The 72,089-nt window shown below is 40.4% G+C and overlaps 2 long non-coding RNA genes and 1 other non-coding gene across 3 annotated transcripts; all 3 read right to left on the bottom strand.

Moving 5' to 3' along the window:
* Window positions 1–16,158: 16,158 nt before the first annotated feature.
* Window positions 16,159–18,898, bottom strand: LOC131255782 (uncharacterized). The gene is made up of 4 exons (XR_009176414.1): window positions 17,165–18,898; window positions 16,786–17,041; window positions 16,407–16,519; window positions 16,159–16,263 (listed from the first exon to the last, which is right to left on the bottom strand). It is a non-coding gene; the product is annotated as an uncharacterized LOC131255782 (long non-coding RNA).
* On the bottom strand, window positions 18,676–18,759 carry LOC131257261 (small nucleolar RNA Z221/R21b). Its single transcript, XR_009177269.1, has one exon. It is a non-coding gene; the product is annotated as a small nucleolar RNA Z221/R21b (small nucleolar RNA).
* Window positions 18,899–52,643: 33,745 nt separating the features above from the next.
* Window positions 52,644–54,083, bottom strand: LOC131256494 (uncharacterized). The gene is made up of 3 exons (XR_009176846.1): window positions 53,892–54,083; window positions 53,586–53,648; window positions 52,644–53,448 (listed from the first exon to the last, which is right to left on the bottom strand). It is a non-coding gene; the product is annotated as an uncharacterized LOC131256494 (long non-coding RNA).
* Between the last annotated feature and the right edge of the window lie 18,006 nt (window positions 54,084–72,089).

Here is a 72,089-nt window from a genome sequence, read left to right as displayed (position 1 = left end):
CCTAAAACAAGATTAGGGTTAGAATTTCTTACCCAAATCTTATTTGGAATCGATGGTGTAGCGAAACGGGAGAGATGATTCGGTACGTGGTGTAGTGGGAGTGAATCCCAGCAACGATCCACTGATCTCTCTCTCTTCGCCTCACTATTTTTTCCTCTTTTCTCTCTTCTCTCCCCTAGGGTTAGAGAATTCGTACAGAATGAGAGAGGGGTGGTTTAAGGGCATTATATAAGCCCAGAACTATTGTCAATGGCCCCAGGGTTATGGTATACTTAGGTTATAGCCAATGGGTGATCTGTTTTAGGGAAACGGGACTTATCTGGCAGCCCATTACTCACCTATGTCATGGAATAAGTTCCCTGACCATGGATCTAAGCCAGGTTATGATTTCGGTCCAATCGGATTTGTGGATCAACCGTGGAGGACCTGTATCAGTTCAACGGTCATCGTCACTCGATCAGGGCCAGAAGTATACTGACATGTGCAGGAAAATTTTCCTAATCCACAGGTAAAGTTTGGTCAGAATCTGATAGTCTGAAGTCTTCAATTTTGCCCGCAAGCGAATGGTCCAATTCACTTAAGTTTGAGTTCATTTTCTAAAGATATTCACGTTTCTCACATACTTCGCTCAGGGCTCAAGTTGTACATTTCTGGATACTATTTGGGCTCGATTCCCTTGATGGTTGTCAAGCCCAATAAGGCGGTCATAACCTTATAGTTTCGCGGTCATTGGACTTTTGATGCGCGGTCTAGGTCTGATACGGAGTTTCAATGTGCTTTCAGGAGCAACTAGGTTCTGAGATTGCTCCTAGGTTTTTATGTAATGTTGAGTTAGCGATTCTAATGGTTTTGGGTCTTGCAGTTCGTATAGATAGTGGTTTAAGCTAATCCACCGATTAATTTAGTTTAGTATTTAACAAATTTTCGTCTAACTTCTATAGAATTCGGTCCTTAGTAATTTCTGCCTGAGGTGATACTCGAGTCTTTGTACGGTTTTTTCGAGACGTTACAATCTACCCCCCTTAAAGAAAAATTTTATCCTTGAAATTAGTACATTTTCGTACTCCTCGAGATCTGAGGGTAGTTCTTACGGACTTCGGCTTCCGTTTCCCAAGTTACCTCTTCCTCAGTGTGGTGAGTCCACAATACTTTCACAAGAGGGATAACTTTGCTGCGTAGCACTTGTTCTTTCCTGCCTATAATACTTGTTGGTCGCAGTACATAAGTAGCATCTTCACTCAACTGTACTTGCTCCCACTTGATAATGTGAGCAGGATCAGGAACGTATTTCTTCAGTATCAATACGTGAAATACGTTGTGCACGCCTGCGAGTGGTGTGGGCAAAGCAAGGCGGTATGCTACCACACCCACCCGATCTAGAATCTGGAATAGACCAATGAATCTCGGAGTGAGTTTTTCTTTCTTACCAAACTGGAGGACTCCCTTCATTAGGGAAACCTTCAGAAATACATGATCCCCAACCTCAAATTCTAGCTGTCGTCGTCTGCTATCGGCGTAGCTCTTGTCTGCTCTGTGTTGTAAGAAGTCGACGCCGGCCTGATGATATCGATCTTCTCTGAGGTCGCCTGTACTAAATCTGGGCCAATCAGACTCTTCTCACTAACTTCTGCCTAACAATGCGGTGCTCGACATGGACGCCTATATAGTGCTTCGTAGGGAGCCATGTCAATGCTCGCTTGAAAGCTGTTGTTATAAGGGAACTCTGCATAAGGAAGACAGTCATCCCAACTGTCCTTGAAATCGAGCACTCATGCCCACAATATATCTTCTAACACCTGATTTACCCGTTCCGTCTGCCCATCAGTTTGTGGGTGGAACATGGTACTGAACTTCAGTTTCACACCCATTGCTTCGTAGATTCGAGTCCAGAAGTTAGACGTGAATCACGTGTCTTGGTCCGACATAATCTCCATAGGCACTCCATGCAGACGTACTATCTCCTTGATGTACAGCTTGGCTAAATCGTCTATTAAGTTTGAAACTCTAATAGGGAGAAAATGATCCGATTTCGTCAATCGGTCCACAATCACCCAAATGGAGTCGTGTCCCTTCCTCGTCTTCGGTAACCCGAAAATGAAATCCATAGATATGAAGTCTCACTTCCATTCAGCTATGGGCATCAGTTGAAGTAAACTAGGAGGTCGGCGATGCTCGGCCTTGACCTGCTAGCACGTGAGACAATGTGATACAAAATCTGCTATGTGGGCCTTCATGTTGTCCCACCAGTATGAACACTTCATATCTCGATACATCTTTGTACTACCAAGATGCATCGCCATTTTCAAATTGTGAGCAACTTCGAGAACTTCCTTCCTCAAGTCATGAAGATTTGGGACGCATAGGCGGCCACGATAACGTAAACCCACATCCAAACCAACTCCCCATTCAGAGTCTCCGTCGTCACTTGCTTGTTCTCTCATTTTCACCAACAGTTCATCCTCTTTCTGTGCCGTAATGATTCCGGTCATCAATAAGTGGCTGCATGCGAATGTGTGCGACGCCCTCGAACGGCTCCTCTACTGTAAGGTTCTGTTCAAAGTCTCGCACAAATTCTACCATATTCCACTCTTCAATCATTAGCAAAGCTGCAAATTCTATTGTCTTCTTGCGGCTCAACGCATCTGCCACAAGGTTGGCCTTGCTAGGATGGTAGGAAACCTCAAACTTGAAGTCCTTCAAGGTTTCCATCCAATGTCGTTGCCTCATATTTAGGTCTCTTTGCGTGAATATGTACTTGAGGCTCTTGTGGTCACAAAAGAGCTTGAACTCCTCCTCGTAGAGGTAATGTCTCCAGAGCTTTAATGTGAAGATAACTGCTGTCAATTCCATGTCGTGCGTAGGGTAGTTTTCATCGTGTTTCCTCATTTGTCGCGACACATAGGAAATCACTCTGTCCTTCTGCATAAGAACACAACTCAAACCAACACGAGATGCGTCGGTGTATATCATATATCTAACCCCTTGCTCTGTCAATACTAGCACGGGTGCGGACGTCAACTTGTCCTTGAATTCCTAAAAGGCTGCTTCTGCTTTCTCGTTCCAGGCAAACTTAAGATCTTTTTAAGTAAGCTGAGACAATGGTCTGGCTATCTTGGAAAAGTCTTTGATAAATCGACGATAATAACCTGTCAGGCCAAGGAAACTCCTCACTTCAGTAACCGAACCGGGCTACTCCCAGTCCTGAACTGCGGTTACCTTAGCAAGGTTTACAGCGATTCCTTCCTTAGACACCACAAGTCCCAGGAACTTAACTTCTTCTTTCCAGAAGTCGCATTTCTTATATTGAGCAAATAACTGGTTCTTCCTTAGAGTATCGAAAACTGCTCGCAGATGCTCCTCGTGATCTTTTCAGTTCTTGGAGTATATCAAATTGTCATCTATAAATACGATGACGAACTAGTACAGATACGACCGAAACACCCGAATCATGAGGTCCATGAACACTGCCGGTGCATTTGTGAGTCCAAATGACTTTGTAAGAAATTCATAGTGCCCAAAACTGGTTCTGAATGCCGTTTTCTACACGTTTTCATCCCTAACGCGCAACTGATGGTATCCAGACTATAAGTCAATCTTCGAGAAATACTGTGCCCCTTTCAAATGGTCAAATAGATCATCTATCCTAGGCAAAGGATACTTGTCCTTGACTGTCACTTGGTTCAACCTGCGATAATCAATACACAATCACAACGATCCTTCTTTCTTCTTACCAAACAAAATAGGTGCTCCCCAAGGAGATACACTCGGTCATATGAAACTTGAATCCAACAAATCATCAATCTGTCTCCTCAATTTGTCCATTTCACATGGAGTCATGTGATACATAGGTAAGGAAATGGGTGCCGCAGAAGGCACAAGGTCGATCGTAAAGTCGATCTCGCGCCTAGGAGGTAGTCCAGGTATAGTCCTAAATACGTCTGTAAAATCTTGGACTACAGGGGTGTCCCCAAGTGTCGGGCCATCAACATTCTCCAACAAAGAAGTGTAATAATTAACACAATAGTACCAACTGACCTGAACTGGGAAAGTAAAGGTCGTGCCCTCAGGTCTATGGGTTGTCACCACTCTGGTATCGCAATCGATCTCTGCCTTCATCTCGGTGAGCTAGTCCATACCGAGAATGACATCATAATGACATAGTGGAGCAACAATCAGGTCAATGGGCACTGTTTTTCTTCCTAAGTCTATCGATCAACCCTTACAAATCTTGGTAGAGTCTGAGAATGTCCCTGTGGCGGTAAGGAATCTCACCCCAATCATAGGAGTAGTTTCCAACACTAGTAGCTTGACTGCTGCGCATGATACTATTAAAATAGTGGACCCGGTGTCCACCAATAAAAAGACTGATGTACCTTGGATATGTGCTGTGACTTCAAAAGCCAATGGTGCTACAGTTGCTCTCTCAGATGCCTCAGCTGTAAGTGAGTGCACACGAGCCTGTTGAGGACGATTCGGCTGCGCTGCCATAGGTCGTTGAGGCAGCCTATTTCGAGGTACATTCAGCCTATAAAAAGGTTGTGCTGGCGGTGCTGATCGTAGACATGGAGCTGAAATGGCTTGTGGTAACTGATGGTTGATCTTCTGAGGCGGCGTAAAGTCGTTATCCCTTTTCTTGGTAAAGCAGTAAGTATCTGTATTGCCCATCTTCTTACAGTAAGTGCACTACAAATCTGATCGCCTAGGCTGTGTCGGTGGAGCCGTAAGCCTAGGAGGCGAATCTGCACGTGGCCTGTTGCCGAGGAATGGTCTGTTTGGCAAATTGGGTCGACGCCTCGGACCCATGGGCACACGTGTACAGGATAACCTATCCCCATCCTGCTCAGCTCGCAGGGACATGTTCACTAGCTCAGCATAGTTAAGAATGCTAGTGCAACACATCTTCGTACGTATCTCAGGTTGCAGACCTTCGAAAAAACGTCGCATCCTTATCGGCTCGTCTGCTAGTATCAAAAGAGTATATCTAGCCCGCTCCATGAATCTGTTTCATATTCAGTAACAGTCATCCGTCCCTGTCAGAGGCGAAGAAATTCACCCTCCTTTTCATTACGGTAAGTGAGGAGAAAATACTTTCCATGGAAGCGGGTCTCAAACGCGTTCCAGGTCCACATGTACCCTACAGGAACTGTCCATAGGATGCTGTCCCACCATAGACTAGCCTCCTTCTCGAACATGTAGGTAACCAACTCTACCTGCTCTGCCTCAGTGTAGTGCAGCAGCTTCAACATCTTAGACATGCGATCAAGCCAGTATTCAGCCTCCTCGAGCCTGTGAGTGCCTGCAAAGGTAGGAGGTCGAAAACACTGGAAGCATTCAAATAAACTGTTGGCATTCATGTTTCTGGCAGGCTACATGGATGGTGCAGGCGGGACCATATTCATGTTTTGGGCAAGGGCCCCTGCAATCGTGGTCCAAACTTGCTGCTATTGCTGCATCAGGAACATCATCTGCTCTAACCTATCAGGAGGAGGAGCTGCCTAAGGCATGTGGGGCGTCCAGGTAGACGCACGGTTCTGTTTTGGAACCTATGGTGCACTAGGTGTTGGCCCATTGGTGGGGCCAGTGGCCGGCTGTGAATCCGGCATGGTGTCACTGTCAGGGCCTAAACTAGGGTCCGTGTGGCTATCGCTTAGGGGAGGTGCTCAGTCAAACGATCCGCCGAGTGCAATACGTGCAGTGCTCCGAGTGCTCTTAGGTGGCATTCCCTATAGCCGACATAGGGTGCAACACGTGTAAGATTTTAAATGACAACATTCAAATTTTCCAAGCATTCTACGCATTCCAAATCAAAAGAAGCTTCATGCATTTCATTTAACCAAAATTGTCACAATACATGAGATATAGTCTTAAATGAATCATGACAGAAGATGCATGTGAGCTAATCTAACAAAAGCTTTAAAATTAACTACTAATATCCAACTGAGCCAACGAGGGCTATTTCATAGAAAGCAAGGAACAAAATAAACCAAAAGACGACTATAACATACGACTAGTCGTCCGACTCTGGTGGAGGCAGAAGAGCACCCTTGTCCTGCATACAGCACAAGAGAGCCTTCAAGGTGCGAGACATCTTCTTAAATTTCTGTTTCATATAATCCTGACTCTCTTCAAGCTTCTGCTTCAATTCAGCCTGGGTCTCCTTGACCTCTTGTCTCAAGGCGGCCTGGTTCTCTTCATTCTAAGCCAGGCGGGTTTCCAGGGTGGCCTGATCACGGCGGTGCTCATGTGTAGCAGTAGGAGGTCCCCCATCAGAATCTTGGGCTTCCTCCTCTTCTTCCTCACTTCCTTCTTCTATTTCATTTTCTTCCTCTTCTTCATTACTTTCTTCCTCTACTTCATCACTTTCTATCTTGCCCCTATACTTATCGAGTCGGGCTTGACGTTGTCGAGGGCCAATTCCCATGTTGTTCAGCGTAGTGTCATTAATGAAGTGGATTGGCACAAGTTCATCCATGTTAAGTCTGTAGCCGAACTCCCGAGCAATCTTGCATATAAGTCGGCCAAATGGGAGTGAAACATCTCTCCTAACAGAACGTACAGTCTGGATTATCTGTAGTAGGGCGAACATGGGCAGACACAACTTTTCTCCCTATCCAGCTCTGTACAGGAAGTCCACCATCAAATGAGTGCATTCGGTACGGTTGCCCCACCTAGGATACACATATATGTGAATATGTGGTGGAGCAGGCGGAAATCATTTATCAATTTGGTCGATGGGAGGCAGTTGCCTCTCTTCAGTGAACCAGACGGCCACAAAGAAACCGTGTGTGGTAATCTCTTTCTCGCACACTCTTGAGACGAGATTCATCAACATGCACTTCACCATGTGCAATTCTCATAATCCGGGCCATCACATCTACATTGACTATGGCTTCCCGCCTTCCCATGGAAATAGTGAACTGTAGAGGCTTCAGTAGTGGATCCCGTATGTGGGCATAGAAGGGTTAGATAGTGATTTCACAAGCATGAGACTTCCCTTCAAATATGAGACCCCACCCAGATTCCAACAGGAGGTCTATTACCAGATATAGCCCAAATAGTATTTCGTCCACATGTGCTTCAAACACAACTTTATGGCCACGAAACTTACCATGTCCAATGCCCGACGGTAGAGATCTTTGAGTGGAATTTGAGGATCGACATCCCGCTTCATCCTTCGCTCTCACTCAACGCTAGCACTAGCCTCGGCACTTATCTGTTTCCTTGAACGGGTAGGGCAGCTAGGCCCGGCTTCATCCGTGGACGCTCTTCTCTTTCTCATGAGGGAAAGGAGTGTGGAGAGCAAGAATATGGCGGCAACTAGCTCAAAGAGAGCCATGGAGGTGAAGAAAGCTTGAATGATGAGATGGGTTGGTGGGTTTTGGAGCTTATGAGATACATAGGGGTGCTTTTGTGCTCAACTAAGTGGGAAATGGGAAGATGGAGAGTTATGAGATACAAGGGATGGATTTGTGTGCTCAAATGAGGGAAAATAAGGGAGATGAGAGGTTGTATGAGAGGGGTTTTGAGGAAAATGATGGAGGTGGGTATGTATTGTAGAAGAAGAAGAAGATATGAGAATGGAAGGGAGATTTGAGAAGAAAAATGAGGGTTTTGAGAGCTAGGAGGCTTTGAATGGGGGTGAAATGAACAAAGAGATGCAAATAGGGCCCAAATAAGGTGCTCCCACATAAAAATGGGGCCCACACGTGCGTGTGGAGGGCGGTGGGACGCCGGACCCGCGGGCCCGCCACGGCCAGCTGGAGAGGACCGTGGTGCGCCGCGGTCGGTGTGGTGCTGCCGTGGTGCACTAGACTGTGGGCGGTGCTACCGCCCTAAGGCGGTGGCCACCCCCCTCCCGGGGTGCCGGAATGCACGAGGGACCCCCTGGGTCCCACCGTATTTTGCGGTTCAGGCCCCTATGGCCGTGAGATGTGTTTTCTCGCCCCATCTCACACATATTCATGCCTTTTGGCGTGTTTCGAGTTTGGAATTCGCCAACTAATAGCTCCAACCCATCGTTTGACAACCTAAGAAGGAGTTGAGATCATTTTACATGGTCTCAGTCGCGTGCGGGCTATATTTAACAATCACTTTCACCCGTTGGTGAAACTTGGGATTCTACGACTGTTTCTACATTTCATCGCCCCCCTCCTAAGTCAAAGTATTTCAGTGTGCATCGTGTTACCATAAACCAGGTCCATTTTAATCCAAATCATGCTTTGATACCAACTTGTAACGTCCCGAAAATCGGGAGTCGAGCATAGCTCAACTCCCGAGTTCCAACGCATCACTTTTGCAACATATATAATAATGTTTAAATGTTGTCCATGTTAGTGCATTAAACATGAGTGGGATTACACTAAACCAGCATATCATACCCCAGAGTTAATGTAATTAGGCAAGCGAAAGACTGAATTTAATATATAAAGTATAGGTACGTGTTTCATAACCTCCAAAGTATGATCATGTAGCTGGACTGAATATATACAAATGTTGTTTCAAAATACACAAAATGTCACAATGGAAAGGTTCAACTAATCTAGTATCCATATAATCCTGGTAACATAGCTCTAGGTCTACCCAGACCCACCTGAGAGCTGAACGTAGGAGAACTCCTCGTCAAAAAAGTCTGGCTCTGCCACATAAGCCTTGCCATAATCTGCATCTAAAACAAAGTCTGGTTGGTGTTTTAAAATACCATCCCATAGTGGGAGTGAGTAATCAACTCAGTGGTACTATAAGGCAAAGGTTAACATGTTATCAATTTAGTCAAGCAGTAATGATAAGGCAACACAACAAACATTTCCTAATTACTCTGGTTAATGCAGGAATGATATGCGTAATGATGCATGCCCTCGCCTGCACTCCCTCAGCAACATCATCTCACGATCGCACATGGCAAACTCCCTAAACGTGTGCTTTCTCGCCAAAGCACATGCAATGCGGTGCATGAACGTGTTAGCTAAGTAATTTATTAGCCATATTCATACAGCAGATTTGGGAAGCTAAGGTACCTCCCTTTATATCACTTACCCAAACAATGATCTATCTAGGGTCGTTAATCCTAGTTAATCACATACGATAGGCAAGTTGTAGGGCATCACCCCTGATGAAAGCAGTGGATAGGTAAGTTCACGAGTTTACACTCGAGGTCACTATGGAGAGGCTCGTCACCGTCAGCGTAAGCCTATTTTATACTCGAGGTTACTACGGGAGGCTCGTCACCTGAACATAGGCCAACAACTCGAATACAGTGTCCCATACTACCATATTCGGCTCACGAGTTTAGTTTGCTCACTGGTCACTACGGGGAGGCTCGTCACCCTAGCGTAGGCCGACAGCTCGACCATGGTGTCCCATACCACTATGCCCAACTCATGAGTCTTAGCAGATCATGGTACCATAGTTAATGAGTTTTACATTGGTAAGTGGTACCTTAGATTCAAGCAGTAACGTTCATACAAGGTAAAGACACATTAAGCCAATCGGGTTACTTGACAAGTTCGATTAGTATGAGCGCATGCTGAGTTAATCGACATGGAGCGCATAAGCACCCCACATGGCCTAACCACTGTTGACAATCACCGTATGACTCGGATTCGTTAAACGTATCTAATGTGGCGAAACTAGTTCGGCCACTTAGTTGGGTACCGTTACCGATTGCCTAGACTACGCAGTAGTCTCACTCATACTCAAATGCAATAGGTAGTCACATATGTTAATCATAACAGTATATAACAAATAATTCTAAAATAATTCTCATTTGAGCATTTTATCAAACACATTGAACATGTTGATATACATGCCTTTCATCCATAAATCAAGTAGTGGCAATTTACATTACATGAAGGAAATTATAAATATGGATAAGGTAGTTGAGAATCCCATCTCAACACCCCTGTTAAAAATGGTTCATCAAAAAATTTCACATTCAAACATTTTATCAAACACTTAGACTACTCATTACTACATACATGGAGTAAATTAGTTATAGCATATATTATGGCAAATCCTTTCATAAAGGAGTTTTCATACATACAACAAATATATATTCTAGATTAATAGTCATGGCAAGCACAAATCATAATTTCACTTTCATTCAAACATTTCAACAAACACATGTAATGCATTATATAATCACATAGTTCACACACATGTATAGTTTATCGAATACATCGTAACTAAGATCATATGGCAGTAATCAAGTCAGACATAAATCATTGCTGACATTGAAAGCCTTGAAAATCATAACTTAAACATTTATAGTCCGCACCTTTTGTCGATACGCTCGTTACGAACTCGGTTCGTACACTACGTCTCCGTCTACAGAATAATAGTTATCCGAATCACGAAATAGGTTAGCTATTTCGCCGATTCCTCTATTTGAAGTCCTAAAACAAGATTAGGGTTAGGATTTCTTACCCAAATCGTATTTGGAATCGACGGTGTAGCGAAACGGGAGAGATATATGATTCGGTACATGGAGTTGTAAGAGTGAATCCCAGCAATGATCCACTAATCTCTCTCTCTTCTCCTCACTCTTTTCTCATCTTTTCTCTCTTCTCTATCCTAGGGTTAGAGAATTCGTATGGAATAAGAGGGGTCGTTTAAGGGCATTATATAGGCCCAGAACTAATGTTGATGGCCCCAGGGCCATGGTATACTTAGGTTATAGCAAAAGGGTGTCTGTTTCGGGCAAACAGGACTCATCTGGCGGCCCATTACTCACCTGCGTCGTGGAGTAAGTTCCCTGACCATAGATTAAGCCAGGTTATGATTTTTGTCTGATCGGATTTGTGGATTGACCGTGGAGGACCTGTATCAATTCAACGGTCATCGTCACTCGATCAGGGCCACAAGTATACTGACATGTGCAGAGAAATTTTCCTAATCCACGGGTAAAGTTTGGTTAGAATCTGACGGTCTGAAGTCTTCAATTTCGCCCGTAAGCGAATGGTCCAATTCACTTAAGTTTGAGTTCATTTTCTAAAGATATTCGCGTTTCTCACACACTTCGCTCAGGGCTCAAGTTGTGCATTTCTAGATACTGTTTGGGCTCGATTGCCGTAATGGTTGTCAAGCCTAATAAGGCGGTCATAATCTTATAGTTTCGCGGTCATCGGACTTTTAATGCGCAGTCCAGGTCCGATACGGAATTTCATTGTGCTCTTGGAAGCAACTGGGTTTTGAGATTACTCCTATGTTTTTAGGTAATGTTGAGTTGGCAATTTTAATGGTTTTGGGTCTTACAGTTCGTATAGATAGTGGTTCAAGCTAATCCACCAATTAATTTAGTTTAGTACTTAACAAATTTTTGTCTAACTTCTACAGAATTCGGTCCTTAGTAATTTCTGGCTAAGGTGATACTCGGGTCTTTGTATGAATTTTTTTCGAGACGTTACACTTCCCTTTCGCACCTCTGTGAAAACTGACTCAAAAATCCATAGTCCGCGCAAAGTCCGGAAACGAATCCACGTAACCTCGACTGGTCGAGCATATGGCCTCGACCAGTCGAGCACCTCGGAACCAAAAACCTGATGCTCGCTGGACTTTGAGTTGAGCCAGTCCATGACTGGTTGAGTGGGCCGCTCGACCGAATGTGGCTCCACATCTCAATAATCTCCCACTTGGAGACACATCACTATAGACCTTTGTCTTCTACATCCGGAGTGCATCACCTCCCTATCTTCAAGCTTGAAGACCAATCAAAGCTGAACAGAGCTTCAACTTCTCCCGTGTGACCACCTTAGTCAGCATATCCGCAGGATTCTCACTTATATGAATCTTCTCCATAGCAATCGATCCATCTTCCAGTAACGACCGTATAAAGTGATATCTGATGTCAATATGCTTGGTCCTTGAATGAAAGGCTGAATTCTTAGCCAAGTGTATTGCACTCTGACTGTCACTGTATAGCTTGCAATCTGCTTGCTTCTTACCCAACTCTTCCATGAAACCTTGCATCCATACCATCTCCTTACATGCTTCTGTAGCTACAACATATTCTGCTTCCGTTGTATTGATAGATACTAGCTTCTGTAACTGAGAAACCCAACTGACTGCAGCACTACCCAGAGTAAAGACATAACCTGTAGTGCTTTTTCCACTATCGATATCTCCTGCCAAATCTGAATCTACGTAGCCTTGTAGCTTGATTTCTGATCCACCATAGCACAGCCCTATATCCACAGTACCTACCAGGTATCTGAGGATCCACTTCACAGCTTCCCAATGTTCCTTCCCGGGATTGTTCATGAACCTGCTAACAACTCCCACTGCTTGAGCAATGTCTGGCCTCGTGCTCACCATAGCATACATAAGACTCCTAATAGCTGACGTGTATGGGACTTTAGCCATGTAGTCTCATTCCTCCTGCGTCTTTGTACCTTGCTCCTTAGAAAGCTTGAAGTGGTTGGCTAATGGAGTGCTAACCGGCTTAGTATCTCCCATATTGAATCGATCAAGTACCTTGGCTATGTACTCTACCTGTGACAAAACCGGTTTCTTGTTTTCCCTATCATGCTTTATCATCATGCCTAGGATTTGTTTTACAGTTCCTAAATCCTTCATGGCAAATTTTCTAGACAGTTATCTTTTGAGATCTGAGATGTCCTTCATGCTTGAACTGGCCACAAGCATATCATCAACGTACAGAAGAAGGATGATGTATGACATATCAAACTTTTTCAAATAGCAACAGTGGTCTGCATGGCATCTCCTAAAACCGTTTCCCGACATGAAACTGTCGAACTTCTTGTACCACTGCCTCGGGGCCTGCTTCAGGCCATATAGACTCTTCTTCAGTCGACATACCTTGTTCTCCTTTCCTAGTACCACGTATTATGTCGGCTAATGCACATATATCTCTTCTTCAAGGTCCCCATGAAGAAAGGCTGTCTTAATATCTAGCTATTCTAGATGTAAGTCTTCTGTAGCCACTATACTCAAGATCATACGAATCGTAGACATTTTCACCACTGGTGAAAATATTTCGGTGAAGTCGATACCTACCTTTTGTTGGAACCCTTACACAACCAATCTAGCCTTGTATCATTTTGAATCATCATGCTCCTCCTGCAGTCTATAAACCCACTTGTTATGAAGAGCTTTCTTACCCTTAGGTAGAGTGACTAGCTCCCATGTACGATTAAACTCAAGAGAATCCATCTCATCATCCATGGCCAGCTCCCACTTAACCCGTGTATCTGACTATAATGCATCTTCAAAACACTCTGGTTTACCATTATCTGTCAGCAGTAGATAATGTAAGGAGGGTGAGTATCATACAGTGGATCACCTCTCCCGAGTAGACCTCCTCACAACCGGTGTATGTGGCTCTGCCTCATAATGCTCCTGTGCATGATCGTCCTGTGGCGCCGTAACACCTGTGTCCGGTAACTCTTCTAACTTTACGAATTCTTTTTCCTCGACCTTATTTTGCTGCACACTGTCCTTATGCATCATTTTTTCATTGAAGACTACATCTTTATTTCTGATGATTTTTCTATTTTTTGTATCCGAAAATCTGTAGCCAAAATCATGCTACCCGTAGCCTAAAAATGTGTACCTCCTAGACTTCGCATCCAGCTTGTTTCTATGCTCTACATCAATGTGAACATATGAAGTGCAACCGAACACTCTGAGATGTGCAAGGTTCACTTCTTTCCCAATCCACGTTTCTTCTTGTAGCCCATCATCCAATGGTGCTGAGGGACTTCTATTGATGAGATATGTGGTAGTATTCACAGCATCTGTACAAAACGTCTTGGGCAACCCTGTATGTAACCTCATGCTTCTGGCGTGCTCAAGGATGGTCATGTTAATGCGCTTAGCCACACTGTTCTGCTGCAGTGTCCCTGGAATCATTTTCTAATGTTTTATTCCATTTGCTGCACAATACTCCTCAAATTTCTTATCACAGTACTCTCTCCCATTATCAGATTTGAGATATTTTACTATTTTACTTATCTCATTTTCTACCATTACTTTCCACTTCTTAAATACATCAAATACATTAGTTTTGTACTTTAAGAAATAAACCCACGATTTTCTACTAGCATCATCAATAAAGGAAACAAAATAACGTGAACCACCAAGAGATGATACCTGTGTTGGTCCCCACACATCAATGTGTACAAGCTCCAACAGATGCGTCTTTGGAGCGCGTCCTGTCTTCTTGAAACTTACCCTCTTCTGCTTGCTATACATGCAGTCCTCGTAGAATTTCAAGTCAATAGACTTCAGCCCAGGTGGCTTCCCTTTTGACAATAGCATTTTTCATCCCTTTCTCACTCATATGTCCCAACCTCTGATGCAATAATTGCCCATTCACTCCAGTTGATGCGACTGCGAGTGAACTATACGATCTTGAAGTCACGTACAAAGTACCTTCCTTTTTGCCTCGAGATATCACCAAGGCACCTTTTGTGATTTTCAGGAATCACTAGTGAAGGTCGTCACATATCCAGCATCGGACAACTGCCCCACCGAGATTAAGTTATGTTTCAAACTCAGTACATGTCTGACATCCTTCAATTTCAAAGTCGTTCCGTCTTTCTGATATATGTGAACATCTCCTTTTCCAACAATACTGCATGGCTCATCGTCACCTAGGTAGACTCTCTCAAAGTCACCTAACACAATCATGCAGAACTTCCTTACATGAAGTGGCATGAAACGAAGCACCCAAGTCTATAACCCAAAACTCATTCCTCGCATCAAGAGACAAGATCAATGCTTCTGTGTCACTCTCCTCAGATATATTCACTGAATCCTTCCCGCCTTGAGAGCTTCCTTCTTATTTCTTAAGTGCCCTACAATCACGTTTCATGTGCCCATTCTTGCCGCAATGCCAACACCTGTCTGTCTTTCAATCCCTTGGACTTCTTCCTCGACTTAGAACGTCTGTGTTTATTCAGCGATCTTCCTCTTCCTTCAACGTTTACAGCATTCCCTGAATCTCCTGAAACTCTTAATGCCTTTCTTCTATATTCTTCGCTGAGAATTAGACCGATCACATTATCAAATTTCAGTTTTGTCGACCATAAAGAATTGCTCACAGTAATCACCAAACCATCCTAACTATCTGGCGAACTGGACAAGATCAATAATGCTCTGACCTCGTCCTCAAAAATAATGCCAACGGATTCCAACTGGCTCGTGACTGTATTGAACTCATTTAGATGTTCAGCCACGCTCCCATCATCTGACATCTTCATGTTGAATAGTTGTTTTATAAGATGAACTTTGTTGGACGCTGAGGGTTTTTTATACATCATCGCTAGGGCTTCCATTAATTCTTTTGTGGTTTTCACCTTAGATATATTGAAGGCGATGCTCTTAGGCAAAGAGAGTTGGATCGTTCCTAAAGCCTTCCGATCCAATTAATAAAAACCATTCATCATCTGTCATCTTCTTTAGTTTCTTCTCTTTTCCTCCTAGTAGAATATAGAGGTCCTTCTGATACAAATAATCCTCCATCGGCATCTTCTAGAAGGCAAAGTTTGAACCATCAAACTTCTCAATTATAGTCTTCCCTTCTTCCGTCATTGCTCCCAATAGAACTAATCTAATAGCTCTGATGCTAGTTGTTACGCAGCATGCCAACAACGCAATGAACCGAGATCCAATCTCTGGTCTCACCCACAAACGATAAACAGAAAGAAATATAATTTAGAATAAAATCAAAGCATACCAAACAAAATCACAAGACAAGATATACATGGAAAAACTCCAAACAAGGGTAAAAAACCACGAACCACTATGAAGAAAATGAGATTACAAGCAATATATTAACCTTTTCCCTTGGATGTATAGAGAAAAACCTTTGCCCATACTTTAGAATAACTCTCATTAACCTAGAAAAGCCCTAGGGACCCCTATTTATAGTTTAGGCAACTTCTCTTTCCCACCTCTGCGAAAACCAACTCAAAAATCCGCAGTCCGTGTAAAATCTGGAAACGAATCTATGCAACCTCGATTGGTCAAGCAAGCTGCTCGACTGGTCAAGCGGACCCTCGACTGGTCGAGCATGGGCCTCGAGCACCTCGAAACCAAAAACCTGATGCTCACTGGACTTTAAGTCGAGCCAGTCCTCGATTGGTCGAGTGGGCCACTCGACCGGTCGAGCGGCCCTGTCCAGATGTGGCTCTACATCTCAACACTCCATACATGGGTTTTACCCTAATGACTTGAGCAATATCAAACCCAACTTCCAAGTATAAAGAAGAACGGAAAATGAAATCCACACTCTTCTTCTTCACTCTGTCAAAGAGAAAACTCAATTTCATTCAATATTAGAAGTATCTGGATAGAACAAATGCAAGTATTTACTCTCAGCCCAAAACTTAATCAATCTAGACATTTCATTCCTACTTAGTTCTAAGTCTCATCCATACATCGCCCACCTCATCACTGGATGTAGAAATTAGATTTCCCCCACCCAATATTAGAAGTATCTCAATAGAAAATGAGAGACAGCATCCAACTTCAAATAGAGCTTTTTGAATAATAGACTTGCCTGACCACAAGAAAGGACAGTAAGAGTGTTCACATCCCAAAAATATTTCCCAATAAATATATATAATTTTGCAAAACAACAAAAATTAGAAAGAGGCATGAGAATTCAATTTATAGTCTATCATCCACCATCAATGTTTTGAAGGGATCTTAACACGGTCTACCGTAGCAAGTCTAAATCAAAATCTCATGAGAATGGATAGCGGATTATTCGACTTTACGCTGGATAATGTACTATATATAGTACACATGAATAAAGAGCCTCACCTGAGCTCGAGCCCTCTAGAGCTCCTTTACTAGCTAAGTTAATCCTACTAGACTCTAGCTGTTGAACATAAGCCTGTTGAAGATGAAAATAACAAAAAATAGAATTTAAACAAACACCCAATTGATAGCATGTTGGGTAAATGAAAGTTAGGATCTCCTTGCAAAGCACACAATCAATTCCATTCCAGTGACTGTAGTGCTAAAATTTTCTAGGCAAATCCTGCATGTGGCTTCACCAATCAAATTCTTCATATCGCTGAAAGAGTAAAAAATCATTCAATCCCATAAAATGGCAAAATGTGACTTATACACAACCTGAAGAAACCACGTTCAGAGAAATACAAATACAGAAATATATGAAGGGATGAAGAATGATCACATGCGGCAGTCAACACTGGTTCCATGGTTGCAGAAGGGGCAACTAAAGACAGTATCAAGCTTGTCCATCCACTTCTTAGGAGGTGGCTTTGCCCTTGACTTCCTCTTCCCCATGTTTCAAATCCAGTCCCTTACCTCAGTATCCCTAGGTGAATCATAATGTAAGTTCATATCCACGCTAATAAATATATCAACTAATTCCCAACTTCTATCATACAGGTAAGTATTAATAAAGGACTAGGCAATCTCGTTAACTGCAACTTTAGTTTACTTGCTTGTTAACTGATTCAAAACATGATCCACAAAATCTGCCATGTGAGATTCTGTCAGCACAAGGCACTCCTAGGCATTTTAACACAACATGAGAAAAGGATGGCACCATGTAAAAGAAGCATGTAACAATCAGGTCAGATCCATATGCCAAAGCCACAGTCCAACTGAGAACCAAGCATATTTTTAAAACAACTAGGTTCTAAACCCTTTGTGGCCATAGCTATGGCTTAGGGAAGGAATGAGAAAACCACTGCTGGGAATTTAGGATTAAAGCCTACTCAAAAGTCTCAGTTTGATACCTCCCATCAAGCTTGTAAATTGACACAACATCACTGCTGATCTAATCAGCATGGAAAACAATGCACTACTTTTGGTTGGAATTTAAAGAAATTACATCAAAAAGCATAATAATATGACAAACAAGCAATATATAAAAGATGATGGAAGTGGAAACACAGAGACTTGGAAAACAAAAGGCAGGGACTCTCAGAGGAAAGATCAGTATAGCTGGGCACAACAATCGTATAGAGGCTCAGGCACTTGGAGTTGAAACAGAGTGAAGCTTTAAGACAAGATTTGAAAAGCAACACTCTGGATCATGATTAGGTAGCTTAAGTACAATCTTATTCTGCCACAGTAGTGGTGTTGCGCTCTACCAAGGTTAGCAAGAAAGCCCTAAAGCTGTGAATTTGGGGAAACAACATAAAAAAAAATCCCGTAAGATTGGAATATTGGATCTAGGAAATATTGAGCATGTAGCCATTCGGATCTCTAGCCCTTCTCCATTAAATCTGAACCATTTATGGCATTCTCAGGACATAATCCAGCAGTTAGGATCACCTTTACCCACCAGGTCTATCCAGAAAAAAAACAACTAAAAGTTTAGGAAAATGCCCATTGAAGAAGACCATGAATGGACAACCGGAAACCAGCAGCAATCAAGACCACCCCATCAAATAAATGTAAGAGATCTAACCATCAAAGAAAAAAGGAGAGCCATCAGACACCAGTGCTTATCCCCATGGAGCAAACATAGTTTTTGAACAGTCTGCATCATGGTTAGCCATTTTCAACAGAAAACAACTACATCATTTGGCAATCTTTTATTTCATAAAATAAAAAGAAAAAGGACACAAATAACGAGCAAAAAAGTCCTAAAAAATTACACAACCAAAACAGAAAGGAAATTAGAAATCCAAAAACCCTAACTCTCGGAACATATGAGAGAGAGATGAAGAATGGCTCAAATAGAAATGGGTATGTCGTATATCAGCACTGAAAACATCAGAGTGGTGCATGACTTTCATTTCCTCATCACAGGCATCCTTCACCTGCATTTCCTTTAACCGAAAAATCTACACGCATTAATGAAAACAAGAGAGATGATGAAAACCCTAACCTTCTTAGGAACTAGAGGGAGAGATAGAGAGTGAGAGGGAGAGGGAGGGAGAGCGAGAGGGAGAGCTTGAGGGAGAGCGAACGGAAAGGCAGAGAGAGAGAGAGAGAGAGAGAGAGAGAGAGAGAGAGAGCGGAGAGGCAGGGAGAAAGAGAGGCAGAGAGAGAGAGAGAGAGTGGGGGCGGGGAGAGGAGCGCAGATGAAAGATTAGGGCTGCGATTTTTTTTATAGGGCCCCTTTGCCCGCGGCTAGTAAATCTGACTACCGGCAAAGGGTAGCCCCAACCGACGACTATGCTCACTTTCCTTGTAGTGAATGCATATGGTTAAAAACTTCTTAGGGCTGCATAAGTTTTGGATCAAGCTGATAATTCTATTTTCTCGTTATCCATGTCTGTGTGACCTAATGAACAGGTTAGATAGACAAATAAATATCAATGTGGGCCTTAGGAAGGAAACACCCAATCAATGGTGGACGTTTTAAGACCACTATTTTCCCTAGTGTGGTTCACTTGAGCTTCGAATTTGTTTTATTTTTGGATCACGTCCTTAAATGTTCCACTAAAATGGATGGACAGCGTCGATATGTTACATACATCATGTTAGGCTCACAAGTTTACGCTAGCCCTTTTGGAATTGGTTTTCAAAAATACTCTGCCACGTCCAAACAAGTGCAAGAGTTATTTACATGTATTATAACGATGCAATATATGCAAAACACACTATTAAGCAATGCTTGGGCTTATGTTCAATGATATAAGACATTGATTTGATGGCCACACTGTGGATGGCCCAATGCACCAATATCCCCTAAATTGAGTGACCTAAATTGCATAATATTCGTTTTGACCACCTAAAGGTCGAATCTCTTACAACTAAGGTATAGTTGGTTACAAACGGGGATTCACTTAGATGGACATTCTAGAGTGTATTAGACAAATGCTTTTCCTATAGGAACAAGGCCTAACTTCTAGAGAATACTTATCTTCTAACGAAACTTGGAATACTCAAAGAGTGATTAAACACAAGGAAGATAGCATGAACTCATTATATTTGTAATACCCCGGTTCCCGAAACCCGAGTACACTACTCATTTTCCAAAAACCTGAGTGTTAACCTTTAAAGATAGCCCAAATTTCACGTACTTTTTTTTTATCAGACTTAGTTATCTAGCGGAGTAAAAATAAATCAAGTATAAGAGGGAGTCCAAATATATATAATCAAATATTCGAGTGGTTGCCTGAAAACTTGTACAAAGCAATGTCTTAATTTTATTTTTTTTTACAAAATATAACAGTACAAATTAAATACAAATAAAATCAGTAATAGAGAGTCACAAGATCATTTGGCTCCTCCTATTTCACATGAACATCGGCATGCACATCATCTGCGTTTCCTGCACACTGAATACGGTTTGATAGAGTCATTGGCTATCCGAGTGAGGTATAACCCTCAAGATTTATCAAAACATCAAGATAATTAAGAATAGTTTATCAGGAACAATTTATAATGAATATTTCACAATGACCATCATAATAATAAGACAGAGTTTATCAGATATGCATGTATTGAATAAATTTCACAAAGAAATTCTTATTTTAAATGCATAAATGCATGCACATGCTCACAGACCTGGGGATGCACATCCAGCTAGAAAAAAGGTCGCCCAAGGAGAACTACCTACCTGAAAAGGTACTCAAAGGTACGTCCTAAGGAGAACTAGCCACCAGGAAAAGACCATGCAACGAGGACACCTAAGGTGAATTGGTCTTCCAGAAAAGTACTCAAAGGTACGCCTTAAGGAGGACTAAACACACGAAAAAGTTCATGCAAAAAGGGCAGCCCATAGTGGTAAGAATGCACGTGATATTAACTTAAGATCACCTGGTAAAATACTCTATGGTATAGCCCATAGTGACCCAAGAAACTCCATGTCTTACATCGACCACCCGGTAAAGTCCGTATGCCATGAAAATGAATGATTAGTCCAACCATTATTATTCCAATTTCAAACAACCATTTTAAGAAAGCTCAAAGGTCACTATGAGGGGCTCGTCATTTAGCATCGGCCAACAGCTCAGGCATAATGTCTCATACCACCATCCCCGGCTCATGAGACTCTAACAAGTAGGATGTTTAAAGATAACATCATCACGTAGTGGCCAATCACAGTTCGATGAGAACTTACCATTAAAGGGTTATTTAATAATAATTTATCAAAGCCGCGAAGGGCAAATAGCCAATCAAAGCCGCAAAGTGCAAATAGCCAATCAAAGCCACATAGGGCAAATATTCCACTCAAGGATATGATAGAAAGGGATTGTCCCCAAAACCACATAGGCACAAATGATCCACAAGATAAGAAGTCCACAATAAAGAAATTTCATTTAATCTATTAAACAGAATGGCCACTAGTTTAAGGACTTCCAAAAACACCATCAAGTAACCCCAAGTAGTAAAACAAGTCACACACAATATCAATAATATTTACACAAAGTGGGATATTTGAGATCCATCGCATGTTTAGATATTTGAATGTAAATCCAACGATCAATCATTATGAAGAATCACTCAAATAGAAACTAACATTTGTCATCATTTTTACTGAGTATTATGTTAGGCAATTGATGAAATAAATGAGCTAAACTAACTATTAAGATGTAGACAAGCTTGAAGGGTGATCCTCACCTTTCAAGTCAAATTTACTTCCTTATATTCCGTCTTAAGCATGGTGGTTCACTTGAGTTAGTTTCCAATGCAACTCGGTACCTATTTCATAGCTCAGGTTTATGGGGGCAACTTAATCATCAAACCTGATATGGAAAATGCTTATGATTGATTGGAATGGAATTTCATAGCTCAGGTTCTCCACAAATTTGGGTTTGATTCTAGATGGATTACTCAACTGCAGCATTGTTGGAAAGGTGTATGGTTTTCTATCCTCATTAATGGGAAAGGTTTCAGTTTCTTTCAATCAAGTAGAGGTTTAAAACAGGGAGACCAGTTAATGCTGTCAATCTTCATCATTGCAGCAGAAGTATTCAGCAGAGGCATCCACAATCTGTTCACATCTAGGACCTGTCTTCCGTACAAAATTCCTTAAATATGCCCCAGAATCACTCACCTATTTGTCGTTGATGATGCTATATTTTTCTTAATGGTAGGTTCTCTAACGTGTGTGCTCTTCTCAAACTTGTTCGTGACTATGAAAATGCTTCATGATAGAAGGTCAATGCTTCGAAAACTTTATCACCCCGAAGAAGACCTGAAGAGGTAAAGCACTAAGCCAAATTGGCAAATTTGCGACGAATTTGGTCCGTCGCAAAAATGGCTTGGTTTAACAATAGATTTAATCCGCCGTTGACAGAAAAGGTCCGTCACCCAATGTTTTTCGCAAAAAACCGGTGAAAGGTCACGGAATTCAGCGACGGACCAAATCCATCGCTAAAATCATATTTACAACGGATTTTGTCCGTCGCAAATTTGTGACGAATTCAATTCGTCGTAGATTTTGATATTGCGATGGATTTTGTCCATCGCTAATTAACGCCCAAAATAATACTTGGCAGATTTTAGTTTATTTTGCGACGGATCATGGTCCATCGTAAAATGACCTTTGCCTTAAACATTTATCTTATTCATATTTTTTTAGAATATGGTGGAAAATTATGTTTTTTATAGTCTAAGAATTGTTTTTTAATAGAATTTCAGTGGTTTAATTCTACATATTTATGTCTAAGATTAGTTTTTAACAATTGATTGAATGCGAAGAATTTTTTTTTTTGTTTTTATATCAAATGAGAGGAAATTATTATTAATTTTTATTATTTGAAACTAATATTTAAATGATTTGTAATATCACATGAAAAAGAATATTGAGAAGAAAAAATTTAACAATGTTTGAGAAATTTTGAGATTTTAAAAAAGAAAAACCGTGATTTAATAAAAATCTATTTTTGGGGGGAAAAAAGAATATTGAATAAAGTTGATAATTTTGAAAAAAAAAAAAAGAAGAATTTGCATTTCAAGAAAAAAAAATGATATCTTGAAAAAGAAGATTAAAAAGATTTTTAAAAATGTGAAAATTTCGACAACTTTAAAAAATGAACATGTTTTGAAAAAGAAAATGAGAGTTTGTATTTTGAAAAATAAAATAAATTTGAGAAGTTCGATAAAATTTGACAAGTTCGAATATATATATATATATATATATATATATATATATATATATATATATATATATATATATATATATATATAGGGAAAAGGTACTATGCGCTCGACCTCACGAGTCCGTCCCATGAGGTCGAGCCGTGTGGGCCCCACCGTGATGCGTTTCGAACATCTACCCCATCAGTCAGATGCACCATTCCATCGTGGGCCTAGGTCTCAAAAATCAAGTCAATCCGTGACTTGTGTGGGCCACACCACATACAGAAGTGGGGAGGGGCCGTGCACCATTAAAACATTCATAATCATTTTTTGGGCCCACCGAGATGTGGTTTGCAAATCCAGCCCATCCATTATGTGTGTCCCACTTGGATGAGGGTTCAGACCAAGTTTCAGCAGAATTCAAAACTCAGGTGGGCCCCACCAAGTGCTTTTATATGTTTTAACGGTGTCTTCACATGATTTTAGATGGTATGGCCCACCTGAGTTCCGTATACGGCTGATTTTTGGGATATCCCATAATTTAGGGGGAAGCCATCAAATGCATGGTGTTGATGGTCGACATGCATCACAGTGGGGCCCACACAGCTCGACCTCACGGGAGCTTATCGTGAGGTCGAGCGCATAGTACCTTTTCCCATATATATATAAACATACATTTTTAAATGGAGAAGTTCGAAAGAATTGAAATTTTCAAGATAAAACGATATTAAAAAAATCGATACTTCAACAAAAAACAGACATTTTGAAAAGGAAAAAAAAAAAGTTTAAAAAATTTGTGATATTGAAAAATAATTGAAAATGTTTGAAAATTGAAATTAAAAGAAAAAGTTATTTATAAAAACATTGAGATTTTGAAAAAAAAAATTTATATCATTTTGAAAAAGAAAATTGAAAAGTTGAAAACAAAATGGTGCTTTTGAAGAAAAAAAAAAAAATCAGCATTTTGAAATTTTTTGAGGAAAAAAATAGATTTTGGGAAAAAATTTTAGATTTTGGAAATGAAAATTAAGAATTTGTATTTTTGTTTTTTAAAAAAGTTTGATAATAAAAATGATATTTTGTTAAAAGTTTTGAAAGAAAAATTAAGATTTAAAAAATATATATTTTGAAAAAAATGTGATTTTTAAAAGGAAATTGAGATTATCTGTGAGAAAAAAATAAGATTTTTTACTAAATTACTATGCACGTAAACTAATTGAACATTTAACAGCTTATGCGCACAAAGATTCACTTTGTAAAAAAATTGATAGCCCAAGGTTAATGAAGTCTAACTGAGACGTGCTAAGGTTGATCTAAACGGTCAAGTATATTTGAAACGTACGTGCTAAATAAGATATAGAACAAAAATCGACTCAATATGACGTGAAACAAGTCGGATCCATCTAAAATAGTCTTTAAATGGGCATGATCAATTTGTCTAGATCTAGATTGATTTTGGACAATCTGAACTGACCTTAAACTCAAATTTGACCATTGGATCGCAAGATATGGCCCATTATATTGTTGATCAATCTTGTCCATCCAATATCTTTCTCATCCGAAACCCGATCATGACGAGTGACTAGTTAAATCGAAGTTTGAATATATAAAAAAATTGACTTTTCAAAAAAGTTGAAAAGTTTTAATAAATTGAGATTTTGAAAAAAAAAATGAGATTTAAAATTGATAATGATTGAGAAAGATTCAGATTTTGAAAAAAAGAAAATAAGATTTTTTTTTTCTTTTTTTTTAAAGATTTTTGGCAAAATTTTGACATTTTTAAAATGAAAATTGGGGAATTTTAAAAATAAAATTATGATTATTGAAAATAAGTTCAAAATTCTGAAGAAATTTTAACAATGTTTGAGAAAATATGAGATTTTGAAAAAAAAAATTAAGATAAAAACAATGATGTAATTTTGGAAAAAAAAAATGATTTTTATTTTGAAGATAATCGAAATATTTGTTAAAAAATTGAGATTTTATGAGAATAACTTATAATGAATTGTAATAGCAAGAATAACTTAAAATGATGAGATTGATCTAATTCTATGATAAAGTCATTCTCAAAATTCATAATGTGTTAATTATGATATACTAGAAAATTCAACCTATTACGACTTCAAACAAATCGGATTAGTCCAAAACACTTTTTAAACGGGAAACAAACAGTTTGTCATGATATCGATCAGTCTAGATTGAAGAGAAAATAACTTCAAATGTTTAAATTAAATTTCACTCAAATCTGACCATTAGATCGGAAGATATATATGACCCCATCATATTATTGATCAATCTGGTATGCCCAATATCTTTATGATATGTAGCCTGATCGGGGAGAGTAACTAGTCGAATTGAAGGAATTGATTAATAAAATCTTGAATGGATCAGATATCTAAAATGGGCCAAATATTCAGGTCGAAATTGTGATCTAACTTACTGATCTCGTGAAAACCTAAGAATTAATGTTAGTAAGTTTTCTGGGCCCATCATAATGTGTGTCGAACATCAACACCATGCATTTACTGTGTCCCCTTTAGGTTATGAGATATTATTGAGGTCAAATATTACATATTAGACCCCAGTTATCATATGATTTTACGAACATAATAATGCTTAATGTTCTATTTTAATCGTGTTTGTATTGCAAGGTGAATTTAAGAGCTTGGACTGAAAAGGGTATTAAAAGCATGGATTTAACACTCAAGAATTACTAAGGCAAGGGACAGATCTTAGGGGACCAATATTGAAGAATTCACATGCCAAAGATCCAAGAAAATCAAGTGATTAAAGTAAAAGGGGCCTGAAAATCATCCTGAATATAATATCACAGGGTTGCCACAATGCTTTTAACTCAAAAATTTATATCTGGCCTGAGGACCATAAATTAACCATACACGTCAAAATTCAGCCCTTAGATCTTCGGGAAAGTGTCCCAACGGACAGATCAGCCACTAAATCACTGATTTGGGGCCCACCTGATATCTGGATATGCTTCAATTTTAGTCTCAACCCCTCAATTAGATGAAAAAGCGGATGGACGGAGCAGATTTCTCATGTACATCCCAATGGACCTCACACGCGTGATGTGTGTGCACAGCAGGTGCACAACTGAGCTGCACCGGACCCAGACCCCGGTCAAAGATCGAGTTGACCCGATCTCTAACGCAGCAAGGGACATCCGTCCCACTGGGACGCGTAGTGGGCCACCACCATCGTCCCGATGGACGATCGGGACAGTCCATTTGATCCAGGGGGTGGCCAAGACCCCAGTCATAGAGTTATTTTTCTCTCATGCACGTGTACACACGCAGATCGCTGTCAAACGCAGGATGAACGGCGGGAAGATTCGATCCTTTGGGCCGCACCAAACTCTACCAAAACCACCCCTTTCCGACCTAAATCTCGCCAGAAATCCAATGGATAGGGTGGATTTCTCCAAAAACATCAATGTGGGGCCCACCGAACACCTCAGCACAATCTCATGCACGCGGCTTGCGTCTGGGAAAACTAGGACTTTCGGGCAGTTGTACGAGCACGATCATGGCCGGACCGTTGATCTGAACCGTCCACAAGTTCCAGAGGGTGGACACGACCACCACCATGGAGTTAAATCGGGTTTTCGGTGCTTTTCGTGCCAAAAAGATGTTCCAAACGCAAGGCTTCTTACGGTTTTTTTTTTCTACGCACGCTGTTGCGAAAGGGAGTGCATACACACTCCCAGCCACTGACTTCCAGCCTCCCACCGACCTAGCTTTGGCTATAAAAAGGAGAGAGAAAGATGTGGGAGATTATCTTTAGACGTGGAGAGCAAGACGTGGAGAGAGAGAGAGCGTGAAACGGCTGCAAGAGTTCTCCTTCCTTCTTCAGTTTTTCTTTTCCTTTAATTTTTTTTTTATCTTTAGTTTGATCATGTCTATGGTCAGCTAAACCACTTAGCTAGGGCTAAGAGGTGAAGCTTGTAGCATGATGGGATGTTTTCTGCGGCTTTGATTCATGTTACGTTGAACTCTCTTTGATTTTTGGTTTGATTAAAAGGAATATTCATAGTTTTTAATGGTTTGTTGTGACTTAAGTTACAATAAATTTGTGATAGCTTTGAGTATGTTCTTTTTATTATAGGGATTGTGAACTTGGGAACCCTGTTGTTCACCATTGTCTCACGGGCATGGTTGGATGACGGAACCCTTCCTAACGTTCATAACTCTCTTACATTGGTTGTGGATTAGTTAAATTATGTTGTTTGCTTTGTCTCATGAGCATGGTTTTGTGATGGAATCAATTCTAATTCTTATACCTCTCATCTCTTGAGAACTGGATCAAAGGAAGTTCGGATTTAGATTTTAATGAATTATCTTCCAATTTGATGAAGATGGGACTCTGATTCTAGTTTTTTCTTTGAATCAAGCATAGATCTCTCTTATCTCTACAAGTGGATCCTTGAAACCCTAGTTTCCCACCTTTGAATTTTACAAGTTTTAGTTAATTAGTTCACAATTATTCTCTTGAATTTTCTGATTTAGATTACATCTTCTTCTAATTCTAGTTCTAGTTACTTTCAGATTACGTACAAGGTTCAGTCCCTGTGGATACAACCTCAGTCTTACCGAGATTATTACTACATCATGACCCTATACTTGGGATGGTGAACAAATATCTCAAAAATCATCCGTATACGAAACTCAGGTGGGTCATACCATCTAAAACTATGTGAAGACATCCTAAAATATATAAAAGCAGTTGGTGGGGCCCATGTAAGTTTTGGATGTGGCTAAAACTTTATCTATGAAAAAAAAAAGATTTTTTACTAAATTACTAGGGATATCCACTAATTGAACCTTTAACTGTTTATGCACAGAAACATTCACTTGATCAAATTCTATGATCAGGCCATCCTAAGGTTCATCTGAAAGGCCAAATATGTTTGGAACATGCTAATTAAGATAGAGAATAAACATCAGCTCAATATGACCTAAAACACATCAAATCCATCCAAAACACTCTTTAAACAGGCATGATCAGTTTGTTTAGATCTAGAATGATTTTGGACAATCTGATCAGTCCAGATTAAAGAGAAAATATAACTTCAGATGTATAGATTACATTTCACTCAAATCTGATCATTGGATCGCAAGATATGGCCCATCATATATATTGTTGATCAATTTTGTCTGCCAAATATCTTTCTTATCTGAAGTCTGATCAAGGTGAGTAACTAGTCAAATCGAAGCTCTTGATTAGTAGAATAGAGTGAATGGATCAAATTTCTAAATTGGGCTCAATATTTAGGTTAAAATTGTGCCACAACTTACTGACCTCGTGAGAACCCAAGAAATGTCGTCACTAAGTTATGTGAGCCCCACCATGATGTATGTGTTGTATTCATATTGTTCATCCATTTAGAGAGATCATTTTAGGGCATGAACCAAAGAATGAGGGAGAGCCAAAGGTCAAGTGGACCCCATCAAAAAAAACAAGTGGGGATTGAATGCCTACCATTATAAATTTCTTATGGGTTGGAGAAGTTTTTGATCAAGCTAATATTTGTGTTTTCCCTTCATCCATGTATTTGTTAACTTATGAACAAGTATAGGGTTGTGATGTAGTAATAAACTCGGTGAGACTGAGGTCAAATCCCAAGGGACTGAAACTTGTACGTAGTCTGAAACTGGAATTAGAAGAAGATGAAATCTAAATTAAGTGAGTATGAGGGAATAATGGTGAAATATTAATCTAAAAATTATAAATTTAAAGGTGGAAAACTATGGTGCCAAGGATCCACTTGTAGCAATTGGGAAGCTACCTAGCAATGATTCAAGGACACAATTGGAATTAGAGTCCTATCCTATCCAGTTGGTAAGAAGAGATTTGTCAGATCTCTAAACTTCTCATGAGTCTAATCATCAATAGATAAGAATGGCGAAGATTTGAAAGTGATTCCGTCACCTAACCATGCCCAAGAGACTATGGCAAACAATAGCAATTTCTTAATCTTACAGCCAATCATGAGAGAATTGTGAAAGTTAAGAAGGGTTCCGTCACCCAACCATGCCCATGAGACGATGGTGAACAACAGGGTTCCCAAGTTCACAATCTCAATACATGAAAAGAGAATATTTCAAGCTATCGCAGATCTATTGTAATTTGAGTCACAACAAACTATTAAAAACTAAAAACATTCCTTGTAATCAAACTATCATCCATGAGAGTTCAATAAACATAATTTAAAGCAAAGCTAACACCCCAATCACGCTATAAGCTTCACCTTTTAGCCCTAACTAAGAGGTTTAGCCGAGCATAGACATGGCAAGGCTAAACATCTTAAACAAAAACATAAAACTAAAAGAAAAAACAAACTCTTAATCTATCTCTCTTTCTTTCTCGGCCTTCACAGCTGCCTGATCCAGGATTCAATGCTGATCCCCTCTCTCTCTCTTATATAAACAGCAGGGACGGTCCCTTACTGGATTGGTGCGCAGGGAGAGGCGGAGGCTGCCACTTACACAGCTATGTGCGTAGCTTGAATCCTCACGCGGGGCCTCTTCTTTTTACAGAAAACACAGGACCTAATGCAAGATCCAATCCGTTCAAGTTCCTTGGACTTGATCGAAAGTCCCCTAGGAGAGATTTGGATGGCCGAGATCGACGGTCCGATCCTGGCCAAGGTCGCCAAACGAACCGAAACGTCCGGGCCTTTCTGGACGCGCGTCTACGTAAGGAATCCGAAATTTTTGATTTTTCATTAACTGTGGGGCTCACATGACTTGGTTTTTGAAGAATCAGCTCTGTCCACTGAATTCCCCTCGGAAAACCAATCGGAAAGGGGAGGTTTTGGATTATATTTGGTGTGGCCCACGTATTTTTTATTTTACCATCCGTCCTCCATTTGGATGGTTGAAATCTGATCCACGCTATCTTCTGCAATTCTGCCACCTAGGAGTAGGCCTTGGCCGTCCTACGGAATGAATGGACAGTCCAGATCAACGTTCTAGGGAGCGATTGGGGCCACTACACGAGATCAGCGTCCGCAGAGGTGAACGCTATTTATCCAACTACGGTCGGGTCAACGCCTGTTGACCAGATTCTCCGGTCCGGTGTGGCTTGCGTGTGCGTGCATTACCCTCATGTGGGGTCCACTGTGATGTTCATGAGAAATCCGTACCGTCCATCCTTTTCCCCATCCAATTTAAGGTGTTGACAACCAAATTAAAGTATATCTAGATATCAGGCGGGCCCTAAATCAAGATTTTATGGGTTGTTCTGTCATTTTAGCCACTTTTACGGGGATCTGGGACCTGAAATTCGACGTGTACGGTTCATTTATGGTATTCAGGCTATATATGAAGTTTCAAGCTGAACGGATGGTGAAAACCCTGTGATTTTGCATTCTGGACCCTTTTTAGGCCACTTGAGCTTCAGTTTCTTGATTTTCTCGGATCTCTGGCATATAAATCCATCGATTTTAGTCTCCTGGGGTCCGTCCCTTGCCTTGGTGCATTTTGATCGTTAAATCCATGCTTTTAATACCTTGTATCGGTCCAAGCTCGTAAATACACCTTGCAACACAAATACGATTAAATCGGGCCATTAAACAGTACCATGTTCGTGAATCCAGGTAATAACTGGGGTCTAATAGACAATATTTAACCCTCAATAGATGTGCTAACTAATTTCACTTTATCCATATTGAACTTAACCAATACCTTCTCAATGTATTCTACATGTGACAACCGTAACTTGCTCCTCTTTCTAGCTTTGTAAATATCTATGTCGAGAATCTTCTTTACAGTCCCTAAATATTTCATTTCGAATGTCTATAACAACTGAGTCTTCAACATGTCGATCTCACATATGCTATGGCTGACGATAATCATGTCATCTACTACAGTACTAGGATAATGAACTGTTCATCACTTAGTGTGTTGTAATAGACATAATGATCATATTCACTTATGGTAAATTGCTGACTCATCATGAAAGTATCAAACCTTTTGTACCATTGCTTAGGTGACTGTTTTAGGTCGTACAACGACTTTCTTAACATACAAATTTTATTCTCTACATCTTTTACGTCGAACCCTTATAGTTGCTTCATATAAAACCGATCCTCCAAACTCTCTATCTAGGAAAACAGTCTTCACATCCATTTATTCTAATTATATGTTATATACGGTAACCAGCGCAATACAAATATGATAGACACCAGCTTGACTACAAGCGCAAAAATCTCGCTGAGGTCAAAACCCTTCTTCTGCGCATACTCTTTCACAACTAATCTTGCGTTGTATCTATCTTGCTTTTTCTTGTACATCCACTTGCAACTGATCGTTTTACACTCTACTAGAAACTCCACGGGTTCCCATGTTTCATTCTTATGCATTGAATCTATCTCGTCATGCATGGCCGCTATCCACTTCTCAATATTAAAACCATCTAATTCTTCCTTAAAGGTAGATGAATCTCCTTCATCTGTAGTGAGGGGCAATGCAACATTTGAGTTATCCCTATATCTAATTGAAAATTTATGATCTCTCGGTGGATTTCTTATTAGAGGTGGCTGCTTCACCTACTCTTATATCTCTATTTGCAACTCGAGTTCAGTCTATGTTTCAATTTTTTCAATTTCAACATCTATCATCACTGATTTTTTTGGTTCATTATGTTCGTCTTTACAAAGCAAGGAGTCATCATCAAACCTAATATCTCGACTAATTATTTTCTGTAATACCTGGTTGTACAACCTTTACCATTTCACACTATCACCATAGCCCATAAAAATACACTTTTTAGCCCTTTGATCTAGCTTATCTCCCTTAATTGATGGTACATGTGAGTAAGCGTCACAAATAAATACACGCAACTGTGAATAGTCTACATCATGACCACTCCACACTTCTTTAGTAATCTTGCAATCTATCGATGTAGATGGGGATCGATTCATTAGGTAACAAGCTGTGTTAATGGCCTTTATCTGTAACTTTGCCCAATCTATCATTACTCAACATGCTTTGGTCGACTCTCTCTCTAAGAAATCCAATTTATTCGTTCTACCATTCCATTATGCTTAGAAGTATGCTTCACCGTATTGTGCCTTATAATCACATCATCTTTATACAATTGATTAAATTCCTTTAAAATGAATTCACCTTTGTTATCGATCCTAATACATTCTGTTTCTGCCTCAACTGCCTTTCAACCATTGCCTTCCACACTTTAAATGTAGTAAAAACATAAAATTTATTTTTGAGGAAATAAACCCAAACTTTCTTAGAGTTGTCATTGATAAATGAAACCAAATATGATGACCCCCAACAGAAACAATGGACAACGGGCCCCGTACATCTGGATGCACATACTCAAGCACATATTTACAAATATATTTTATAGTATTAAAAGTTCGCCATGACTGTTTACCATATATACAATACTCACATTTTATAAGTTCAATACTTTCAAAAAACAGGAATCATTCAATGATCAGAAAATACCTTCATATCGTAGTCACTCATGTGGCTTATGCACACATGTCACAATCATGCCAACATGGATTCCGCTAAAGAAACTGAAGCTCCACCCATTTCAGTATTTTCGGTCAACTTGTATAGTTATTACTGCACTACGCTTTCATAACTATAAGTGTCCTTTTCAAAACTTTAAGGATCCTTTCATAACTAATGAACTTACAACCAAGTGCCTTAAGAGCCTCTAGAGAAATTAAATTCTTCCTGAGGTTCGTAACATGTTGAACATCTATCAAAATATACTCCACCCCATCAAACATTCTGACGTGCACCGAACCGATTTCAATAATTTTACAGTTAGTGTCATTGCCAATAAAAATATGTCCACCGTTGTATTCAATCCTTATGAGAAGTCATGTAGTATGAGGCCTTCAAATCCAAAAATCAATCATTACTAAGGTAACCTAATTTAAATACGGTCAAGATATCACCACCATCCGCCTCCTCACATGATTGCGCTATGTTGGCCTCTTTTTGCGCATTCTCCGATTTTTCTTCCTTTTGAACCTTAGGGTTCCTATAGTCCTTCATATTCCCTGTCATCTTACAATTTCGGCATTTCATCTTGTAATTCCCTTTTGATTTGGATTGCGACAAAAAATTGCCCCTCTCCCTTTTAGTATTCATTACCTTGGCAACCAACGCATCTGTAAAGGTACCTTCATCGCTGTCATTCTTTCTCAATTGCTTTTCATGAAGGACTGAGATGACAATCTCAACATCAATGATATTTTTAACATATATCAGATTCTCAAAAGATAGTGAAAGCAAATTTAAAAGAATTAAGGATTAATCTTCCTCTCCAATTTTAACCTCCGCATTAATCAGTTTATATAGCAATTTGCCGAAAGTATTCATGTGTTCATTAATGTCATACCCTCTGTCATCTTAAGATTGTAAAATTACTTCTTAAGATACAGACGCCTATCCAGAGATTTACTAAACAACCCTTGAAAATAAAGTTAATTTATTCTCCATATTGGTTGATTTCCATTGCCATTTACCTGAAAATGCAACTGCTCTTATTAGTGGAGATAGCACTTAATTAGTTAACTATGCTCCACTTGAAAATGAGGTTATTCTCCATAATGGTTACTACCACTGCCATTAAGTTGAAATTACACAACATCTCTGTGCTACTAAGATATCTTGTTTGCTGATCTTTTTTGCAATGATCCTATTTTTATGCATGTGTTCTGTTTGCTTTTACTTGTTTGATGATTTTGTAGGTTCCAAAGTGATTAGTTTGTGCCTTTCTGTTCCTGTATTAGTCTTGCAGTGTTTGCTTGTTCGTGTTCCCGGCCGACACGCCCTGCCAATACCGTTATTCAAAATCTTGCTTGAGATTCACACTCTTAGCCTGAAAATTACATTCTTTTCTTTTCTTTTCTTTTCTTTTTTCTTTTTTTTTTTTCTATAAAGCCTCAAGTTTACAATATCATTCTACTTTAAATAGTATAGTCCATAACATAGGATTCCCTATTAAATCAGCACCATCAGCTAAATTTCATTGGTGTCATATATATGCTCCTCCATTCATAATGAGAACCATATTCCGGATGGTCCAGCTAGCTGTTCGTCACTAGGGAGGGTTGAAAATGTCTAATTTAAGAGGATATATATATATATATATATAAAGAACTTGTAGGAACAGGGGTGTCAATGGCCCAGGTTAGGCTGGGCCAACTCTGTCCAAACCCAGCCCATATTGTATAACATAGACCGCAGTTCTGCCCAAGCCTGTGATGAGCCAGTTTAACCCGAGCCGGGCTGAGATGTTTATGCTAGGCCTGAGTGCCAAGTGTTTCTTAGATGGATTTATATATATGTGTGTGTGTGTGTGATCTTATGAACAGGTCTGATGACAAATAAACATCACTGTGGACCCATAAAGGTTTCAATGGTGGAAATTATTATTCCTAATATTTCCTATTCTACGGTCCACTTGAGCATTGGAAATGATTCAATTTTGGTCTCAACCGTTAAAATGCACTTGAAAAACGGATGGACGGCATGGATAGACCACATCCATTCATAGTGGGCCCAACAGAGTTTTACTCGGTACGCAATCCAATTTCCTATTTGCGAAAACTCGCATAAAATCTCCATGTGGCCTTGTGCGCAGGAGACTATATATATATATATATATATATATATATATATATATATATATATATATATATATATATATGGAAATGGTTCTATGCGGTCGAGCTCATGGGAACTTCTCATGAGGTTGAGCTGTGTGGGCCTCACCATAATGCATGTCGAACATCTACCCCATCAGTCAGATGCACCATTCCATGGTGGGCCTCTAACTTAAAAATCAAGTCAATCGAAAGCTTTTGTGGGCCACACCATGTACAAAAGTTGAGAGGGGTTACACTCCCATTAAAACATTCATAATCATTTGTTGGGCCCACCGAGGTGTGGTTCACAAATCCATCCCATCCATTATGTGTGTCCCACTTGGATGAAGGGTTAGACCAAGTTTTAGATGTATCCAAATTTTAGGTGGGCCCCGCCAAGTTCTTTTATATGTTTTAGGCATGTCTTTACATGATTTTAAACAGTATGGCCCACCTGAGTTCCATATACAGCTGATTTTTAGGATATCCCATAATTTAAAGGGGACCCATCAAATGCACGGTGTTGATGTTTGACATGCATCATGGTGGGGCCCACACAACTTGACCTCATGGGAAGTTCCCACGAGCACGACGGCATGGAACCATTTCCCATAATATATATATATATATATATATATATATATATATATATATATATATATATATATATATAAGAATTTTTACATATGGTAGCAGATTACCTGCTAAAACCCTTCTCAAGAAGTTCCTGCTTAAGGATGTAGGGTGGGGCCGCCGTGATGTTTGTGAGAAAACAATACCTTCATCCATTTTTCGAGCTAATTTTAGGACATGCAACAAAAAATGAGTTGGATCCAAAACTCAAGTGGGTCACACGAGAGGGAAAATTGGGGAAAGAAATTCCTACAGTTGATGCCTTCCTGGGATCCGCCCTGATGTTTATAGTCATTCGGATGAAGTGAAAACAAAAAAACAATTAGCCTAATACAACTTTTATAGCCATAAAAATGTTTCAACGGTGCTCGTTGAATCCCCGTTGTTTTCTCTCGTACGGCCCCCTTGAGTTTTGGATCACCTCGTTTTTGGTCGCAAGTTCTAAAATGAGCTCTCAAAACCGATGGACGGAGTGGAATTCTCACAAACATCTTGGTCGACATTCAGCATCCTTGCAAAGGAACTTCCTGCAAGAGCCTTTGGAGGAAATCCTTGCAAACCTTAATGAGCTTGTCCATGCTGGGCTTATGAACTGTTGTACACGGTCCAAACCCAGCATATGTTTGGGAGATGGGTCTAAATTTATGCTTGGCTCAAAAGCCCAACCCATTAACAGCACCATCCATCCATCGGTAACGTGGTAGAAAAGGCTAGTCATTCACTTAATAGTACATGTCTCCGACAACTTGAGTGATGAGGCAGAGCACATGATCTGTACCATTTGTTTGGTGGGTCCATTTGTTTGGTGGGTCGTACTATGAATTGGCAAAATCATGAATTTCTTACCGCAGTCCTCTTATCCATAGCCTTAGAATAATAAAGGTTTGGAAAAGAATATTGGTGGTGGTCAGATCAATGTAAACAGGTCCACCACTAGGATGGTTATGAATGATTGTTAGATGGATGTGCTTTGGGACAGTGGACAGCAACAAATAAGAAAATTGGAAGAGATCTGATCAATGGTCTGGATCATGGACCACTTTCCCTCCTTTACGTTAGGATTGCAATGGACCTGATGATTAAAGTCCTTAAGTTTTATTTAGTGTTATTATACCGCTAATCTCGCATTCGTGTGTATAGCCTAACCCAACACATGCCTCCAAATGTGTAGATGTGACATGTGTGGAACATATGAGCCATTCATCAGTTGGGACCCGACATTTGGATGACTTGCCACCAGAATCAAGCCGGTCTACTTATTTAGTTAGGAGAGCGGATTGCATATGCCCCGGGCACAGAGATATAGGTGTGCCCGGTGTTGTGTGGGGCCAACAGCCCATCCAAACCGTAATCATATGGTTATTACCACTCAGATAAACTGCAGGAACAAATATTGACATGATACAAACCTTCTGTCACCCCAGGCGTTCAATCTTTTCTGTTTCATGTGGTATGGCCCACATGAGTTTTGGATATGCCTGATTTTTAGAATCATATCCTACTGTGGTCTTTATAAACAGAAGGACCGAGTGGATTTGTCAGGGACATCTCTGTGGACCCCACATAACCTCAGGCACACCTATATCTCCGTGCCTGGGCACATACAATCAACTCTCATTAGTTAGGCCACACTGTAGGAAACAAAACCACGGCTTTCAAAACGAGGGCAAATCCGTCCGCACAAAATGGCTTTTTCCGGAAGAGGCCCGATCCTCTGCCTCACGTGCTGTGTTAATGTTATGCAATTCTCTGTGGGGTCCACAGCATCGCGCGTGTTCCTTCTGACCCACACATCACATGAGTCCATCAGATGCCCCAAAAATCAAGATACCACACCACAGAAAATAATGGACATCTACCAAAAACTTTCAAATTCAAGATGTGATGGCTGGATCGGCATTAATTTTGGGGTTTTCTGATTTCCTAGTTGGGCTATCCTTTTGGACGGGTTGGATTTTCTAGATTGTGGGTGTCACAAGCAGAATTGTAGAATAATCTTTTTTTTTAATTATTTTTTATTTTTTAAAAAATTTTTTTATTAGAGGATCAGCATGAGAAAACGGAAGCCAGTTGCCTGTGCTGCTGCACACCCCAAGTTCCTGTGGTCGGAAGCTAGTGGGGCCAACCAAGATGTCAGTGAGAAATCCATCCTTTCCATCAGTTTCTCCCACTCATGTTAGTGCATGATCCAAAAGCTGAGGAAGATCCAAAAGTCAAGTAGACCAGATTACAGGAAACAGTGGGGATGGAATGCCTACTGTTGTAACATTCACGGGGTTACATAGATTTAGGATCAGGTTAATATTTATGCATTCATTTTATCCCAGTTAGAATCAATTTATGAACGGTTTGGATGGTAGATGAACATCACGGTGGGCCTTAGAAACTTCTAAATTAGCTACCAAAAAGCATTAAATAAGCAAAGGTTTTGATTGTGGACGGGTGTACATCGAGTCGAACCAAGTCGAGCTGGCCTCAGCTCAACTCGGCTCGGCCACTAGCTGACCTCAGCTTGAGCTCGGCTCGGTTCGGTCAGCAGCTCGGGCCAGTTCGAGCCAAGATCGAGTCGAGTTCCCCCATGCAGCATTTTCACAAACACCTGCACTGCATCTTCAAAATCCCACTGTATGTAAAACAAAAGCAATGCTTTTACAGGTATTTTATCAAACACCTTCTAAGCAACATAAAAACCAAGAAAAAAAAAGTATTTGTTTCATGTACATACCATCCTTGCCACCGGGCACACTCTTTTGAGTCATTTCATCAAACACTTGGTGAGCAACATCAATATCAAAGTAACCAAGTCACCGAACTGGTTCGATTCGAGCTAGATTTGCTCCAAGTCGAGTCGAGCTGGGGCCAACTCGTACTCAGCTTCAATCCGAGTCGAATCAAGTTTTTTCGAGTCGAGTGGAGCGAGCTAACCGAGCTAGCTCAGTTCGTGTACACCTCTAATTGTGGAGGAGATTGCGTCCAGTCCCTACGTGGACCGACAAGGGCTAGGCAGGAGCTCTATGGGCCCACCTTGATATATACATGCCTTCTATCCACTTTGCCAGATAATTTTGCAAGCAGATTAGGACTAGCACACTGATTATACTCTATGGGGCCATTGTGATTTATATATTTTATCCACTCCAAACCATCCATTTTACTAGATAATTTTAGGGCATGAGCCTAAAAAAATGGAGCATATTCAAAGCTCATGTGTACCACACTACAGAAAACAGTGTGAATTGAACATATACCATTGAAAAATTCTTGAGGGCCATGTAAGTTTTGGATCAAGCTGACATTTGTGTTTTCCCTTCATCCATATCTATTTGATTTTATGAACAGGTTGGATGACAAATAAACGTCGTTGTTGGCCTTACGAAGGTTTCAGGTGTGGTTCAGTTGAGTTTCGGATATTGTTTGATTTTGAGATCAACCCCTCAAATGAGATAGACAATTGGATGAACAGCGCAGATAAACTATATACATTCCATGTGCGCCTAACAGGGTTTTGCTGAGTACGATAAAAGCACACAGCAATCCAATTCCAGGTATGAACCGAAAAGGAAGGCAGATCCAAGACTCAAATGGACCTGAATGGACAAGACTGTGTAGCATCCATTGTCGGTCCGTTTCAAGTAAATAAGTAGTACTTGATTTGGGTCAGTGCAATTTTTGGCCTATTCTCCTTTCACAGGAGGGCTAGAAGTATAGATGGTTTGGATTGCTATGCAGTATGCCCTGTGTGCAGCTAATGAGCCGTTAGATAATCGAAACAAACCAATGGTCTGGATTACAAAACCATGAGCGTCTAAACCGACCAATATGTCTAGATTACAGAACCATGGGCCCCATTTGGTAATCCAGCAGTACAAATTGCACCGTTGCCTTGAAAAAATGCTCCGGTGCTCCAACAGCACTATAAGTTAAGAGTGCTACTAGTTCCATTCAGATACTTGAAAAGTCCAATGCATTGATCTAGACTGTTCATTTAAGTCTAAATCACTTAAGTCTAAATCACATATGATTGGCTACTGTACAAATGGTACGCCAATCCAATACACATTCGGGTTGGAAACAGATTGACTATAGAAAATAAGGCCAAATTAAGAATGGATTGGATCATCCAATATGCGTAGTTGTTGCATTGTAGCCCATGAAATGGACTATCCAAGTGAACTCAGGCAACTAGCTACACCATGAGTTAAAAGGTGGTGATTGGCCGAGTTTGGGCTAGATCAGGATTAGGCCAGGCCAGGCCCTATAGGCATGACAAGAAAACTAGACTTTACCGGCGGTCTAAACCGCCGGCAAATAATTTGCTGACAGCCGTCAAAGCCTCGGTCGGTAAAGGATTTACAGGTGGAAGATTGTGCTGGATGCCGCTAAATAGCTAGTTTTTGGCAGTGTTCGAAATATCGATACTATTGGCCGATATATCGGCCAATATTATCGTTATCGCACCCCTGCGAGACGATACAGTCACGATAACCCCCGGAAGATACCAAAAAACTCAAAATCCAGATATCGGCCGATATATCGTCGATATCGCACGATATTTTGACGATATCACACGATTTCCTCTCCATTATTGTCAGACATCGACGTCATCATCCAAAAAAATCGGGAAAAAAAAAAATAGAGGGTGGATTTCGGTACCTGTAGAAGAGATCGCCATGATCGGAAGCTTCCATTTGGTGGGTCATTCGAATTGAAGTGCCATTCCTAGGTTACCACAAATAACATCTCCGATTTTGGAGAGAAATCCAGCGACATCCGATGAGATTTGGGAGATATTTTAGGGTTCTGGTTTCCGGAACCCTCTCTGTTTGAAAACCAAAGGCCGTTCGAGCCTTTTTTCTTGGACGCGGATTAGCTACTGACAGGTTGAGTAGCGAGATCGCTACTGAAGTGACGTCACCAAGTTACGTGGGTCCCACCATGATGAATGTGTTATATCCACACGGTCCATCCAATTGGAGATATCATTTTAGGACATGAGTCAAAATAACGAGGGAGATAAAATTCTGTAATGGACCCCACTACAGAAAACAGTGGAGAAAGTGACATACACCGTTGAAACCTTCCTAAGGTCCATCGTGATGTTTATTTGAGATCCGACCCGTTAATAAGTTAAAAAAGGCATTATAAAAGGGGAAAAAATATATCAGCTTAATCGAAAACTTTTGTGGCCCTCAGAAGTTTTTAATGGTGGGCGTCACTCTCTCTACTGCTTTCTGTGGTGGGGTCCATAGGAGCTTTGAATCTTAGTCATTCTTAGGCTAATGGCATAAAATGTTCTCTCCAAATTAATGGACGGTGTGGATACAAAACATACATCATGGTGGGGCCCACGAAACTTGGTGACGTCAATTCAATAGCGAGTCTCGCTACTCAGCTAATCCCGCCCCCCTTTTTTTTTATTCTAATCGAGTATGCGCGCACGGCGCACCACCAAACTGCGTTGACGTCACCAAGTTCTCTGGGTCCCAGCATGAGGTATTTGTTATATCCAGGCCGTTCGTCCATTTGGCGAGCTCTTTGTAAGGCTTGAGCCGAAAAATAAAACAGATCCAAAGATCAACTGGACCACACTGCAAACAGCAGTGGTAGATTGAACGTTTACCATTGAAACCCTTTTGAGGGTCACGGAAGTTTTGGATCAGTATGATATTTATTTTTCCTCTTCATTCAGGTCAGGTCTGTGTGACCTAATTAAAAGATTGGATAGAAAATAAACATTATCGTGGGCCCTACGACCCAGGGAGGTTTCAACAGTAGGAATTTTCCTACCCACCTTTTCCTTTAGTGCAGCCCACTTTAGTCTTGGATTCTGCTCAGTTTTGCTCTCAAGTGCTAAAATGATCTCAAAAAATGAATGGACGAGGTGGATTTCTTACAAACATCATAGTGGACCCCACATGGGTTTTGAGCGAAGGAACTTGGTAGCAGCACCCCACCCCCAGTGTGGTGGGAAGTGGATCCTCTAATGAGCAGTGTACTTTGTAAACTTTGTGGGCTAACTATAATTCATGTATTTTATCCACTCCGTCCATCCATTTTATCAGATAAATTTATGGTTTGAATGAAGAGAAAAAACTATTATTAGCCTGAACCAAAACTTTTGCGGCCCACTAATGGTCAATCACCATTGTTTCCTATGGTATGGTCTACCTAATTATTGGATCTGTTTTATTTTTTAGATAATGTCTTGAAATGATATGGAAAAACGGATGAACGGGGTTGATACTGAATATAGTTGTTTTAGTTCAATCGGACAGCGCACAGCTTGGGACCTTATACAAAGGAAATTTATTATGTACACTTCTTTTTAGAAACTTTATGATTTAAAAGTGTGTATTAAGGGCTTTTTTAACAATCCCCAAAGTTTCATTAAAAAATTCAACCATTTTCCCAATGTTTCCCCATGTTTCCCAAAAAGTGCGATAAACTATGCGATACAAACGATATATCCCGTGCGATAACCGATACGTATCTGTATCCCAAGGGTGCGATACATTATGCGATACCGATATTTCGAACACTGGTTTTTGGTACACTACCAGAAAATTGGTCAATCTACGGATAAAATTCGTAGCTAAAGATGTGTAGCCCACAGTGCGACCGTAGCCATGGTACCGAGCTCTTTAAAACTTTGCTACGTATTAAATCCGTAGCTGTAGGAATCATGGTCACCGACAATCCGTAGCAATAGAGAAAATCTTTCTTATCAAAAAGTTAAAAAAAAAAAAAAAACAAAGAAAAGAAAAGGAAAAGGTGACCCACATACATCCTAGTGTCTTTTTTTTTTTTTTTTTTTTTTTTTACACCCGTCTGAGCAGCTAACATACCTTGGTTAATGCCAATGATCTCCTTGTTGCCAATGATTGCCATTGTTTCCAAGGGACTCGTTTCTTCTGTCAATCTTTGGTGAGCTGTGTAGTAGTAAAAGGCATCAGCACCAGTATTTCGGAGTCCTTCAGTAGGTTCAGGCCCTCAATGATATTGAGGTTCACCACCTGTGAGCGGAGGTTCTCTGTTTTGTCTACCAGAAGCTCAATCTTCTCACCATGGTCCAAACCTGCACAAAGGGAGATTACAATGGGTTTATGTTGTTAAATAATTTGGGAGCTTCAAAAGACAGGGCTGCATGGAGGACACTAATCTTGGCATTTGGGTGGGCCCAAGGAAAAAGATTTTCCTAACCGCACAAAAAATAAATCCAATATATTCAAGTCAATGCCATCCATGCTTAAATTCTTTGTCACAAACTCATTTAATTCTTGATTGTAGTATCAACATATTTAAATCATAATTTTAAAACTAACTGCCTGTCTTTATCTCCACATATAAGAATGTTGATTTAGAGAGACTATGGGACCATTGAAACTCCATTAGTTTAAAGGTTTTTGTCTTCCCTATGTTGTTGAAGATCTACTAGGTTCAACATATATTTCATAGGCCACAAAGTGAAGATCACAAGACAATCTTACTCACTGTCAGAAATTTACTATCATATCTAGGGACTTCAAATTTGGATGATGGAAAGTAGAAAGTGTGCCAATGGATCCCTTACATGCGCATGTTGGCTCAGCTGAGTATTCCGACTAGGATGAAGGATCAGATCTAAAAACCCGCTCATCACTCCATGAAGTAAAACATCTTTTAGATGTCTTTCTCCACAATATATCCACATAATAAGGGCTAAATGAGAACAATTTTAAATTATTACGGATTTTTACAATGACATGCAGAGAAAAAGTTCTGTCATGCATTATCTACTTTCGAATACAAGAACGGAATGTAAAGTGAATCAGTAGTTTCATAAAGGGAATGTAAAGTGAATCAAGTTTCCAAGAATAGAATTTACAAGAACCATTCTGGACTTAGACGACTGCCTCCTATAAGGCTTAGATGATGATGATGATCAAAGGTTAAAAGAAAAAAAAACAATAATAAAAGATGTCAGATATGCATGCTCATGCTGGACAAAAAAAAAAAAAAAGAAAACACAACAGCATAAGAACTGCACAACCTCGGCTGCAAAATTTTCGACCCAGGTGCCACTGTCACTTCGAATTGTGTTTTTGATTTGTGCTCCTGCTCCTGCCTCCTAGCTGTTCATACTTGCTAACATTTTGAAGCTGAAGCTTCTCCATTCCCAGATGAAGATGCCATGCAACTAGGAACCATCAATGTCACCACGGATCATTGTCACTCTTATAATGGCACGCTCATACATTTCTTTAATGGTATTGATAAATCCTCCTAGGAAATATTTCCTCCCCATCACCCACCACATAACCTCCCTAGGTACTCCACCCTATGCTTTCTCCTGGTCCATAAAACCATGCCCAGATTCTTCCTCTTATCTCTATACTTTATCATCAGTTGTCCAAGTATAATATAGTAGGAATTTTGAAAAGATTCTGTAAATAGATTTTGGTTTACGTAAGTAAAAGAATTCGCCATATTTTCAAACATCATTACCATACAAATTATTACAGTAACTTAAACCTTAAATCCAATTGTGGCACAGCAAAACCATTCCAACCAAGACCTGTCCAAGTTGGCCACAGTGAAGTACTCAATACGGTTATTTTAAAACTCTGCTTGAAAAAACCACTGGGCGGTTACCTACAGAGGCAGGTTCAGGGGAAAAAAATGTTTATGATGCATCTAATGCTATAAAATGAAAAAATGTAAATAAACACAACAGATCGGATTTTGATGTAAATTCCACATACCGACGATGATTCTGGTAGAAGTTATCAAGCTCATAATAAACATAGATGGGACTTTTCATATCCTTTGGCACCTGAAAAAGGTTAGCAGTTAATGCATGTTCATGAAATGAAATTATTTAGGATAAAGGGGTGGAAAAGAACATAAAGTGAGAAGGGATCACTAAAGAAGCTTGATATCTCCATAAGAAGAAAAACTTCATGTATGACAACTTACAGTTAAACTTCTGGTGCAGGTCTTGTTAGTTTCACAGCTTTGTATAAATGCAAGTTTGTCATTACGCAGAGTTTCGGGAATGCAGTCAATATCATAACGATCCACAATTTCAACCACCTACAAGTCCCATCATGAGTAGAATGCTCAAGAAACATCATGGCCTTACGGGACCAAAGATGAATGCCAGGGAGGGATCAAAAGATGAAATACCTCCTAGCTGCTCCTGCCTCCTAACTGTATCAGCAACTAGACGTAAATCATGTTGTTTGATATACTTCATCGACAGAAAATTAAAAATAAAAAATCAGCAACTTACCTCAGCAATCAAGTAAAGGTTTTCTTCTTGCAACACATCCTCAAAATTTGTAGACATCTATCCCATGAATTAGATATACCCTTTCATGGTGAGCCATGGGCTTAAAAATGAGGCCAATCCACAACTTAGGTGAGCAACAACATAAACAACGGTTAAGAGTGGATGCACATCCATTGAAACCTTCTTTTTTTTTTTGTACTGCGGACCCAACGAGATGTGGTTTATACATCTAGGCCATTCATTGTGACTTAGATAACGGGTCACAACAGATTTTAGGCTATTTCAAAACTTAGGTGGGCTCCAACAAACGCTTTTAAATGTTTTAGGCATGATTTCTCATAATTTCATATGGAGAATCCAAAAAAAAACCAACAACAAGAAGAAAACTGTCTAAGCCCAACCATGGAGATGTTTGCATAGGTCCCTTTGGCGAGCAATCTCAATTCGCAGATATGGTGGTCCCCAGCACTGATTTCTGAGTAGGAAGCTTCTTCAGCCATTGGATGAGGGACACCCATTTGGATGTAAATGTTGTTCCAACAGTAGGGTTGTTTTGAATCCAACAGCAGGCCACAAACAAACCAGCAATTAGGCCTGAGAATGGGAATTCTAGAATCAAGAAGCTGTAGAGTTAAAACAAACATGTTCAGACCAGTTATTCATTGAAAGTGTGGTTCGATGCCTCATAGGCCCCTTTATGAAGGATTCAACATTTGAAGGCAGGGGGAAAACAAAAACTTCTTTTCTTAACAAAGCATGGGTGGTGAATTAACCACAAATTCAGATATATTCCAATGAGAAAGACTCAAAAACAAGTAAACATATTCAGTTATAAAATCCAAAACTGTAGGTGATGTAACCACATTACTGTTCTTCTCTTTGTTATGAACTTCCACTTGCTGAAAAGGGAGGGAAAAGAAAAGGAAAGCCAATGGTTTCAATGGAAATGTGGAATCGCGAATGGTCAGAAAGAGAGAGTTGTCTCTCCAAAAGGGTGGAAGTCCCCATATCTTGGGTTTTAGAAAGAAAAAGGAAATGGACCTTTTTTAGTAAATCTGAGGAAAAGGAAATCAATTTCCTCAGTCCTCTTGTCTTTCGCAAATAAGGGAAACCATCACATCTGAGGAAATTGATTTCATTTTCTCAGTTATTTATTTCCACCAAACCAAACAGCCCCTAATGGAATGGATGTGATAGAAAGTTCAATCGGTATGTACCTGGAACTCAATGTGCCTGGGATTTTTTATGTACTTCTCCAAATAAACTCCATCATTACCAAATGCAGCTGCAGCTTCACTCTTCACTTGCTGCACAAAAAGAAAGAAAGAAAAAAAAGAAAAAGACAATACAATGTGAATTTTAAAGACAAACATTAATTTATTCTTCAAGAGCTAATACGGGATTAGTTACAATCGAAGTGGCCAGGCAGATAAATTGAGAGATACATGGTAGAAAAGTCATCAGTAATACAGGCAATTACTATGGCTATAGACAATAACCAAAAGAAGAGCTGAAAGAAAGCATTGACAACCATGCCTACCTTCTCCTTTTGCGGGGTACGAAGATGTGTCTGAAACACATTGAGCTTTCTCAATGATAAGTCATGTTCATCCACATTATAGTGATTGACCAGAGCATCATTTGAATGGAAGTAACCAGAAATCTCTCCATGGATCTTTTCAATCTGTGCTTTTACTTCTGCAAATTGTTTGATGCGCTCCTCTTTCTTTATTCTCAGATCTTCTACCAATGGAGCAACTGACGCAAGTTGTTCTTTCAGGGATGCTAACCTTTTCTGTGTCTGAAAATGTAAACCCACAGAATATATATATATATATATATATATATATATATATATATATATATATATATATATATATATATATATTTGAGCTGCAGCGAGACCAATGGTTCATGATAAACTCAATTCAAGTCCAAGCATTGAATTGTTGTTGATCCAATAACATATCAGGTGTTTTAACAGAAATGAAGCTTCCACTAACATGATCGTGAACAAAATAATGACCCAAGATATACGATGCAAGATAAATAGCTTGGTCTAATTAAAATACCATAACTTCTAGAGATCCGCATTAAATCAATGCATGATCAGACATCTAGTGATGTGCATTTGGAAATCTTCCTAGTGAATGAAGAGAAAAAGAAGAAAGAAGAATGAAAACGAAAAAAGAAAAAAGAATACATTCTCAAAGACATTTCAATTGGTACAAAACTGGAATAATGTGAGATGTGCAGAAAAAGTTGTGGCTTCAATTTGAAGAGTCTGAACTTTCTGCTCAAGTTCTGATATATAATGGGCCTTCCGCTCTACCAAGAGAGCAACAAACTGACGATTTGCAAGAATCCTGCATTGAGTAACATCCAAAACAGCTCAAAGGCAAATTTCAAAATCATCAAACAATCTAAACTAAATTCAAGATAAGGATGATTGAAACTTCAGCCTAAATCAACATTGTAATTCTAAATTTTAAGTGTTGGGATGTAGAACATATATAAATGATAAATGCCATATTTTGTAGCAGAAAAAAGATGGTTGACAAATAAAACTTGAATTTAAGGCACATCATACATTTCGTGCTTCAGTTCATCAACCCACTGCCTAAAAGTACAATACAAACCTAAGAACAAATCACTGCAAGTTTTCAAATTAGAAAGTATATGATTTTAAGCTCTAGAAACTGCAAAAAAAAAAAAAAAATCTATGAATAGATCCAGCGACTAATCAAGCTAAAAAAAAAAAAAACATTAGCTTAAAACCGTAAATCCACACAAAAGAATACAATTCAAATCAAACAACAGATCTCTGCAAGTTGCCAATCGAAAAATCTACCACATTTAGTTAAAAGAAGAAGAAGAAAACACTAATTTAAACAAACCCAATAACTAATAAAACAATATTAAGAGAAGCCTTTTTAGCTTAAAAGGGCCGTGCAATTCTCAGCATTGTAAACATGATTTGCTCATTGATACTCTACTTCTGCATGTTAGGATGGCACTCATTGTGTTTGTATTCTCTCATATAGTTATTTAAAAAGAAATAAGCAAACACTCACGGTCAGAATTGCTTTTCCAGTGTTGTCAAGCTTCAGTCCTGGACCTTTCATATCAGTTTCAAGGAAAAAATGTTTTCCTTTTACCGCTTTTGTCATTGCAATGTCTCTTAGTTCCTGCATGTTTTCCATAGTAATGTTGTCATTGCATTTCAACGTTGCCATCTAATGGCAACAGGAATAGAAGTTGAATGCCTATAGAGTAACTATTCAAATGGACTTTGCAAATTGTGAGCTGAATTGAGATTTACTTACAAGAGCCCTTTCCCAAGCATCTTCTGCCAACTTCATCAACACAAAATAAAGGAAATCAAGATAAATGACAAATCAATCGAAACTAAAACTGGAAGAAGATGGCACAACACCAACCTTCTTTTTGGGGGCTACAATAAGCTGGGCATTAGCATCTGCATATGTTGCCATGTCATTGACAGCAGCGTTCACCTTGTCCAGTGTGAGCCTCCCCCTCATATAGCTGCAATGCAGAAAAATTGAAACCCGGGATTGGTTGGCCAGCTTTGGCTGTATCTACTTAGTTGAAACATGCTGATGTAGAAGTTGAACTGCTTGAAAACATGCAATATGATGCCCTCAAATTGTGATAATAAAAATTCTCCCTTGTCTATTCAGCTTTCCCTGCCCACATTCCGACCACTTACAAGGAGAAATAAAAATGGCTGACAGAGTGCGTTGTGCCCTTCTTACTAAACTCAACAGTCTTTCTTTTCTCTGGTAGGTATGAGACAGTTAAGAATATATGAACAGTAGATGCTTTGTGATCAATTTACTCAAGTCTGAGACCTATGTTACATAATCACAGCAGTATTGCTGCTAGGCCCACTACATCTAGTAGACATCTGAATTCTCCACACAAATCTACCGAATTTAGCCAGTGAAGAAGCTACTTGTGGCCTACCCTGTGAATTATCGCCAATTTATCCAACTGGTTTGACACTCCATGTTCTAGGAGTTCCATTTGGCTCCTATACAAATCCTAAAAATTTAGCAGAACTCAAGCCTCTGTGGGAAAAGTGAGCATTCAATAGTATATGTAATGTATGTCCCTAATAATTAGATGCATTACGATAGATATCTTTCTAGGAACTCTCTTCACTCGTCTCTCACAACATTCTTAGAAATCCATCTCCATGTATATACTAGCATATAGTGGGGTTCACAGAGCAACCCATTATCAACAGTGACATATTGCCTTTTAACTAAAGCAATTTCTTCCTTCCAACATTTAGTTGAAAGATCAACAAGTTGAGTATAGATTGGTTCTGGAGCAATTTGCTTCCACCACATACACAAAAAATGGCTGTGAATGGTCCAAATAAAGGACATCATTGATTCACTATGATACTAAGACACCATCAAAATCACTGTTCAGATAAGGAATACCTACTCACGATGACAGAGAGTCAAGCTCCTCTGCAGTGATAAACCAGCGAGGTGCTGATGCACGGCCCTTTTTCTCCTGCAGATAAAACAAATCAATGTGTGAAAAATAACAATGATACTTATCATCAGCCTAAATCAGAAATTTAAAATTTAAAATATTAATGTACCAAATATATCAAAGGTTTCGGCTGAAAAATGGGGGGAAAAGAAGAAGAAGAATGCAACGCAATTCAGCAGACAATTCAACAGCAAAACCAATGGCAAAAAGCAATTTAGTGGCCAAATCGGATCTACAACAGAACAATCAGATTCAAACAATCCATGGCGAACAAATCAAAACGGCATCAGATGAAATGCACTTCGAATTCTCAAATTACAGAAATAAACAGTGAAATATCAAGCAAAACAAAATCAGAATTTTCGCAAATCGAAATCTTTGCCTAGCCTGAGCCCAGCATGGGTCGAAGCCTGAGCATGAAAAAAGATAGTCAGGGGCTGTCCAACCCAACCCAACGCAAACTGGCCTATCACAAGGCTAGCTATTTAATGTTCTTACCAACTAAATGATGGTTTAAAAACTGCATGAAGCCCTACTCCCACCAGACAAACAAACAGACAGCTTCAACTGCACCAGAGCTGGGGTGCCTGCACAAGATTAATGTTGATGGTTCGGCCCGGGGGAACCCAGGCCCGTCAGGGGGGGAGGTGGCGTCGCTAGAGAATGTGCAGGTGTTTTCCTTTTCACCTTCGCTTCGGGGTATGGTATTGGATTGAATTCCCGAGCTGAGATTAGGGCTATCTGGGAGGGCCTGCCCCTTTCCGGCTTTGCGTGGATCGGGGCTTCTCTAAGGTAGAGGTGGAAAGTGATTCTAAGGCAGTGGTTTGAATCCTCAAGGGGAAATCCTCCCTCATGGACCATGTTCTACTGGTGGGCAAGGATTAAGAACCTCATGAATCAGATAGAGGTGTCCATCTCTCACTGTACTAGGGAAGCAAATGGAGTGGCCAACGACCTTTTCTTTTTTTTTCTTTTTTTTTCAAACTAGATAGCTCTTTCATTTCAGGGGCCAAAAAGATTATACAGCGCCAGAAACTTTCAGGCTTTCCCAGGATAAAAGAAAACTACCTGAGGTAAAGCCTATCATAACTGCAAAACAAAACAAAACAGAAAAAAAAAAAAAAAAAAAAAAAAAAAAAAAAAAAAACCCAACCTTAGATAAAGTGGAAGCGGAAAAAGGACAGCTGAAAACGACCAACAATAGAACAAAAGCCTGCTATAATGGGGACAACCGGATGGCTCCCAGCCCCACTTTGTGCAAGAAGAGGAGACCCCTCACTTGACTTGGGAGAATTGAGCGAAGCTGAATTAGAGAGGAACCTTGCCTGCCACTCCCCAATCTAGCCATCCCATCGGCTGGCGCATTCCCTTCCCTCAGAACATGCACAAATTGGACCTGGCCTTTGCTCGATAACCTCTTAATCCTCGAAAGCCAATACTTCCACTTCCAACTAAGGTTACAAGAGCCATTAAGAATAGCTACCACCAGCTGGGAGTCAGACTCCACTACCACCTTGGGATGACCCATTTTTAAGCAGTTAGCAAGACTATCGTGAACCGCTCTAAGCTCCGCTCTGGTGTTGGAGCCCACTCCATAACCCTCTAAGAATGCGAACATGAACTCTCCCTTCTCTCCCCTACAAATTCCGCCCCCACTTGATATTCTTGGATTTCCCAAAGAGGACCTGTCTACATTCATCTTAACCTAGCCATTGGGAGGCTTTGTCCACCTCACCACCTGCACATTCCTCCCAAGAGGAGGGCGAAGGACAATGCCCAAAGCATATTTAAGGGATAACCTGTCCACCGAAGAAATGGCAAAGAGACCTGGCATACCGTGGGAGATTGACTGAAGCCACCATTTCACTCGTGTGATCGTGTCAGAGGGATGGGGAGACTTTCCATCAAACCTCGCTAAATTCCGGAATTTCCAGATTTCCCAAAGCATAATGCAAGGGGCTAGCTTCTGCAGGGACATAAAAATTCCACCTGGTGGGGGCGCAAGCCACCATTGGCGAAGCCTAACCTCAACTGACTGGGCCCTCAATATAGGGATGCCAAACAGCCACCGAAATAACCCCAGATCGCATCAGCCCGAGAGCTTTCCAAAAATAGGCACGCTGCAGTTTCTACGGATGGCCTCTGTGTAGGACTCCCTTCACAACAGACGCAACGTGAAGCCATCTGAACCCCACGCTGTTGGACCGCAACATCCACCGGGATAGCTTGCTGGATGAGTCTCCAAACAAAAAGAGATATTTTAGGGGGCAGCTTCGCATGCCACGCCCAATGAGACCACTCTCTGTGGGATCGGCAGTCTCTGCTCACGCTCCAAGCAGATTTGATAGAGAACTCTCCCGAAGGATCAAGCGGCCAAAAGCATCTGTCTTGACCCTCGGAGACGCAGAAGCCTTCGTGGAAAATGAAATCCAATACCTGTTGGGGCAGGAAATCAAAGACGGTAGAAGGAGGGAGGGGGGCTTCCGGGCCAAAGAAGTGGCTCACCTTAAGCGACTGCAACTCTACTGGAATTGGTCTAACAGTCCGAAGGTCTAACTGTCCAAGGTCTGACTAGTTATCCCTCCAGAGGTTGCAATCTCCCCTACTGATATGCCACTGCACATGTGAATTCAACAAGGGAAGAAGTTTGAGAATCCTTTTCCGCAGCGGGGAGGCTGTTGAAACCACGCGGCCCAAACTATTTGAGGAAAGATCTTGGGAATACTTCGCCCTCATATGAGAAACCCAAAGACTACCTTCCCTCCTATACCGAATCGCCCGTGCAATTTTAAGACGAAGGGCCTTCATGACTTCCAAGAGCTCGAACTGATAGAGCATGGTGAATTAATCCCGTTATCTCATAGCCCAGGCCCCACATCCATGGGTTCCGCCCCCTCGTGGGCCCCAAATCGCATGGGTTCCGCCTCAGACGAACCACACACCTCACACGGCCCCCAAATCACATAGGTTTCGTAGGCCGCCCACTCCGATTGTGCTCCTGTATCCCACAGGCCACCCCACTCAAGCTTGGTGTGAAAATATCCCCACATTAATCACCCCTGATGAGGAGTCTCAAACACGAGACCTCCCGCTCTGATACCAATTTGATGTAGGACAATTAACCACTTGCTCTAAAAGCTCGAACTGATAGAGCATAACGAATTAATCCTTTTATCTCATAACCCAAGCCCCACATCCATAGGTTAGGTCATCGGCCAAACCCTCCTCATGGGCCCCAAATCCATGGGTTCCGCCTTACATGGGCACCAAATCACATGGGTTCCGTGAGCCGCCCACCCCGAGTGTGCCCCTACATCCCACAAGCCACCCCACTTGAGCCCGGTGTGAAAATGCCTCCGTATTATGATACTAGTTTGATATATCTATCATCCAAAGCATAGGTGCGAAACCCAAGAGTTCTTTCTACATAACTCATCTCATTGTCACTGGAATTTTTTCTTTTGTCATTCAAGAGGTCAGCGAAAGCACCACCTTTATCTATCCACAACAATCTCACTGCAGAAACTATACCAATAAAAACATTTTGAAAAAAAAAAATTGAAAAGAAAATCCAAATAACACAATGAAGAAAATTTCTATTATATAAAGTTGGCTTCTAGCACCGAATGAACAAATCTGCTGGACCAGTTCTGCCCACATTTTCCAGAACAAATAGTTTTCCGGTTCATCCCAGCAAACCATTCAGTGTTCATTGCCGCTCACCACCATATGTGCTGCTGACCAGAAACATCCATCTGGTTGGCCCTACTTCAGATGGTCCACTCCACGAAAACAATTGGACAATTCTAGCCAATGTATTCAATAAAGGCAACAGTGACCAAAACGCCCACCAATATTGCCATTATGATACAGACCATCATGGCCCCGTAACACCTAACAGTCCCCATCATTACCATTATGTAATAGCCACAACGGCTATCACGCATCCGTTTTTTACACCTTGATTCTAGCCTCCTGATTCATGGATGTTTCCCACTTGAATATAAACTACTGACCATTTTCTTTTATTTTCCCCCTCCATTTGATGGACAAAGTTGAAACACCTAGGGATTGGGGGCACTGCATTTTTTTACCATGGACAATACACCATAGGGCCCACTTGATAGACAGCTGGAATTGACCTGACATACCACCACCTGTATAGAGTGGCAATGCAATAAGACTAGTACATCACACGATGAACTGGAATTAACCTCTCACAGAGTTCTACCTGCTATATCTAGGGGCGCACGATTAGAAAAATCACATCATGGGACACTAAAATGTGCTGGTGGGACAAAATTATAGAAAACAACACCAGCTCTATGAGGAGAAACCTCCGAGTTTAGATTCTACATCTTCTTCGCAGGATCAAAATGCCCTGAAAATGTAGAACTTCTCAGTTGAATCCATCACCGCCAATACAGGCAGAATGCCCCCAGCCCATGTTAGCAAGACATTGGGCGCAATGCTAACCTGAGCAGCGGGGCAACGAAAAAGAAGCGACCATATTCTTACCTGCTCTACGAGGCAGAAACTCCGGACACAGCTTCTGTGTTTTCCTCGGGGGATTCGACAGCCCTGTAATTCCAGAACTTCTCTGTTAGAAATCCACACAAGGTAGCATGCCAGGAAAGAAAGGCTGCTAACCGGCACTAGGGCGACAGCACACCACCGGCGGCAGCAAGGACAACACAAAGGGGTATCTGAGTACGCCTACCTGCTGTTAGCTCCCGACGCACGTTAGCATGCCAGAGGTGGATAAGGCTAACATGAGCCGGCGGCGAAGAAAGACAAGGCAGAAGAGGAGGTTAGTGCGGTTACTTGGTCTTTGAGGAGAAATCCTCGAAGCTGCATTTCTGTCTGCTGAATGGACGGCCCTGATGGGAGAAGTAGAGTCGTCGGATTTCAATTGGATTTTGGGGGGATGAGATTTCTCACGGAGAGATATTCGAGTGAGGAGAAACTGAGAAGAGAGGAAAAACGCGAGACAGCTCCCTCCATTTTTCTCGTAGAGAAAAGTAAAGAGCAAACAAACGGTTTGCTAATTCCACGCGCGTGTGGACCGCTTCCCACACGCGCACCAATAAGGAATAACATGTGAAGAGGGAAGGGGGGAAGCCGATTGTGTGCTGTGACACACACAACCGACCTTGGTGGTGTGTCGACGTCGCCTAGTTCTGTGGGGACTGGGGAAGCGGATTGGCTGGTGTACCACACACAGCTATATAGCTGGTTTATTGACGTCAGCAAGTTCTGTGGGTCCCATCATGAGGTATGTGTTATATCCAAACCGTCCATCCATTTAGCGAGACCGTAGTAATGCTTAAGATGAAAAATAAGACATTTCTAACTATCAATTGGACCACACTACGAAAAGCAATGGGGATTCAACTTCTACCATTAAAACCCTTTTAGGGTCCAGAAGTTTTGGATCAGTATGAAATTTGTTTTTCCTCTTCATCCAGGTCTTTGTGTCCTTATGAAAAGATTGGATGGAAAATAAATGTTATGGTGTGCCCTGCAAATTTTTTAACAGTGAAAATCATTATCCCGCTACTATTTATGGTGTGGTCCAGTTGATCTTTGGATATGATTCATTTTTTATATAATGCGCTAAAATGGTCTTGAAAAATGGATGAACAGTGTGAATTTAATAAATACATCACTGTGGAGCCCATGTAACTTTGACACAACTCGGAGCTGGAGGAGCGTCAGCGCTCTTCGCACGGACGCGGATTTCCTGCGAAAGCCTTTCGCAGGAAGTTCCTGCGCAAGGATGCTGGGTGGGGCCCATCGACATGTTTTTGATAAATCCAATCTGTCCATCCGTTTTTCGAGATCATTTAAGGACTTGAGATAAAAAATTATATGTATATAGAACTAAAATGGGACACACGAGAGGAAACAGTGATCATTCAGTGAGCACCATTGAAGCATTCGTATGCCCAAAAAATTATTGTATCAGTCTATATTTTTGGTTTTTTCACTTAATCCCATTGACAATGACCTTATAAACGGTTTAGATAACATATAAACATCAAGGTGGAGACTGGGAAGATTTCAACGGTAGATATTTTTTGTCACACGCCCTAAAATGAGGTTTCAAAACAGATGGACGGAATGGATTTCTCACATACATTGTAGTGGGCCCCACCCAGATCCTTGCGCAGGAACTTCCTGTGAAAGGCTTTCGCAGGAAATCCGCGTCCTCTTCGCACGACACGTACCTACACAGCTATATAGCTGGTGTGTGGTACACTAGCCAATTCGCTTCCATTCTGTGGGCCCACCATGACGTATCTGTTATATCTGCACCGTCTATCCATTTTTCCAAATCAGCTAAGGATAAAGGATGAAAAAGGAAGCAGGTCCAAAGCTCAAGTGGATCGTACCATAGAAAGCTTTGGGGAAAGTGGCATCCTCCATTGAAACCTTCCTTGGCACACCATGATATTTATTTGCAACCTGTTTAAGTTTAAGCTTGATCTAAAACTTTTTTGGCTACTAAAAACTTTCAATGGTAGGCACCACACTCATACTTTTGAGTAGCGTCATATGATGATTTAGGGCATCATCAAATTTACTCTCGACTTACTCATAAAGGGTCTCAACACCTGGATCATCACTCTAATAAATGTTTTTGGGGCATTAGTCAAGTCAAAAGGTATGACTGGCCACTCGTATAACATATCCTCCGTCTTGAAGGTTGTCTTTCACTCATCTCCTGCGCATATACGTATTTAATGATACTCGCTCTTGAGGTCAATTTTCAAAAAGATAGTGGCTCTTACCATCATCTCTGACATATCATCAAGATGCAGTATGGGAAATCGATATTTGATCGTGATCTTATTGATGACTCTATTGTCCACACACAATTGCCATGTGCCATATTTCTTAAGGGTGAGAAGCTTTAGCACCGCACACGAACTCAAACTCTCTCGAATGAAACCCTTCCTAAGGAGCCCATCTACATGCTTCTTCAACTCCACATGTTCCATAAGGTTCATTCAATAATGAGGAAGGTTTGGTAGAGTCTCCCCAAGGATAAGATCAATAACATGCTGGATGTCATTCATGAGTGGAAACTCATCTGGTAAGTCCTCTGAGAATACATTGTAAAACTCATCCAGCATCGGAATCACCTTAGGGGGTTTCTCTACACTAACATCGGGTGTAACTTCTCTAGCCACTAAGGCATACACCATCGAATCTACCTTAGCCTCTCTCTCGAACTCTTTGGTGTTGATAACATGGAGAGACTTAGATTGAGATCTCCTCGTATCCCTTGGGTTACTCGACTTCCCCTCAACTTTTTTCTTTGCATTGCTTGTTTTGTGGGAAAAGAACTAGAGTGATCTTCTTGCCCGGATGATATTGTCACATTGTTGTCAAATAACTAAGGTTGCCCAAAATGATGTGTCCGACATCCATGGAAAAAACACCGCATTATGGCGAATTTGAATGGAATCCAAAATGAACAAGCACAAGACATTACTAGGTGACAGGCATGGAAAATGAAGCAACCCATGAAACTCTAAAGGGTTGAGGGTGCAGTTCAGGTTTCAAATCCAAATGAGATAAAGTGGTAGTGGATACTACATTTGTACAATTACCACTATCGATGATCACCTTACAATTCTTCTCCCAACATTTTATATACGTGTAAAAAATTGTAGTCTAACACTAGTCATCAGTCTCTTTAACATTGGTCAAGACACACTTAACTACGATAAGTGGTGTGATCTCTTCTTCATCTACTTCCTCATCACTAGTACCAGTGATATTAGGCTGATAGATTTCTTCTTCAAAATTGCCATGTTCTTCTCCATCTTCCTCACATTTGTCAATCACTAGAGCCTTGTTCCTCTCTTTCAAGGGACACTAATGCGCAAAGTGACCAAATCCACCGCAATTGAAGCATTGTGTTTGCTCACCTCCCCTAGAATTAGCATTTGATATCCATCCTTTAACATCCTTACGGTTGGACCAGGAACCCACTTGGGGCTGAGATTGACTTCCCACGTTAGATTTATTCCCTTGAAGAGAAGTCTTAACACTTGAATCTCGAGAGTTGAAAGTCATCTAACGGGTGTTTTGAGATAATAATCAATGTCTTACACCACCTGGTACATGTGCTCTAAGGTACCAACATCATGAGAATAAAGTTCTCATTGGATATTAAATTAGAAGCACATCCAAAATCGGACAATGTTATCATCGGATCCTTCTCAACATCACATCGCATCATGTATTCCTTGAACTTTGTGATATAGTCTGACACAGTCATGGATCTTTGGAGCAAGGCCTGACATTGATTTAGGAACCTCTGGCGATAAGAGAGAGAGATATATATACTTTTCTTTAAGGACTTTTTTCATCTCAACCTAGTCCATAACTGGGGTTTTTCCACTCCTCTCAAATTTACACTCTATATTGGTTTAAAAAGTTTGGCCTAGCCTACCAGCTTCATTTTGAAAAATCTCATTTGATAAGCATCAGACATATCATACCACTCAAAATAGTGGTCAATGTCTATCATGTAATCAAGGAATGCTTTGGGGTCCAAGCAACTATCAAAATTGAGAGCCTCAACTTTTACACATTTCATGACTTGCATGTCTGGATCATGACGGTCATGATGTTTCTCACGTTGTGGTTGCATGTGTGCTTGACCACGGCCAATGCTCTGGCCACGACCACGCCCTCGCCTATCAAGTTAATCTCCAGCTTGAGATTTAAAATCTTCCCTAGTGTCTAGGTTTGCCTATAGGGAGGATGACGCGTGCAATGGTTTTCGTCAATTAAGTAGCGGTGATTCCGTTGTATGCTTCAATGGCCGTCGGACATGGTTAATAACATTAAGGGTCTTGGCAATCTGATCTAGATTGATAGTGGGATGTAAACCAAAGCCACGTCCCAAATGAGCGGGCATACATAAGGGAACTTTAAAAGGAAAACCTATATCTTAGGATAATGTTATGACAAAGATAAAATCAACTTAGAGATCAAACTCGACACACTAAAAATACAAATATAAAAATTTAGCAAGCTGTCACTCTAAAATATTATGTTAAAAATTCAGCAGAACGACAATCTGAGAGTACAAAACCGAGAATTCAGTCAGTAAGAGTGTAATATGAAAATTACAAACTGAAAATTTAGCAAGGCGACAACCTAAGATTACAACGTTGAAAATTCAGCAATAGTATAAGTGGAAAACGCTACCTAAAAATTCAATAATATGATACTCCAAACTAGGAACAAAAATTAGCAATATGATCCTAGATCCTATATGCAATATATGCTCTACTAAACTTGAATGTGACTCTAATCTAAGTCCAACACAAAAATCATATGTTAAACCTATGGTCTTTGATACCAAATTTGATGCAGGATCAATCCATGAACTCAAGTAATGTGAGAGATCAATCAGCAAATTAAAATTAATTAATGAAAACTACAAATCTTGTTACCATCATCACAAATATCAAGATTCTAAGAGGAAAACATGAATAATTTAAGCCTAAGTTACCAAGCATAATCCTACAAGACCATTAAACATGAGAAACTAGAATCTAATGGATGTAGAAACATCCAAATAGCATAGGGTTAGACCTATTATAAAGGGAAATGTCTAATGCTACTTAGGGTTTACTATATTTGGGTATGGGTGAAGCTAGGGTTATGAAAGTTTGGATAAAATGGTCAAATTAAAGTTAAAGTGGGGAATTGAATAAATGGATTAAATGATTTAGGTATTAGGAGGTGGTAATTAGGGTTTTGGATGTAGAAAAATTATGGATTTTAGGTTAATTGAAAGATTTAAAGATCTAGAGTTTGGAAAAGTCGGGAAATTGGGATATTTGAGATTTTAGAGTTAGGGTTAGGGTATTGGACAAGGGAAGATAGGGTTTTGGAATGAAGGTTCAAAGATGCAAGGGGGAATAGAGATATGGCCGTACGGATTAGCATGGGGCTCGCACGTGTGTCTGTACGGTTGCACATGTCGGGACCAGTCAGTTAGGGTTTCGTCCATAACCTTGGGGTTTTGAGAGAAAATGATAAGGAAGAAGAAATGAACGTATTTGGATAGGTTTTAGATGGTTTGGAATGAAGAGCTAAAAAGATTTCAACAAAGTACCTTGCAAAGAAGAACTTAAAGGGATAAATGAGAACCTCACACCAATCTCTCTTCCAAATCAAATGAAAGACTTCTTCACATCTCATGAAAATTGGAAAAGAAATAATATTTTCTTCTTCTTCTTTTATAAGCAAAATATTATTGAGGAGCTTCACACCCCCTTATATAGTCTCAAGAAATTTTTAAAATTACAAAATAGATCATGTTTTATGACTTTTAACCAAAATAACCATAATCTAATGAAAATAACATATAAAACCACTCATAAAATGTCCAAATAATAAATCAAACATAAACTACTTCCTAAAATATATGTCCTACGATGAAAAGAATGGTTCACGATCAATAGTCCAATCATGTAATCTATGTGATCCAATGACCTGATTGTCACCTCCCTCAAATCCAACAATCCAAATCACTCCCTAAAGCAACACATGTGCATCTTTCCAGTGTGGGGTCTCCGGATGGTCGCATATGCACTATCGGTTCTTCAACATGGATAGTCACCTAGCCACAGAGAAAATGTAGCCCGCCGCTTCCTCTGATACGTACGCAAAAGCGTACGTGATGTGATATCCTCATATGTGAAGTATGTTTGTGGGTTCTTATTCAACATAATTGGATGACATCTTCTTTAGTTCAAAGAAGTAAGTATTTGTTGTAATTTATTGTATAGACCAATCACTTTACGAAGTTTCTCCATGCTGCATTTCACAAAATATTGTGCCTTTTCTGTCCTGTATGGATGGGATGAAATTTCTCACATAGGCTAATGTCTGTTGTATCTTTATCATATTGATTCCACAGGACAAAAATAAATTACTTAATGGAATTCGTTCAAATGTGTCACCAACGGAAGGCATGCCAACTTTCTATGCAACGTGTGAACCGATCCTCCACTTATACAAAAAATATTCTCACATATGTGATCCGTGCAATTGCACATCATCCTTCGTGTCCTAATGTTGATAAACGCAAGGAGGTTCAAGCAGTTGAATTGAATCAATTTACCAGTATCCCTTGCTCTTCTATGTTGCATTTGTTGCTCTATACAATTTACTTGCCTTTTAATTGCTCTAAATGAGGATTCTACATGGGATGGTGTCTTGATTGAATACAAGCCAATATCCAGTTATGTGTAAATCTCTGTGTTTATATTTCTCAGTTCTGTGTATGCAACTTTGGAAAAATTGGGCAGACACAGGTGTTCGGTGTTACATGTTGATGGAAGGGTCTGAGCCCAATTTTCATTGATGGAAGGGTCTGAGCCCAATTTTCAGAGGCCATATTATACATGTCAAAATACAAGCAAATGATTTCAGCATTTTAAAGAAGTTGCTTTTGAGAACAAGAAATGAATTTCAGTGTTGAGTGACCATCAGTTGTGTGTTGGAATGCTTTCAGCATACCAAATGTTGAATAGGGCCTGTTTGTTAATACTAAAAATGTTTACTTAATGCAGAATTTGGAAAGCCATCAGTGTTTAGTTTAACAGCGAATCCAAATTGTGAACTTAAAAAAAAAGAACAAAAAAACAAAAAATAATAATCATAATTAAAAAATCCAAAATTGCTATATGCGCGGGAGATACCAATTCTCACTGTTTATTGTAGTGTGGCGCACTTGAGCCTTATATCCGTCTTGTTTTTTGTGATATTTTGTAAAATAATACGAAAAATTGGATGGATGTTATGGATAAAACATATACATCACAGTTGGCCCTACAAAGCCCTTTGACGAGACTATTCTAACTCATTTGCGAAAGAGGAGTGGCTGGTGTGCGGGTGCGGTACGTGTGTGCGAAGACAAGGGCTGCCGCTCCTCAAGCGGGTTGTAACTAATAGTTCAAAGGATATCAAAGTTACATGGCCCAAAATGATGTATTTATTACATCCACACTGTTGACCCATTTTGTGAGATCATTTTAGAACATTATACGAAAAAGTAATCATATCAAAATCTTAGGTGGACCACACCAGAAATAGCAGTGGGACAGTGACTCTCACCGTTAAAACATTCGTAGGGCCCACCATAGCGTTTATTTTTCATCCAATCTGTTCATAAGATTACACAGACCTGGATGAAGAGAAAAAACAAATATCATATTGATCCAAAACTTCTGTGACCCCGAAAGGGTTTCAATGGTAGACGATTCAATCCCTCACAGTTTTTTGCAGTGTGGTCCACTTGATATTTGAATCTGTCTTATTTTTCGTTTCAACCCTGAGGACAAGCTCTCAAAATGAAAGGACGGTTGGGATATAACACATACCTTATGATAATACTGACATAACTTGTTGACTTCAACACATCAGCCAGATCGGTGGTGTGTGGTAGACCAGCCAATCCGCTTCCAGTTGCGCAATTCCCGCCGGATTTGGACGCCGTTTGGCTACTGAAGCTGCGGTGGTTAGTAGTTGGTGCTCTGTGGGCCCCATTATGATTTATGTGTTTTATCCACACTGTCCATCCATTTTTAAATATCATTTTAGAGCTTCATTCCAAAAATGAGACAGATCTAAATCTCATGTGGACCACACCAAGGAAAAACAGTAACGATTGAATGTCCACCATTTAAAACCTCTTGGGGCTGATTGTAGTTTTTATTTGACATCCAATCCGTTGATTAGGTCATACAGACCTGGACGTAAATATCAACATGATTCAAAACTTTTGTACTCCTGAGAAATTTTTAATGGTGGGAGTTCAATCAATACCGTGTGGCCCACTTGAAATTTTGATATATCTCAGTTTTAGGTTTATATTATAAAATGACCTGGAAAAATGGGTGGATGGCATGAATGAAACACATACATCATGGCGGGGCTCACATAGCACCGAATACTAGCCATTGGCTAGGGGCAGGGTCACTAGCCGATCCGTTTCCGATTTGGGGAGCAGATTAGGTGAGACCCTGGATCCACCGTGGTGGGTGGGACCCCTTATTGTGGGGCCACTGTGATGTATGAAACTACATCCACACCGTCTATCCGCATTGAAAACTCATTTTATGGCATGATCCAAAAAATGAAGCAGCTCCAAATTCGAGATGGACCATAGTACAAGAAATAGTGGTGATTAACTATTAAAAACTTCTTTTGTGCTACAAAAGCTTTGGATCAAGATGATATTCGTGTGACCTCTTCGTCTACTTGTTTATGACCTTATCAACACGCTGGATGCCAAATAAACATTTCCATGGAAATTATGAAGTTTTTATCAGTGAAGATTAAATCACGATTGTTTTCTATGGTGTGGTCCGCCTAAAATTCTTGTTAGCTTTATTTTTGGAATAACCCCCTAAAGTAAACATTCAAAATGGTTGGAGTGCACGCATCACTGTGAGCCCCACAAACAGGGTCCCACCCACCTAGATGGATACAGCTGGTCTCACCTGATTCGGTTCAAGATTTGGGGGAAGGGTAGTTCGTGTGAAATAAGAATTTCTTGCACGGGTCACTGTAATGTTTGTTCGAAATACACTCGGTTCATACTTTTTGAGAGATCATTTTAGACCATGATACAAAAAATGAAGTGGATCTAAAGCTCAAGTGGGCCACATGAGAGGAAATAGTAGAGATTCTATGACTATTGTTGAAACATTAGCGTGGCAACAAAAGTTTTGTGTCAGCCCGAGCGCTGTCTTTTCACTTCATCCCAGTGTTCATGACCTAATAAACGGTTTGGATGGTACATGAGCATCCAGGTGGAGCCAAGGAAGGTTTCAATGGTAAGCATTTCTTTCTCCAATTTTACTTCTCATGTGGCCGACTTGAATTTTGGGTCTACATCATTTTTTCTCATGTGTCCTAAGATGAACTCGTAAAATGGGTAGACAGGTGGACTTCTTACTAACATCGCAGTAGGCCCCACCTAACATCCAAACTTCCTACCAAACCCTTTTTCAAGAAATCAGCTATACTTTTTTTTTTTTGTTTTTTGGAGTTAGCTTGTTAGTACACACCCATGATAGTACACACTCTCCATGTTAGCCAGAAATCAGCAACACCTGGTATGCCACAACCCACCCACCCACCTTCCTTTACCTGGTGTGCCACAACCCACCTACTTTCCTTTTATGCCACACCGAGGACTCACCCAATTCGATGCAACCCTCACCGTCGGCCCAATATTTTACATATATATATATATATATATATATATATATATATATATATATATATATATATATATAACTCTCCGACTTTCTAAATCATTTTAAGAAATTATACAAAAAAAAATAAAAAAATGAAGCAAATCCAACTATTAAATGGAACATACCATAAGGAAATGGTGGTCATTGACCATTAATGGACCATGAAAGGTTTGGGCCACATGAGATTTGGATCATCCTCATTTTCTGGATTATTCCTTAAAATGATTAGGAAAAATAAATGGACGACATGATAAAACACAATGATTAAATATTTATGGGCAACAAAAGCTTTAAATTAAGATCATATTTATATGGTCCCTTCAACCGGATTTTTTTTTACATTATCAACAAGTTAGATGGCAAATAAACATTCCAGTGAAATTGTAACATCCCGTCCAACCAGTACAGTGTCCTGAGGCGTCCTCGTAGGACCTTCCTTAGGACCGTTCATTTAAACCATGCACGGTGGATTACCACAAGCAAATCAACCTAGGATTAGCCCATTAGAATAAATCAGACGGGTCATGACAGGGCCCAGTGCGGCCTGTCAAGCCAGATGGCTCGTTTGCACTTAGCAACGGCCTGTACGGGCTACACCGTGACGCAGGAAGGTCCGAAAAATCTAAAAATTTAGGGGACCTTAGAACTCACTAGGCTTGTGGACCATCGCGGACCACGGACCCAGTGGGCACCCAAAAGTGGGATCTGGCATGGGCTAAATGCACCCCACCAATGCCAAGACCGGAATCTGGCACTTGAAATCAAAATGGAGATTTCAGGCTATCCAGCCGTTGGATCTCTTCTACATTTACGGTGGAGGTCTAATATATTTTTTTACGCCCGTCCACAAACTTCGGGACCCAATCGAGGAATGGTGACCGTTGATCACAAATCGTACTCGCACGACCAAACCCCTTATCCGATCGTCTCCAAATTTTGCATGGCCCTTCATCGGGCCATGAAGTACCTATCTTATAAGTTTCATGGCCAGAGGGCTACCAGAACTGCTCCAATCACTAAGATGGACCCCACATGGCCATTTAAGGATCAAAACCGTTGACTCAAACCCCATGACCGTTTATCCGTTTGTTCCCAAACTTTATATAGCCTCTCATTGGGCCATAGGGCACCTACCCACCAAATTTGGTGGCCAAATGAGTGCTAGGGCCGGCCTTAGACCAATAGGGAGCCCTAGAGGGTCATTATAAGCATTTAACGAAACTTGGGGCCAAAGGGCCCAAGTCTATGGAATAAACCCCTAACTCTCATAACTCTCTCTCATTTGCCACAACCACCAAGAGAGAAAGAAAGTAAAGGAGTTAAGAGGAGAAGATAGTGTGAGAAAGGGAGATACAAGGTGGACCCTAGATCCAAGTGGGGCCCAAGAGAGTCAACCCTTCCAACTCCCTACATCTCTTACAAGGAGAAACTCTCCTCCTTAACCTCAACGATCGTCCGTGGGTTGTCTAGGTAAGATCTTTCACCCGTTCTTCTTGAAATCCATGTATTAAAATGAGATTGGCTTGAAATTCTAACATGCAAGAGCTTGTTTTAGGGATTTCGGCCGATCGACCCGAAAGCCCTCTTTCCTGGGGCATTTTTCGAATTTCCAACAAACCATAGGTGCGGACTATTACTCTTAGGTAGCCTAGCACCAATTTTAGTATAAGCTTAATGAATTTGATCGTTGGATGCAATATTTGAAATTCTAGAGAAACCCTAAGAAGTATATGTTTGTGAAATTGTATGGATTACATGTTTAACCCTTATGATGATTGTTCTTGCCTCTCACATGATTTGGTGTAGGGATGACTACATGTTCATGCCTTGCTTGATTTTTTCATGTGTTATTGCTTTATAAGATGTATGATTCATTACCTGTGTACACATGATTTCTCAAGATGGAGGAAGTGTTTAACTTCCTCACAAACCCACACTATCACATGCAATTTGTTTTTGATAATGTTTGCTTGCTTGCAAGAATATATATCTATTTTTACATAGTTGAGATGCCTGAGAATATGTTATTATTATGCTAGTTGATAACATGGATAGTTGACATATTATGGATCACCCTTACTCTCTTGGGTCAGTCAGGAAAATGAGGAGAGAAGGTAGTCCCATCGGTAGGACTATGCTATGGCTAGACCCGCAGGTTTGGGGCGGGTGTGTTCGGGTGGCTGTAGTTCGACTACATGAGTCCATTCTGCCCAATGTCACTCGTCTCACGCTCGCCCGACTTGTGCAGTCTAGCCTATTGTCTGACCAACCATGTTTGATAACCTTGTTTGCCCACATATGTATGGAACCTGATCCACCCTACAACCGTGGCAGCCCATCAACAATCCACTTGAAACTGGTCCCACAGCCTAGTGAGCCGGGCATGATGGAATGGGACACTGTGTCCGAGCTGTCGGCCTACGCTGGGGTACCGCTCCTCCCGTAGTGACCACGAGCGATCCTTTCTCTCGGCACTCCTCATGTGCTTGAAGTCGGGGATGAGGAACCTGAAAGGATCATGGACCGCAGGGTCTCGACCTTACACGTTGGGGGGCTTGGCCTCGCACCCGGTTTAGGGCATTAATATGTGGGGTATACCAGATTCCCCAACCTTCTGGATGAATGAACCTAACTAACAACTCGGCTAACACGATCACATTGCATCGCACTAGTTAGGGTGGCAACTCGGCAGTCGAGGTCGCACTGAGGGAGTGTTGCCATACGCGATCGTTAGACGGAGTCGCTCGAGGAAGCGTTGTGGCGAAGGTATGCATCATATCATTCTGCATGCATGCGCATTAATAAGATTAGTTAGAAGTTTATGATTAACTGCTTTTCATTAAGATCATATTATAATTGATGCCTGTGATAACTTAGGATTAATAACATCCACCGAGTTGATCACTTACTCCCACTCTGGGACGGTGTTTTAAAATACCAACCAAACATGTTCATAGATGCAGGTGACTCGGGACTGGAGGAGCCTGGCGAAGCGTGCTTCGATGAGGAGGATGAGCTATCTTATTTTTAGTTGATGGACAGCTCTTCATTGGCTTGATGGGCAGGATCGGGATTGCTGAACAGTGGGCTCAGCCTTATTCTTTTTGGACATAGTATTTTTTTTGGTTGATTTGGTTGGGCAACGCTTGTGCGACCCATTTATATTTTGGACCTGTGTATATGATAGATCTCTTCATTTCAGTAGGGTTGTGTGATTATGTTTCATGTTCCAGGGAATTCCAGGCTACGCAACTCAGACGGATTAAATGCATAATAATGAAAATCTGTTAAAGGTGACTCTCGGGAACTCGAGAGTTGAGCTTATGCACGACTCCCAACTTCCAGGGCGTTACAAAATATATCAAAAAAATTTAATGGTAGGGATTAAATTACGATTATTTTATATGGGTAAATGTGTCAAATTAACATATTAGTTAATAAACTGGTTTTTTTAGATTCACTGCTAGTTTTCTGACTTCAAATTCAAACTTGAGATTCAGATTTTAGACTCGGAATTGAACTTCAGATTTAACAATAAATAAATGAACTTAAAATTACATATTTGCAGGTTTAGTTGTGCTTCTGGTTTAAAAGACATTGTATTTATTCCACATAATTATTCTAAATATACTAAATAGTAATGCTCATACACATTAATGGGTCATTCATTATACGTCCTGGTTAGGCCTCCTCTGAATTGCTGTTTGTGCTGTTAATTTTGAAGCTGATAATGTTGTTTTTGCAGCTGATTGGAGATATGACGTCCTTTGCCCATGCATCCCGCTGACAGGAGGCTGTCTGGTGGAAGCGTCATTTGCAGGATGGCTTGTATATCTGGTGTCGGGAATGTTTGTTCGGTGGACAGTAGCGATTGTGTGGATGATGGAATGGTGATCAATTCATGGGTGTTTTTGCAGAATTTCACTTTGCAGTAGTTGGCGGGGGACAGGTTAATTCTCCAAGAGGTCTCAGTGCATTGGCTCATTCCTATGGAAGTTTGATGCGGGCCTCTAGCGCTGGAGGTGCCTGGTAAGCTTGGCCCTGTTCCTCTACTCCTTTTTTTTTCCGACTCCTGTTATGCCCTCAGCCCGGGTCCTGCATTGGCAATCCAAAAACTGTGTGACCTGCATATGGGTTGCCTCCTGTTCTAGGCCATGCAGTGCTGCATGGCTGTCCCTGGGTAATGTCCTTACTGCTTGATGTTTGTATGTTTGATCTGTTGCTTGGGAGGAGCTAGATTTTTGGCAGTTGGAGGAAGTTGCTGGTTCGTGCAGGTGCTAAAAATTGCTGATTGGGAGATGCTGGATGTTTGGCAGATGTTGTTCAGGTGGCTGTGTTCATTGCAAGTGGCTTTTTGGGTGGCAGTTGTGGCCTGTCTGCTGTCCTGTTTTTGCTGGTGTTGTGGAGCGTGGGTCTGGTACCTATGGTGCTGGCGCAGCGCTCGGTCCGAGTGGGATCAGAGGTAATGGATGGGCTGATTGTTTACTATTCTGATCAGCTGGTATAGTATGTGTGGATGCTTCTGTTGTATGGGCTGTGAGTCGTGTCGAGAATCCATCCGTGGTTTGTAATACAAGAGCTATGTTGATGCAGGGTTGAACGTAACTAGGTCGATCAATCACCGTCTTCCTCAAAGGTAACTACTCCGAATCCACGGAGCTTCTCTGGAATCCTCACAGAAGCTTCTCCAATCCATGACGAAAAGAACAAGAAAAAATAGAAATAAATTCTAGAAAATTCATAAATTGATTGATGATCCAAATAAATGAGTTTACAACCCTTTAAATAGGGTTCATAAGCTATGGAAGAAGTTTCAGAATTAAATTACAACTAAAACTCCTACAAATTAAAACAGGAATTCGACAGTTTGATCTGATGGTATTTTGCAAATTCGGCATGTGCAACCTGTCATAGCGGGTTGGGTGGCTAAAGTAGCTCGCGCTACCCCCAAAACATATATGGTACATCGAATAACTCATTCTGGTTTGCAAGATACATCTGTTTTAAGGTCTGGACAGTCCGGAGCACTTCCACTTCTGCTTCCTATTGGGCCTTTTCTGATCCATCTTGGCCATGGAACTGTCCGTGACCCGCTCTACATCATATGTTGTGCCCAGTGTCTGGTCTGGTGGCAGGGCAGGGAATTCCTGGCTCTCTGTCAGAATATGATGCTAAATGTGAGATCTCCAAGTGAAGAGATGCTGGGTTTCTGGTGATGTTGTTTTCTTGCGCCGCTGATGGAGAAGTCTGCTGCAAGGTGTGATTAGCCCAAGCAGGATTGTAATCATCTGTTGTGTGCTTGCAGGGCTTGCTGCTTTGCAGTTTGCCTATTGCGCATCCGGTATGGGCAGAAGCGAATCCACAGAGGGCTGGCTAGATCTCTATTTTTCAGATTGAGCAGCTCCTTTACTACATTCGCCCCGTGTCCCTCCCGCTAGAGTCAGCATCGTCATCATCCACAGGGATGCTGTCCAGCTCCTTAATGCCTCTGCCTCTGGTTGTAAGATGAGAAATGAATGTAGGAGATGCGGGGCATCCTTTTTATTTTTCTTTTTGGCAATCTAAGCTCTGTATTTTCCAGGAAATTGTATTTGTTTCTTTCTGTGTTGATGCATGAATATGAAGGTGGGCAATCAAGCATTACTCCCAACAAGGGAAAGTCTTTCTACAATATTGTCTATCTTCCAAAGTGTAAGTATTCCGAAGATGTAGTTGATGGAATGAAATCTAAGGTAGAGGTTCCATTTTCTCAAGTTGAGACTTTTCTGCTACTGCCCAGACTAACCCTGCATCTGGGTTTAAATGATACAATTTCTCTTGTCAAACCATGAACCTTTAGTGATTTTATGATGTGATCATGTGAATTTTACAAAACTCACTTGCAATATGTGATCTTGGGCTGGCAATCACCGAGTGTTTAGTTTGTAATGAGGCAGACTTTACAGCATGAACCTCGTCAGTTCTGCTACCTCTAGCATTATACAAGCCACTTGAGAAGAATAAAGGTGACAACTCTGTAGTGACTAGAGGTGTACACGAGTTGAACTGAGTCGAGTTTGGCATAGCTTGACTCAGCTAGGCCACTTGCTGACCCTAGCTCGAACTAGGCTCGGCTCGGTCCTTGAGCCTGACTGGCCTGCTCAGCTCAGTTCGGTCAGCAGCTCGGGCCAGTTCGAGCCGAGTTCACCTGTGCAGCATTTTCACAAACACATGGACTGCACCTTCAAAATCTCACTGTATGTAAAACAACAGCAGTGGTTTTACAAGTATTTCATCAAACACCTTGTGAGCAACATAAAAATCAAGAAAAAATTGTATTTGTTTCATATACATACCTTCCTTGCCACTAGCCACACTTCATTGAGTCATTTCATCAAACACTTTGGTGAGCAACGGCAATATCAAAGTAACCGAGTCACCGAACTGGTTCAATCCGAGTTCGATTCGAGGTGGGTTTGATCCGAGTCGAGTCGAGCTCCGGCAAGCTCAAACTCGGTTCGAAATTTTTTTGAGCTAAAAAAATCAGCTCGACTCAGCTCGAACTCAGTTTCGAACCGAGCCTTTTCAAGTCGAGTCGAGTGAGCTAACCGATCTAACTCTGCTCGTGTACAGCCCTAGGGGTGAATATCCTTATCTATTAAATTTATTTAGCCTTTCTATATTGTTAACGGATGACCCCTCTGCAAAAGGGAAAGGTACTGATTGCATGTTGTTTGTTTGGTTGGGTATGCAAATCCACATGTTCTTATCATAAGTTACTTATCTGATGCAAGGTTTTGGTTTTATGGGCCATTTCATGTTACTATATTCTTATCCTGTTTTAGTTTTCTTACTTATCAGCTGATGGTAGCATTCAAGCAATATTGACTGTCCAGATAATTTCCCAGTTCTTATCCATGTCAGACGAATGAATACATAGCGACCACTTGAATGGATCAAATTGAATCTATTTACAGTAGGGATGTAATTTAGAGGGAAAAAAATTTATCGAGTAAATCCGAAAAGCTATAGCTATATATATATATATATAAACATGCATTTTTGTTAGTGAACTAAACATGCAAATGGAAACAACAACCAATATAAAGGCTGCACTAGGGATTGGTATGTGTTCTTTTTCATCTGCTTTATTTGTGTAACAGCCCATATTGTACATGTTTATTAGGCCTTAGGTAAACATTAATCAAGTGTTTGTGAACTAGAGTTAAATTTTTTTATTTTTTATTTTTATTTTTTTAAAGGAATATATATATATATATATATATATATATATATATATATATATATATATATATATATATATATATATATATATATATTATTAAAAAAAAAAAAAAAAAGAAGATAAAAGATAAAAAGAGTGTTACTGAACTAGAAGTATTTGGTTGTCTTATAATCATATACTCAACCAATGTTGGGGTGACAAGTCATCACTGCTAACCGGAATGTCTACCAGAGTTTGCTCATGCATTCGTTCCTCATGCTGTGAAGGCCACAATCAAAGATGTCTCATAAACACATTATTTTGGATGAATGCCATCCATCATTCTATTGCAATCTGTTGAGGGAACCCTTGGACATATCAAGGCAACCCTGTTTCATAAAAATTTACTTGTTGTGGTGCTTATTCTCTTAGACACATAGAATCTAGATAGAACTAGAGTCCATATCATTGATCTTTCTTGTAATAAGTGATTTAAATATCGGTATTGAATCTATTGATGCATGAATCACACCCTTGGGATATGGAAACATGTCATTATAGCATGAGCAATATTGCATGTATTGGGGAATGTCTTGCTGTTTTAGGAAAACATTGGGAAATGATGGGTTTGTTCGATAAACCATAAGGATATGTTGAAATAGGAAAGAGACATGCTTGCATACTAAGAACTCAAAATATCATTAAAAAACAAGCATGCACAATAAGTTTCCTTTGTATAGGGTCTTAAATTGGAACCTATCTGACAAAAATGATGCAATTATATAAAAATGAGTTCATATAATTCACAATCATAGAATACAAGTATGAAAATAGATTCCCCCAAAAAAAAAAGAAGTAAAAAATGATTTTTCGAGGTTTTTTGTGATTTTTTTCCTTTAAATTTCCAGTGGAGGAATGTATCGCAACATATCGCCGATGCATATCGCAATGTATCACATGTTCAACAATATGGGAGAATTTCATGAGTTTTTTTGGAAAAATTGGTGAGGTATCGATATAATTGCAATATATCAGTGATACACTGTGATAGTTGTGCGATACAGGAGAGTTTAATAATTCCTCATGTATATCACATCGGACTAATGCGATATGAATGGTAAAGCCTGATAGTATCGATATTTAAATCACTACTTTTAATAAAGATGGATTTGAACCTTTTGAGAACTGATGGATTTGGGAGTTTTAATTGCACCCCTATCAGTGAAAATATTGTTTAATTGGGTTGTAGATCCCTTTCTCAAGGTTGCCCTTGTCAACTTGAAGGTAAGTGGTAGAAGAAGAACCAAAATGGAATAAGAATATCCTTCCCCAAAGGTGTATTTTATGCATACAAGTAAGGAAAAGAGACAATACTCTGTGATAGGGTCTCTAAACCATGTCACCTGTTTATTTATAGCATACTGGAATGAAATCCTTTAACACAAAAGACATCCTTCATATCATTGATTGGTGTTGAATCAAAGATGGAATTGCGAGTTTGATTTGCATACTCTG

This window comes from Magnolia sinica, chromosome 9 (genome assembly GCF_029962835.1).
Source record: "Magnolia sinica isolate HGM2019 chromosome 9, MsV1, whole genome shotgun sequence".
NCBI classification, from domain to species: domain Eukaryota; kingdom Viridiplantae; phylum Streptophyta; class Magnoliopsida; order Magnoliales; family Magnoliaceae; genus Magnolia; species Magnolia sinica.
The sequence above is the reverse complement of the archived record's forward strand: the minus strand, read 5'-3'. Positions and strand labels throughout refer to the sequence as shown.